General features: G+C 33.9%; 6 protein-coding genes, 2 long non-coding RNA genes and 1 other non-coding gene across 13 annotated transcripts in view; 4 read left to right on the top strand and 5 right to left on the bottom strand.

Moving 5' to 3' along the window:
• The window catches only part of LOC126665914 (protein MAINTENANCE OF MERISTEMS-like), a 4300-nt gene extending 3467 nt beyond the window's left edge, over positions 1-833 (top strand). For all 3 annotated transcript variants that reach the window (XM_050358882.2, XM_050358944.2, XM_050359015.2), the window contains 2 exons: positions 1-218; positions 301-833. The exon at positions 1-218 is cut by the window's left edge and continues 595 nt beyond it. In XM_050358882.2, the coding sequence (XP_050214839.1) occupies positions 1-218; positions 301-693 (611 nt within the window). In that variant the 3' untranslated portion in view covers positions 694-833. The remainder of the gene's footprint in view (positions 219-300) is intronic.
• Positions 834-1587: 754 nt separating this feature from the next.
• LOC126664888 (uncharacterized) lies at positions 1588-4173 on the top strand. The gene is made up of 4 exons (XM_050357501.2): positions 1588-1954; positions 2073-2118; positions 2748-3761; positions 3856-4173. Exons 1-3 carry the CDS (start codon positions 1908-1910, stop codon positions 3471-3473), a joined length of 819 nt encoding a protein of 272 aa, XP_050213458.1. The 5' UTR covers positions 1588-1907; the 3' UTR covers positions 3474-3761; positions 3856-4173.
• Positions 4174-11847: 7674 nt separating this feature from the next.
• On the bottom strand, positions 11848-14458 carry LOC126668979 (uncharacterized). The gene is made up of 4 exons (XR_007638404.2): positions 14217-14458; positions 14052-14127; positions 13055-13139; positions 11848-12193 (listed from the first exon to the last, which is right to left on the bottom strand). It is a non-coding gene; the product is annotated as an uncharacterized LOC126668979 (long non-coding RNA).
• A 5078-nt stretch (positions 14459-19536) lies between these two features.
• LOC130015746 (uncharacterized) lies at positions 19537-22057 on the bottom strand. Of its 2 annotated transcripts, none has more exons than XR_008791126.1 (4): positions 21906-22057; positions 21736-21816; positions 20745-20829; positions 19537-19882 (listed from the first exon to the last, which is right to left on the bottom strand). It is a non-coding gene; the product is annotated as an uncharacterized LOC130015746 (long non-coding RNA). The 2 variants fall into 2 exon arrangements; XR_008791125.1 differs by having other exon boundaries at positions 21741-21816.
• A 2102-nt stretch (positions 22058-24159) lies between these two features.
• On the top strand, positions 24160-26298 carry LOC126672006 (uncharacterized). 2 transcript variants are annotated; one of them, XM_050365891.2, is made up of 4 exons: positions 24160-24289; positions 24447-24605; positions 25169-25294; positions 25774-26298. In XM_050365891.2, exons 2-4 carry the CDS (start codon positions 24525-24527, stop codon positions 26179-26181), a joined length of 615 nt encoding a protein of 204 aa, XP_050221848.1. In that variant the 5' UTR covers positions 24160-24289; positions 24447-24524; the 3' UTR covers positions 26182-26298. The 2 variants fall into 2 exon arrangements, with proteins under 2 accessions (XP_050221848.1, XP_050221839.1); XM_050365882.2 differs by having other exon boundaries at positions 24253-24340.
• A 2474-nt stretch (positions 26299-28772) lies between these two features.
• On the top strand, positions 28773-34654 carry LOC126664567 (uncharacterized). The gene is made up of 14 exons (XM_050357017.2): positions 28773-28921; positions 29167-29249; positions 29410-29764; positions 29976-30162; positions 30613-30847; positions 30923-30991; positions 31627-31728; positions 31850-31890; positions 32231-32364; positions 33146-33209; positions 33288-33384; positions 33462-33568; positions 34032-34054; positions 34140-34654. Exons 2-14 carry the CDS (start codon positions 29216-29218, stop codon positions 34219-34221), a joined length of 1530 nt encoding a protein of 509 aa, XP_050212974.1. The 5' UTR covers positions 28773-28921; positions 29167-29215; the 3' UTR covers positions 34222-34654.
• A 547-nt stretch (positions 34655-35201) lies between these two features.
• LOC126669714 (54S ribosomal protein L51, mitochondrial) lies at positions 35202-37472 on the bottom strand. The gene is made up of 4 exons (XM_050363259.2): positions 37230-37472; positions 36777-36856; positions 35736-35842; positions 35202-35632 (listed from the first exon to the last, which is right to left on the bottom strand). Exons 2-4 carry the CDS (start codon positions 36854-36856, stop codon positions 35460-35462), a joined length of 360 nt encoding a protein of 119 aa, XP_050219216.1. The 5' UTR covers positions 37230-37472; the 3' UTR covers positions 35202-35459.
• Positions 37473-44764: 7292 nt separating this feature from the next.
• LOC126665295 (60S ribosomal protein L32-1) lies at positions 44765-46837 on the bottom strand. The gene is made up of 4 exons (XM_050358052.2): positions 46731-46837; positions 46556-46654; positions 45108-45289; positions 44765-45010 (listed from the first exon to the last, which is right to left on the bottom strand). The coding sequence occupies exons 2-4, from the start codon at positions 46643-46645 to the stop codon at positions 44881-44883; spliced, it is 402 nt and encodes a 133-aa protein (XP_050214009.1). The 5' UTR covers positions 46646-46654; positions 46731-46837; the 3' UTR covers positions 44765-44880.
• Positions 45803-45917, bottom strand: LOC126666412 (small nucleolar RNA snoR100). The gene has a single exon (XR_007637913.1). It is a non-coding gene; the product is annotated as a small nucleolar RNA snoR100 (small nucleolar RNA).
• Positions 46838-71368: the final 24531 nt, after the last annotated feature.

Below are 71368 nucleotides of genomic sequence, written 5' to 3'. Positions count from 1 at the left end.
GGCAGAGAACTTCTGAATGCTCCGGTGCTTTCTCTGGGTTCTACCCGTTCTTATTATTGTGGGCTTATGAGCACATCCCCTATATGAGGCCATCGACTAGATGGAGTCAGAGTGCTTGTGTATTTCCTCGAGCTTGTCGATGGAACTTGATGGATGTTCCGATTACAAATGAGTTCACTTGGTACAGATTGGAATTGGAATATTTAGAGGAGGACGAGGTATTCATTATTCGTCTCATTTGTTTAGCTGAATTTCGTTAATTCTTTTATTAAAATAAACCTGCAACAAACATTTCCCCAGGTTGACTTTGACCCGTACAAAGAATTATGGGAGAAGGAAGATTTTCAGCATGAGAGAGCACTTTCTCAGAAGAGAATTGCTTTCATGGGGTCGGAGAGTTGGGAGGTATACATGGGAGAAAGGAATCTCCGTCAGTTTGGTGGCGGAATCCAAATTCCTCACTCGCCGCCGACTGAACGATTTGGCGAAAAATTGCGAATCCTCACAATTTCTGCAAAGTATCTATTGCAGGGAGCAGACGCCTGGGATTTGCTAGAAGACGAGGAATGTGATTATAGTGAATGGTTTCATGCTAATTCGTTGGGGAGGATACTTTCGTTGGATCAGTTTCAAGGAAGAACAGTCTCGGAGTTCAGATATAAATTTCTGGCAGAGGCAGGCATCAAATGCTGAGGCTAAGCCTAAAAAATGGTTGTATTTGGCTTGTTGTATAATTACTTTTTATGGTTTTTTACTGTTGCTGAAAAATTATACACAGTAAATGTTGTACTCCTTGAACTAAAATAAGAAAATGCTTTTGTTCGTTGTGCATATATCCAATTCTCTGAAATTTATTTAAGAATGTTTTGCGCTCAGATTGTATGAAACATAGCTATGAAGTATGAACAATAACAGAATTTATTAGGTGAAAAAGCAATGATTTATTGATGAACATTATTTACATTGTTAAAGATAGAAAGAAGAAACATCTGATCATTACAGAAAGAAAAGAACACACACAGAGCCATGAAAATGGTAAAGAAATGAAAACATTAAGCTTCCATAATTTGATTCCTTTGATGGAAGGCCGATCTTACCACGCAATTCACAAGGATCGCCATAGCCGAGGCTGCAAATACCAGCGAATAACACCTGCTCAGCTTTTCATACTTCGAATACTGAGCTTTCCTGCGAGTCAACAACGAGCTAAAAGCTCCTGAGAAGGCAAACATAATGGAGATTACAAACGCATGAAACATCCTTGTTGTTCCCGCCGCCGTCGTAGGCAGCCAACTGAAGATGACAGTTGAATCACTGCAATCTGCAAGTAGCTTTACGATAACACCAATCGCGAGGCAACCGATCATAATCAGTTTCATCAGGCCGTCGTTATGGTTGATCCCTGAGTTGGTTTGCAGTGAAGATAAGCCATAGTGTTTCTCCTTCTTTGCTTCATTTACTATTTTTGTTTCCAAAACATAAATAACTCCGACGGTGAACATTTGAAAAACCGCTGCAATAGTTATAAATTGTGAATCCATAGAGAAAAAAATGAAAGAAACAGAAGAGAAGGAGAAAGAGAAAGAAAAGGAATTATGAATTTTAGTCTATAGATTTTGCATGTCGTTTTCGAGATTTTTGCTAGGAAATTTCGCCTGAATAATTATTAATTTGCAGATAGTTGGATTGACATTGTTTAATTCATTAGTCACTATCAAATCGTTTGTAACTAGAAGGAAATTTCAAGACATTTTCTTGCATTCTGTGTTTCAAATGCTCTTTGTTTTGCCCACACAAGAAACATATCTTCAGTTTTTCAATTGACATTTTCTTATGATTTTTGATTGATCATTGATACCTTGAATTTCCTGTTCTACAGAGGTCAATAGAAGCTTTTCACATCACATATGGCTGATGAATATGAGAAGAATATTTCGAGTTTGAACTTTCCGAGGTATGCAAGATTCTTGGTTGGTTCATCAGCACCGGAAGATAATGATGAACAGATGATGTCTAGGTTATAAGAACCTTTTTTTCCTTTGAAATTTTTCTAACTTTCCATTTTTTGGCAGAGTCCTGTTAAGCAATGAAGCAAGCAAGAATAGAATTCTGATACAGGTATAACACCCAATTTTAGCTGTTTTTATATCTTTAAATCTTGTAGTCTTTAACTATGCATTAAGTGTACTTTTAATTGTTAGAGATAATACGGAGACTCACGGGCAGTATGATCATATCCAGAATCTTCAAATCTATATCATATTCAAAGAGTTTCTTGATAATATGGTTGATAGAAATAACTTTTACAGTTGAAGGGCAAGTAAGGCTATTGATAGAAGTATATAAATATTTTCACTTTTCATCAACTTCAAAGAGTTGTAACTGAATGAATTAGCACAATCAAACTTGTGAATTTTGATAGAATATTTTGATTGAACATTATCTACAAATATGAATATGATTCATACTTCTTATACACTTATAATAAGTTTTGAGAATATTGGAGCAAGTAACAGATGATGATGAGATTGAAATTCATTTTGGATAAAACCTTGTATTAGTACCTTTATGAAACAAATTGCTTGGTACTAAGTGCGACTAAGTGACTCTCTTAATTATTCGATGTGGTATTTATTCAAATCTCCATATATTAAACTACTTAGCGTTAGATTTCTCAGCTGAAAGCCATATTTTTCAGTGTAACCTCAGATTGAGCTGAGTTGCCTCTCACTGCTTTTTTTGTACAGATTGGCATGCAGGGTTCTCTTCGAAATGGCTCTATGGTGCCCGAAGAGCACCTGAGCAAAGAAGACGGATTTACAACTTTGGCTGGTGAGTCTGATTTAAATTCTGGTGCAATTCTTATTCAGATTGATGGGCGGGCTATTCCCCCAGGGGTCCTGAAAACACCTCCCCTCCAGCACGACACCCTTGGGATACTGGCGGTTGCTCCTGGAGCAGCACCACCAGAACCTATCGATGACAAGGTCCAAACACAAATCAAAAACGGAGCTCCAAATGCTGAATCTTTTAGACATGAATTTCCCTTGTATGCCGGAGGACTTACTGGTAGTAATGCGATTGAAGAGATCAATGCAATTTCCACCGAGACACTTAATCGCCAAAAGATGACCGAGTCATCCCTTCTCATAGCTGGCCAAGTATTTGTTACTTTGTTAACGGCTTGGCTAGGCAATGCCAACAATCCTCCATCACGAAACGCGAAAATCTTAAGGGATTTCGCAGTGGGTAGTACTATTGTCGGATACATATCTTCATTTAGCAGTATCCTGATGTGCAAACTTAAAACGGGTCTCGTAGCACGAATCTTGTACACAGTTGCTTGTGCTGGAGCTGCATTTGGTTTTTTAGCAACTATAGGGATGCTTTTACCTGATGAACTTAAGCTATGGATTACCTTCATCTCATGTGCGGTTTGCTTCCCCGCATTAGCATCAGTGTTCCGCGAGTAGAGCAATTGCCTAATTGCTCTTCCTCTGTAAATAAGATTTTTTTTTTCTTCTGCATTTGTAGTTTCTTTGTGTGGATTGAAATCAGATAGAAAGTAAAGGCATGTCATTCGTGCAACTCTCTACGACTCGAAGTGTGAGCTCCCCCGGCTGCTTACTGCCAAGTGCCAAACAGAAATCTTTGGTTTGATCATATATATTGAGCTATCATTAGCTGTGTGCACTTCCTCCAACTGATTCCAGATTGCCCGTCACTTCTGTGCACCGGCGGATCCATAAATATTTTATAAGGTGTGCATATTTTTTAAAGTGGTCAAAATTATGTCATTAAATTCTATTAATAAAATTATTGGATTTGTAAGATGATCAAATGTCTACTACGCAGGTGCATTCATGAGCGTCTGGAGTGCGGAGACAGAGGTCCCCTGATAAGTGCTCTATGGTTAAATTAGATTCTGAGTGTGCTCCTGCAACATAATTGAACTGAGTGTGTTTGGTCTGTTGCAACGGTCAGCTTCCGGCTGTGTGCTCCTTCTGATTAGAAGTTGTAGTGAGCTGACTATCACTGCAATTTTCTAGGAGACTGCATGATAGTGAATAAACAATGCCTAAAGATCAGTTCAGTTTTCTTTTTAACTGTTCCAGTACCACTGCTGTTGGTTAAGTGCCAGCATTTTTACTCTTACTGAATAACACCATTAAATTGAAAACTCCAAACAAAAACTAGATTTTAATTAGAAGTAAAGAAAACAGGTCCTTACTATCTTTTTTTTTTTGAGAGAGGTCCTTACTATCTAAACTGGAGAACTTCTTCGTAAGCCAGATTGGATGTAATGATAGAATTACTAACATTGTTAAAATATGAACAATTCAATACCATATGCTAGAAATTGAGAGAACTATTTCGGTATAAAAACTTGTAAATAGATTTAATTTAATCAATAAGATTAATTAAATTAAATTTTTTTAAAATCAGATTAAACATAATTCCTTTCTATTGTGTCTGTGAGGGGTGAGGAAGCCATGGTTTCCGATCTTAAGCCGGAAATTCATCATTTCTTTACCCTTATATTTATATTTGGGTTTCTTACATATATACCTTTTAGACGCTGTAAATAATAGTTTTCAAGAAAGTATGTCTTCACTTGTACGATTCTTTTTTCAACCTTCTACTGTACAATCAGGATCGGCCTTAGCCGAGATGGGATCCTAGGCGATTTTTTTGAACTACTTATAAAAATATTTATTTTTATCAAAATATTTATAAAATCCTTGTTTTATTTTTTCATAAAATTACGTTCATTTTTCCCTTTATTTTTACCTTTTTAGTAGATTATTGATAAATTTTTAAAAAGTACATTTGAAAAAATAATATAGAAAAATATTATTATAAAAAGTTAAATTAAAGCATATAAACTTTTATTATTAAATAAATAAATACATATAGATGAAGCCTGGACAATGAAAATTAATCAATAAAATATTATTTTAGATGGTATAAGTCGGAAACTACATACGTAACTAAGAAGTCTATTAAATTTTTGAAATTAAACTTACAACACCAATTATTAAAAGGTCGATATATATATATATATATATATATATATATATATATATATATATATATATATATATATATATATATATATATATATATATATATATATATATATATAAGACGTAAAATAAATATGGGACCTTTTGAAATGTAAAGCTATAATTATTAAAATATCTAATTAATTTTTAAAATAATTTTTCTAATCCATATCACTAAAAACTTTAATAAAACACATTTAAAAAAAATTAAAGAAAATAAACATCTTTTTAAAGACCCCGTATTTGTATGAGGCCCTTCAAAAGTGGAGGCCCTAGGCATAGGCCTTAGTGGCCTATGTCTAAGGTCGGGTCTGTATACAATATAACCTTTGCAACTTCTAAACAATAAGATTCTAAAGTCATCTCCAATAGTCCACTATTTTTCCATCAATAGTACTTGATGGAGTTTGCCTTTTGATCCGGTTGTATGACCTGCAAAACAGGGTAGAAGCTAATCGGACGGTGGTGTTCCGATTAACTCTCCGATGCTAAAGTCAGTATTGAGCTTAAGCAGAGTTTTGTATATATTATTGTAATTGTGTGTTTAGACATACTTCAAACTCCTTTTATAGCAGATGATTGTATACCTAGTATTTGACCCTGATTAAAAGTGATATTCCTTATTCAAACATGAGTACTATTTACGAATGTCTTCCTAAATAGTCTCGTCTTTTTAAGTTAGAGGTTATCTTCCTAAGTTGGAGTTTATATGCAAATATATATGAAAGATACTCAAGAATATTCAGTAGATCTGGTAATCTGTCTGAATCCTAGGGTCGACACACTTTGTCCGAGTCCTCAGAGATTCGGTATTTTTCTTGTTATATGTGATTTTCCAGTCGAGGCGGATCCTACGGATTCGGCTGCCTGCTTCGTCCTGTTTAGCCCTTTGGATGGGATTCTGATATCGTCTGAGGATGGATCTCCCGCGACTCGGCTCCATAGTACTTAAAATAGGATTCCGTATACATCATTAGCCCCCCCCGCAAGTGAGCTGAAGTCTTGGTATTTATGCCTTGGTAAATTTTAGCTCTTTTGAAGGTGAGTCGTTTTATATTCTGGCGAGTCGTTTCACTTCTCCAGCAAGATTTTTATTTTTCTTCTCTCTTCCATGTGTCGTTTGTTGATTCTTTGTTGTAATTTGATTAAGACAAGTGTCTGATCATGTCCTATTTACCTTGTATTTAAACTGTTCATGTCTTCTATTTCCATTCTTATTTGTTTAAAATCATTTTTGCTTTTCTGAAATCATTCTTGTTTCTTTGAAGCCATTCTTGCTTCCTTGCAATATTTTGATTTTGATTCCTTATTCTTCAAGTTTAATTTCCAGGTATTCCTTGTGGTTAAATTAGGGATTCAAAATAACTTTCTCTGCTTTTTCGTAATCTTCAACTTCTGGGTTTAATTGTCTTCAATATTTTGGGTAGACTTTCTTTAGTGTTCTTGGTTGTCACAACCCAAATTTATGGATCGCGACCGGCGCTAGGGAATGTGAGTGGTTGCTCCGAAACCCGTATTAAGCCGAAAATCCTTTATAAATTTTTCGCATTTTAAAACATAAAAAGGTTTGCAACCTCGTTGCAGAAGTACTTTAACACCTTTATTAAAAACGCGATCGCAATTTAAGACCATATATCACAAATGATATGTTCTCAGAAAATACCATTAAAACCTTTTCTCGTTTAACGAAAACACATTTCTGAAAACGGGTTCTTAAAACCCCCAACGTATATTCGTTAATTACAACGTATATTCGTTAATTACACGTCGAGACTTCCGAGTTTTGACATTTTGATTTCGAGGTTTTGTCCAAAACATTAAAACCTCCATTTAGAGTGATATATTGATATATTAATTATCAATATATCAATTTATACGACCCTAAAAAATAAATAAAATATTATTTTAGATGGTATAAGTCGAAAACTACATATGTAACTAAGACGTAAGACGTAAAATAAATATGGGACCCTTTGAAATGTAAAACTCTAATTATTAAAATATCTAATTAATTTTTAAAATAATTTTTCTAATACATATCACTAAAAACTTCAATAAAACACATTTAAAAAAAATTAAAAAAATTTAAATATCTTTTTAAAGACCCCATATTTGTATGAGGCCCTTCAAAAGTGGAGGCACTAGGCATAGGCTTTAGTGGCCTATGCCTAAGGTCGGGCCTGTATACAATATAACCTTTGCAACTTCTAAACAATAAGACTTTAAAGCCATCTCCAATAGTCCACTATTTTTCCATCAATAGTACTTGATGGAGTTTGCCTTTTGATCCGGTTGTATGACCTGCAAAACAGGGTAGAAGCTAACCGGAAGGTGGTGTTTCGATTAACTCTCTGATGCTAAAGTCAGTATTGAGCTTAAGCAGAGTTTTGTGTATATTGTTGTAAATGTGTGTTTAGATATATCTCAAACTCCTTTTATAGTAGATGATTGTATACTTGGTATTTGACCCTGATTAGAAGTGATATTCCTTATTCAAACATGAGTACTATTTAGGAATGTCTTCCTAAATAGTCTCGTCTTCTTAAGTTATATGTTATCTTCCTAAGTTGGAGTTTATATGCAAATAGGAAAGATACTCAAGAATATTCAGTAGATCTGGTAATCTGTCTGAATCGTAGGGTCGACACGCTTTGTCCGAGTCCTCAGAGATTCGGTATTCATTTAATGCTCCATCTACATGCAATTCCCATAGTAGTTTGGGTACGGCTTCTTCTTGTTCGCCGAGAGTGATCTCGCCTATGAAATCCGCCAAAACTTGTGCTTTGAGTGTTGGACGAGGTTCTTATCAGATGTCGTGCTCACTTAGTTGGATGGACCAGTGGACGAGTCGTCCGAAGGTCTCGGGTCTCTGTATTGCCTTCCGTAGGGGTTTGGTTGGTTCTTACCACTACATTATGGCTTTGGAAGTAGTATTTCAACTTTTTTGTTGTGGTCACCACGGCGAGCGCCATTTTATCTATCTCTGAATATCTTGTTTCTACTCCTTTTAGGACTCGGCTGATATAATAAATTGGCTCTAGTTCTCCATCTTCTTCTCTCACTAGCAACTGTTCCTATGGTTTCCTTCCTTGCGCAGATATATAAGTAGAGTGTTTCCCCTTTTAATGGTCGACTCAACAATGATGGTGTGGCTAGGAATTTCGTTAGTTCCTCGAACGCCTCTTTGCAATCTTCATTCCATTTGAATTTTTGTGTGCATTTCAGAGCTTTGAAGAACGGTAAACATCTTTTGGCTGAGCAGGACAAAAATCTTCCGAGCGCAGTGACTCGCTCGTTGAATTTTTTAATTTCATTTATATTCCTGGGTGGCTTCATGTCCATGATTGCTTTGACCTTTTCTGGATTCGCCTCTATTCCTCTTTAGGATATCATAAATCCCAAGAATTTTCCTCCCTGTACTCCGAACGTGCATTTATCTGGATTCAGCTTCATCCCGAACTTGTTTAAGATTTTGAACGTTTCTTCTAGGTCTCGCATGGCTTTCTGCATTTTTGCTTTTTATGATTAGGTCGTCTACATATACTTGGACTCGCTTTCTGATCTCATCTTTGAACATGAAATTCATAAGCCTTTAGTATGTTGCTCATGCGTTCTTTAGTCTAAAGGGAATTGCCGTGTAGCAGTAGGTCCCTCCTTCTGTGATAAACGACCTTTTTTCTTGGTCTTGCTCCTTCATCTGAATTTGATGATAGCCAGCATCCGCCAGGCTGTACATCGTGTCCTGCGGTAGAATTGACCAGCTGGTCAATGTCGGGCAGTGGATAGCTGTCTTTGGGACATGCCTTGTTTAAGTCTGTGTAGTCTACACATATCTTGTTTTTCCCATTTGCTTTCTTCACAATTACTACGTTTGCTACCTATTCACGGTAATGTACCTCTCTTATGAATCCTGCTTTCTTGAGTTTTCAACTTCGCCAGCTATGATTCTTTGTTTCTCTTCAGAGAATTTCCTTTTCTTCTGTCTTACGGGATCCGCCGTTTTGGCTATATTTAGCTCGTGGGTTATGATGTGAGGGTCTTTTTCGACGATTTCTGAAGCTTTGGCAGTGAATGTTCCGATATTCCTTTTTAGCATTGCCATAATTTCTTCCTCGATCTTGGGGTTCAAGCCCGCTCCCAAATTCACTTTTTTCTCCTCGTTGAGCTTTACCTTCTTCATTTCGCCCTCCGGGGCTGTTTCTTTTTCTTCAATGTCATGGTTAAGGATTTCCTCGATAAGTAGAGTTCTGAAGGATTCATTTATCGCTTTATTGTAGCATTCTCTTGTTGTGGCCCGGTTTCCTTGTACTTTAACGATCGCCTTCTTCGTCGGTATCTTCATTGTGAGCGCTTTTACGCTCATTATGGCAGCTGAATCATGAAGGACAGGCCTCCCCAAGGTTGTATTATATGGTAGGTCAATATCCACGATGCTAAATCGCGTTGGTAGCTCTTCACTTCTCCTTTCTCTTCCTAATTCAACATCAAGAATAATGGTACCCATGGGTCTGATGAGAGACCCACCAAACCCGGTTACGGGGATGACGTTCCTTTTTAGTTCCGTGTGAACTCTTATAATACTTTCATAATCTCTTCTCGTTATCAGATTGATAGCGCTTCCTTCATTAATCAATATCCTTTCGACGTTTCAGTGTTCGATAATCATGGCCACAACTAGAGCTTCATTATACGTCTCCGTGATTTTTCTGAAGTCCTCTTCGTCGAAGGTTACCTGAGGTGGAATCGTGGATTACTTTGTCTTTCGTTTCTTTTCCGGTGCGTAACGCGTTGTGCTGTTTAGTTTGTTTTTTAGGTTTAATCCATCAGAAGTCATCTTCTTCAATAGAATTTGTTTGAGTTCAGAAAATCTCTTTCAAATTCGAAGTTGTTAAACTTTTCCCACAGACGGCGCCAATTGATGGAGTCTGCCTTCTGATCCGGTGATATAACCTGTAAAATAGGGTAGAAGCTAATCGGACGGTGGTTGTCCGATTAACTCTCCGATGCTAAAGTCAATTTAGGCTTTGAGCAGCGTTTTGAGTATATGAATGTAGTTGTTCTGTGTTTAGGCATACCTCAAGCTCCTTTTATAGTAGATGATTGTATACCTTGTAGAGTTGGAATAGGAAGGTGAATCCTTTTTAGTAGGGTTTGACCTTGATTAGGAGTATAATTCCGTATTCAGACATGATCCTATTTAGAAACGTCTTCCTAAATAGTCTCGTCTTTCTAAGTTAGAGGTTATCTTCCTAAGTTGGAGTTTTTATCCAAGTAGAAAAGATACTCGAGAATATACGCAGATCCAGTAATCTGTCTGAATAAGATCGTCTGAGAGTGGATCTCCTACGACTCGGCTCCATAGTATTTAAGGTAGAACTCGGGATCCATCAATAAAAAATAAATGAATATAATAAATAACAATAATTAATAAAAATGATAACTAAAAATTATAAATAATTGTAATAAGATTAAAATTAGTAAAGAGAAAAAAATATCACAAATATTGATTTGATAAAATTAAAATACATAACACAAAATAAATATTACATGTATATGATATATAAGAACTAGAAGCTTGTAGCTGGGTCAAAAATAGCATGAGCCAGATGAATAGGAATAAGTGTATTTATGAATAGAGAAAGTTAAAATAAAATACGCTTGCAAATACAAATTTTGAAAAAGTATTGTTGAAAAGAAGAGACAAAAAGCGTAGAACATGTAATTTTCTCTTTATATTTTCTTCTCCCGTTTATTTATGTTTTATGAATACACTTTTCTCTCAAAAAAATGTGTTTTAGTTGTGGTGTGTTTGTTTTTATGTATAAATATTTTCTTCGATTTCGATCAAAATTTTATTATTTTGGACGATCACTTTTATTGAATCTTGATGAATTATATTTATTTCTTGGTTCATTAAGTTTATTTTTTGTTAGTTTGGACTTGTATGTTCATCTTGTTGATAAAAAATCGTAGCGATGCTTATAAATTTCTTGAAAAATCAAAATTCCACCATAATTATGTAAATTTTTTTAGGTTTGTAAAGCGACAAGCGATAAATGGGGTTTATATTATAGCATAAACGTCTTCTTCTAAGTCTGATTATCGAAATTTCTGAAACTTATACTTGTATGTTTTTGTCATGACCTAGTATGAGAAGTTTTCATGTTTATTAAAAAAATCAGATTCAATATGTCTAATTTGAGATGCCGTAATAATTAGGGCTGACAATTCGTGTCGCCGTGTTATAAACGTGCCGTGTACCTATTTAAAAATAAATAATTTCTCTCAACCCGAATCCAACCCTTTAACTAATCATGTCAAAATGCCAAACCTGAACTCGACCCGTTTATTAAACGGGTTAACACGTGTTGAACTGTTTAACCCGTTTATCAAAACAGGTCATAACAGATCACATGTTTAGCCAGTTGAACACGTTTATTAATAACTCATTTAACATATTTTTTAATTGGATGAGTATAATTAAACAACAAAACTCCAAAATAACCATAAATCTCAATACAACAAACAACAATTAATAAATGATATGCATTATATGAATATAATAATTTAATTAATTATTATAATTAATAAATAGATTTAAACGTGTCTTAGACATATTAGGCGGGTTTAACCTGTTTAACCCGCTATTTAACTGTGTCATTGTCACGACCCAAAATCTCGGGCCGCGACCGGCGCTAGGGAATGGGAATTGTAGTTCCAAAACCCGTAGCAAGCCTGAAAATCGCTAAAACTTTTTCGCAAATAACAATCATACAAAGACTTTACAAACGGAAGCATTTATATACACTAGTAAAACAATACATCTTGCTCGGGCCTATCGTTTCCGTACCTTGTACGTACTAACCCGACATATAATACTAGTGTTACATACACCTCACGGGAATTTACCTCCGTGGAATAAATATGACAATCGTAGTCAAAACAAACATAAACACACTGACAACAAATGTAAACAATGAAAAACGTATTAATGTACTAGGCTACGACACTGGTCAGACATTACACTACTGCAGCAATTATGGAAGTCGGGACTGTACATAGCCAAAGGGACTTCCGGTCAAAGACGGACTTCTAGCCAAGTTCAGAATAGGTACCTGAAAAACACACTATTGGGGGGGTCAGCTATTAAGCTGAGTGAGTTATACTTTACTTACTATATTATCAAAATGAGCATCGCATTTAAAACATTTTTTTAAAATATATATATACAATCACATTTTCAAACCATTCCAACATATACAATCACAGCGATTGCAAACAATTCACTTAAGACAAGTATTTGATCCGATCGAAACCTTAATCCTAAACTCCTTAACCTCTCCTAATCTGTATCATATTCGAATCATATCGTCCGAGTGGCCGGGTCCCGAGATAGTTCGACCGAGTTACCCGCTACCACGTGGCATAGTCCCGAGATAGTTCAACCGAGTTACATCATGCCACTACTTAATCCCAATTTGTGGGTCCCGAGATAGTTCGACCGAGTTACCCACCAGATACGGGTCCCGAGATAGTTCGACCGAGTTACCTCGTATCTGCCAAAATTATAATCCTCCTTTCCGATACCCAAACATATTCCATTTCATAATTATAAACTTGATCAACATTTAATGAGCTCACATCAAACGTATCTATGTACGAATATCTAGACTTTCATAAACTCCGGTGATCACACGGCCTATTGACGCCCAATAGGTAGCCCGTTTCTTCGGAGCATATACAAACTCACATTCGCAAATAATCGGCAAGTCATAAGCAGAGTAATACAATTCATATATCAAACAAGTCAATCCAATACAATGTAGTTCAATCCATAAACAAACAAGTTGAATATAATTCAATCATACACCAACAATCCAAATCAAACAATTCAACTCAAACAACTAATGCGATGCATTTAATAATGATAATATATATATATAAAATAGTTTTTAATACGATAATAAGAGTGAGTAAAATATACTCACCGCTTGCTATCCATAATCTTCGATAATACCTAGCGATCTCGCGTTCCGTAAGTTTCGGGTTCCATTGGTAGTCGTCTCGTCAAGTCTACACAATTTCGATAATAACTCGAATTAATTACAATCTAACTATAATTAATTAATCCAAAACTAGGTTTCTAGCCAACTTCGGCTATGGAAACCGTTTACTTAAAACAGTCCGACCACTAAATAAAATTGACATTCTTAATGTTCAGAACGTCGCCTACAACTTTCATTTAGGTCTCGGACTAAGATAAGTACCCGAAGGTGTCAGAATTTGGCTCTAAAGTTAATAACGTAGGGCTGTTCTAAATTTCAGAACTGCTATGTGCGACATAATGTTCTAATTTATTTGAGACACTTAGAGACCGAACTAGCAGAAACTTATACTTAGACATTTATAGACGACATCCTTAAGTTTCCGTACCACCAAACGGAACTTAATTTGGAGCTATATAGCTTGAGATATTGTCCTTGCAATATGGCTGTTCTGCAGCACATATTCTGCAATATCGTCAAATTATTTCGCGCATACTTGACTCCTAACTTATGACTCGTCGAGACTAAAACTTTAACCGATATCATACTTCTATACCCATGCAATTCAGCCACCATAATCAATCCTAATCATACACAATCCATGACTTAGACAATATCAAAAACATCTAGTCATGAATTCATCAAAATGACCAAACTATTTAACCATTTTTCATCCAAATTTTATCAATTAATCTTAACTTATATTCAGCTCTATTTTATCTCAAATTAAACCTTATCTTCATCACTTGATCCTCATATTATCACCTAGCAACCATGGCCGAACACCCTTCACCATTTCATATCAAAATTTCATTCAATACTTGCCAATAACAACACAAAACATCAACTATCAAAATCATGCTATTGCCAAACCCTAAGTCCATTTTCCTATTCAATTTCATCAATCACAACTTAATAAATTTCAGAAAACATACCTCACCTTGATTGATGATACTTTGTTGAAGATTTAGCATCAAACTCACCATCCAAATCATCCATATAAGCTTACAATTACACTATAACAATCAAACAATCAAAACCTCAATTAAACCTCAAAATTCGAAATTATACTCATAAACCCTAACTGAGATAATAACTTTCTCACCTTGATTTTATGGGCTAGATCAGTAGATATCGTTCTCCTCTTTCCGGTGCCGCAAAAATCAAGCGAATCGGATGAAAAACGAAGAAACGGCAAGCAAAAGAAGATCATGGAGCTTTTTGAGGAGATGAAGATCTTCTAAACCCTTTCTTGCTGGAAATCAGACTTTGAAGGCTTCATATGCCTATGGAGGTGGTATATATAGCTTGGTAAAATATTTTAATTGGTCCTTTAAGTTGCCACCTCCATTAGTTTCAATTTCTAACTTTTATTTCGTCCAATTTAACCCATTAATCGCTTAATCGTTCGATCTCGATAAATTTCATATTATTTATATCCAAATAAATAATACTCTTCCTCTCTCTTATTATTTCATAATCCAATAATAAATTTCACTAATTTTCGGCAAAAAAGCTTAATTTTCCAATTTGAGCGAAAATGACTATTTCCATCACTTTTTTCGTCTTTATTTTCATTTGATAAATATCGATATCCAAATAATCGATATTATTATCTTAAATACCAATTCCCGTCAATAATTTATTTAAATTATATTTTTTTTGCCAATAAAATTCTATTTTCCAATTTCTTAGGGACTTTAACTTATTTTAAATTCCAACTTTTCTTACGATTTTCTTTAGTCCCGTCAAACTATTTTAGGCATTATAATTATTAAAATTTCTTCTTTAAATATTTCCTTATTAAATCCTTCCGATAATTTCTTTTCTAGCCGCTTCATTATTTCAAATCGGACAGGTGGCCTACTTTGGCAACGCCAGACGTACGGGGTATTACATTCTTCCCCCCTTATTAAAATTCGTCCTCGAATTTTTCTATTATTTTTTTTTTCTGGTAAAGAACTTACCATTTCCTTACATCGTGTACTTCATCATCACGATGGCGTGTGAACTTGTCACTTCAATTATCGCACATCCTTCGCGTCCTTTTGTAGCTGTTTCTTATACGTCTTTTCACCATAATCGGATCCTTTTTTAATGTACTTTGAATCTCCATTTTCTCGTTGTCCAATTCTTCGCATCTTCTCATTTCTTAGCGTTGATATTCTTCAACATTTATTTGTCGTTTTCTTCGCAATTCCTTGCGAGTCGTATTTGTAGCGTATCATATTTGATACTATCTTAAAACGTCCTTTAAATACCTTTTATTATTAATCAAAATCTTAATTTGATTAATTTAGAATAATTTAATTGAATAACTTAATATTTTAAGTTATTTTAAACTTATCCAAAATTGCTCTTCTGGTCAACTTTGACCTTTAAATCACTTATATTGAGTAGCTCGTTTGTCAAACAAAATTAATAAACTTATAATACGCAACGCTATCTCCAACTTTTGTTTGAACATCAAGTCAAAAATAATTCTCGATGATGTCGAACACTTGCGCTGAAATCGCCTCCTTAAGGTAGTTTTGAGACTACACTTGCAGGTCTTATAGGCCATTGCTCAAGTCGATGAACCAAGCGTTTAAAAACGTTTATTTCTGAATTAAATTCAGTTTTCTTATATTTTGCTATCCCGTCTATAACTTTCATTAAGATCAAATTTCATTTCGACATTTCCTTAATGTCCGAAATCATCCTCAAAGTTGGCTACTAGCCATACTTTTACCTTTAGGTTAACTCGTGTTTTCGGTTCGTCTTTGAGCTTGAAAAACAACTAATCCAATTAATAATTCCATGATTAAACTATCCAAATTAAATCTATGCAATATCCTTTACTTATATCCATTGATTCCGATTAACTATCATCGGGTTTCGGGGTCCGAACTTCGCCCGAAACATAGCCTCGTGGGCTAATTTGGAACTCCGTTCTATCGCTGCCAATTCCAATTTACCTTGCCTTGGAAATTCCTTTTAACATCTCTAGTTAAGGTGCATTTATACTTTTCATATTAAGTATATGGTTAATCCTTCATCTTATTTTGCACCTTATTCCTTGATATTCGGGTTACCATGTTTGTCTGAATCAAACAATGCGTAACTTATTATCTTACACTTGACTAACGTCGTTCCTTTACTTTTCCTTCTTAATCTTGATTTGTTATGACCACCATGCACTTCTTATTCCAAATTAATGTTTTCCTTGTCCTTTAATTGTTCGCGTTCTCAGTTATTCACGATGAATTATTATTCCATAATAATTCTATCGGTTTCCTTTCGATCGTTAGGTTGTACTATTCTTAATAGTTTTTATCTTTGTTTTTTGCATCACATAGACTTCCGAGTTTATCGGAGTCTGATGTCATTTTTCCTTGACGTTCCTCGTATCTTTCGCGTATCCGATTGTGTATATATTTATATTTTTCCTTTTACACTTTCGCTGTGATATTCTGACTTAACCATTTATTAATTGTTGACTTCACAGTTAAACTTGTACGATCTTATATCTGATATCCTTATTAAGACCTGATGGTATATAGGAAATCTTTCCTTTTATATCAATATCTACTTCATGGTCCTCTAGTGTTGAATCTCATGAAGTTGAATGCTCTCAATACATCCTTTAACATGTGTCGCGTTCATCTTTTATGGTGCAATTCTTATCTCTCGATCTTTTCACTTCAATCGCCCACATCTGACTGGTAATACCTTTACCATTGTTCGATGTAATCCTTTCCTTTCCTTATTATGTTTCTTGTTTATTTCATCGTTCCTATTCCAATGCTTCTCGATCACTTTATCCATCTCATTCCAATGTACATGTTGTACATGATACTTCTTGGTTCTTACGAACATATGACTATTGATCCCTTTATCATCGTCCGTTGAAGTATTATCTTTGTCTTATTGTATTTCCTATCATCTTGTACTTCTGGTTTTGATATCTCCAATATCGTCTATCTATTGGAGGTAAAACTACTCCATGTTCGCATCTGTCGACGTATTACATCTATGATCGCGCGTATATCTTTATCTTAGACTCTTACTGATGTCTGATCTATCAGTAAGGTCGATCTTAGGCTTATGTCAAACTCTTACGTTTGGTTCTTGTTGCCTACGGCTACTCCGAATCCATATCCTCTTAACTTACTTCTTTACTCTTCATATTAGGTATCTTTCTGTCAGACTACCTCACTATGATCTGCTCATTTTCCATTTGTTCTTATCGAGTACTAGTCGTTATACACGTATTGTTCGATTCTTCTCATCCTTACATGGTTTTTTTTTTCCATGGCCCGTACGTTTTTCGGGTTTTTTATATTTTCTTTTCTTTTCACTGTACACTTTCTATGTTTACCCCCATCTTATTCCTGGGTAAGTACCAATCATAGATACCTTATCGATATCATACACGTTTCACATCGATAAATCTCAATAATATTTTTTTTTATTATTAGGGCTTCATTCTTATATTAGGGTGTATTTTATCACATGCGTTCATTCTTGTTTATCAAGAATCTTTTATTATTGTTGTCGCAGGGTTTTACATCTGAGTTTCTTACAAAACAAATACATTTCAATTATTGCTGGTGCACCAGTCTTTCAAACTCTTCTTTCGACTCAAATTCTTTTACTTTAAATCGTTTGAAAACATTGGTACAATTGTAGCTCAGAGTGATGACACCTCTCATCACCAAAGAGTTGCTGGATAAAATCACGTTTTTTTTTTATGTTTACACAAATATGATGCATGATCTATATTTTTGAAAATCATTTTTGTATGCATTGCTAACGTGATCATAATGTTTCATATGCAAGGTCTGAGCACAATTGCACCATTTAAAATCACAAGACTTTCTTTCCTTGAAAACAGTCGTAAGTCCCTTCAGATTACACACCTTGCGACATTAATGGCTTTTCATTATAATTTATTGGGGTTTATTATGATTTCGATATTGGAATTCTCGTTATCCTTTAACACTCATCTAAGTGTTTTATAGTCAATGCCATCCTCTTCTAGCATTGCTAAACAAATGTTTCGTTTCCCCGTCTTCGATACTCACCCATCTTTATACTTTACCACATCGATCATATTCTTATCTCACGTAGCCCTTAGGCTCACGTGTCAATCTTTCATAATATGCTTTCTTTAATATCGTTTACCATCCTTGTGGTAATGGAAACGTAATATAGGGGATTACATTTCACGCTATATATATTATGTATGTTATGTATTTTATGCATTCTTAATTTCAGTTATCATATAAGCAACTATGTTTAGGATAAAGCCTATATGCGCGGGTTTCTCAATCTATCTCTATAGGCATTATCCAAACAATACACAATTATATCAATGTATGTCATATCAATCGATCACAAAATAAACAAAACAATACAAACATTTCAATCACATAAACATGTTTGGCACATAAGCATAGAAAGCATTTCGTACTTGAGGGCGTCTCACTGGACTCACCCTTATTTCTCGGGTCACAATGCCACGTCCGCGTCATCTAGCGCGTCTAACACTGCCTCTACCTCTGTGCAAAATTACGGGGTTATGCCAAGTACTAGGAGTAGTTTTCCTATGAAAAGGGAATGTTGGTCTCTCACGTCAAAAGAAGAAAGGTGGAATGGAATCGTCATTCCACTCATGATTGCTTGCTGTCTGACGAGCTCTATCGGATAACATTCCTAAATACTTAGATGCATCGTTGTAAAGCTCAACAAAGTCGGGTCCTAAACCCCTAATTTACTAACGGTTCACCTCTTCGGACGGGTCTTACTCGCTTTCCTCACTAATTTCCATCTCCAGGACAATGGTCCCACCTTGAGTTTGAATATCTGATATGCACTCATTCTAACGTATCTCCGATAGTCTGTCAGTATCTACATGAAATCCATTTGATAAATAGGAGGCGCTTCCTCCTCTTCTGACACAATATGTAGCTGAGCTCCATTTTCCTCAGATATGTTGAACAAGAACAATACTTAATCATGTGATACTGTCCAAACCACTTTTCCACAATATCCAATAATTTACTATATGATATGCACCATCTAACTTAAAGCTTGACTAACTATCTAAGCATATCACATTCACTTAACCACTTAAGCAATCTCACACACATGCGTTCCACTCGGCAATAGACGGCCTATAACATCAAGCAAATTCAATCAGACACATATAATCAATAAGGCTCAACTCTATACGCTGCAGTAGTTCCTAGGTACTTAGGGTCAAAGAGGCATTTTTAAAAGACTAGCAGTGGTAACTGGACCAACTGCTCTGATACCACCTTTGTCACGACTCAAAATCTCGGGCCGCGACCGGCGCTAGGGAATGGGAATTGTAGTTCCAAAACCCGTAGCAAGCCTGAAAATCGCTAAAACTTTTTCGCAAATAACAATCATACAAAGACTTTACAAACGGAAGCATTTATATACACTAGTAAAACAATACATCTTGCTCGGGCCTATCGTTTCCGTACCTTGTACGTACTAACCCGACATATAATACTAGTGTTACATACACCTCACGGGAATTTACCTCCATGGAATAAATATGACAATCGTAGTCAAAACAAACATAAACACACTGACAACAAATGTAAACAATGAAAAACGTATTAATGTACTAGGCTACGACACTGGTCAGACATTACACTACTGCAGCAATTATGGAAGTCGGGACTGCACATAGCCAAAGGGACTTCCGGTCAAAGACGGACTTCTAGCCAAGTTCAGAATAGGTACCTGAAAAACACACTATTGGGGGGGGTCAGCTATTAAGCTGAGTGAGTTATACTTTACTTACTATATTATCAAAATGAGCATCGCATTTAAAATATTTTTATAAAATATATATATACAATCACATTTTCAAACCATTCCAACATATACAATCACAGCGATTGCAAACAATTCACTTAAGACAAGTATTTGATCCGATCGAAACCTTAATCCTAAACTCCTTAACCTCTCCTAATCTGTATCATATTCGAATCATATCGTCCGAGTGGCCGGATCCCGAGATAGTTCGACCGAGTTACCCGCTACCACGTGGCATAGTCCCGAGATAGTTCAACCGAGTTACATCATGCCACTACTTAATCCCAATTTGTGGGTCCCGAGATAGTTCGACCGAGTTACCCACCAGATACGGGTCCCGAGATAGTTCGACCGAGTTACCTCGTATCTGCCAAAATTATAATCCTCCTTTCCGATACCCAAACATATTCCATTTCATAATTATAAACTTGATCAACATTTAATGAGCTCACATCAAACGTATCTATGTACGAATATCTAGACTTTCATAAACTCCGGTGATCACACGGCCTATTGACGCCCAATAGGTAGCCCGTTTCTTCGGAGCATATACAAACTCACATTCGCAAATAATCGGCAAGTCATAAGCAGAGTAATACAATTCATATATCAAACAAGTCAATCCAATACAATGTAGTTCAATCCATAAACAAACAAGTTGAATATAATTCAATCATACACCAACAATCCAAATCAAACAATTCAACTCAAACAACTAATGCGATGCATTTAATAATGATAATATATATATATAAAATAGTTTTTAATACGATAATAAGAGTGAGTAAAATATACTCACCGCTTGCTATCCATAATCTTCAATAATACCTAGCGATCTCGCGTTCCGTAAGTTTCGGGTTCCATTGGTAGTTGTCTCGTCAAGTCTACACAATTTCGATAATAACTCGAATTAATTACAATCTAACTATAATTAATTAATCCAAAACTAGGTTTCTAGCCAACTTCGGCTATGGAAACCGTTTACTTAAAACAGTCCGACCACTAAATAAAATTGACATTCTTAATGTTCAGAACGTCGCCTACAACTTTCATTTAGGTCTCGGACTAAGATAAGTACCCGAAGGTGTCAGAATTTGGCTCTAAAGTTAATAACGTAGGGCTGTTCTAAATTTCAGAACTGCTATGTGCGACATAATGTTCTAATTTATTTGAGACACTTAGAGACCGAACTAGCAGAAACTTATACTTTGACATTTATAGACGACATCCTTAAGTTTCCGTACCACCAAACGGAACTTAATTTGGAGCTATATAGCTTGAGATATTGTCCTTGCAATATGGCTGTTCTGCAGCACATATTCTGCAATATCGTCAAATTATTTCGCGCATACTTGACTCCTAACTTATGACTCGTCGAGACTAAAACTTTAACCGATATCATACTTTTATACCCATGCAATTCAGCCACCATAATCAATCCTAATCATACACAATCCATGACTTAGAAAATATCAAAAACATCTAGTCATGAATTCATCAAAATGACCAAACTATTTAACCATTTTTCATCCAAATTTTATCAATTAATCTTAACTTATATTCAGCTCTATTTTATCTCAAATTAAACCTTATCTTCATCACTTGATCCTCATATTATCACCTAGCAACCATGGCCGAACACCCTTCACCATTTCATATCAAAATTTCATTCAATACTTGCCAATAACAACACAAAACATCAACTATCAAAATCATGCTATTGCCAAACCCTAAGTCCATTTTCCTATTCAATTTCATCAATCACAACTTAAAAATTTCAGAAAATATACCTCACCTTGATTGATGATACTTTGTTGAAGATTTAGCATCAAACTCACCATCCAAATCATCCATATAAGCTTACAATTACACTACAACAATCAAACAATCAAAACCTCAATTAAACCTCAAAATTCGAAATTATACTCATAAACCCTAACTGAGATAATAACTTTCTCACCTTGATTTTATGGGCTAGATCAGTAGATATCGTTCTCCTCTTTCCGGTGCCGCAAAAATCAAGCGAATCGGATGAAAAACGAAGAAACGGCAAGCAAAAGAAGATCATGGAGCTTTTTGAGGAGATGAAGATCTTCTAAACCCTTTCTTGCTGGAAATCAGACTTTGAAAGCTTCATATGCCTATGGAGGTGGTATATATAGCTTGGTAAAATATTTTAATTGGTCCTTTAAGTTGCCACCTCCATTAGTTTCAATTTCTAACTTTTATTTCGTCCAATTTAACCCATTAATCGCTTAATCGTTCGATCTCGATAAATTTCATATTATTTATATCCAAATAAATAATACTCTTCCTCTCTCTTATTATTTCATAATCCAATAATAAATTTCACTAATTTTCGGCAAAAACGCTTAATTTTCCAATTTGAGCGAAAATGACTATTTCCATCACTTTTTTCGTCTTTATTTTCATTTGATAAATATCGATATCCAAATAATCGATATTATTATCTTAAATACCAATTCCCGTCAATAATTTATTTAAATTATATTTTTTTTGCCAATAAAATTCTATTTTCCAATTTCTTAGGGACTTTAACTTATTTTAAATTCCAACTTTTCTTACGATTTTCTTTAGTCCCGTCAAACTATTTTAGGCATTATAATTATTAAAATTTCTTCTTTAAATATTTCCTTATTAAATCCTTCCGATAATTTCTTTTCTAGCCGCTTCATTATTTCAAATCGGACAGGTGGCCTACTTTGGCAACGCCAGACGTACGGGGTATTACAGTTATAAACGGGTTGACCTGTTTATGATCCAAACCCATATACGATCAATCCGAACCCGCTTAACTTCGTGTCATGCCGTGTTAACGGGTCGTGTAGGAAATTGCCAGCCCTAGTGTTTATACCAAAATTAAAATTTCCAAAAGTCCAAGAGCCCAGAAGAATTGAGGAGATGATGAAGTCACAGAAGTCTATAACCCAGAATTTTAGCTCAAGATCTCCAAGTTGTCAAAAGCTAAGAATCACCAAGTTGCCAGAAGTTCAAGATCTTCAAGTTGTCAGAGGCTCGGGATTTTCAAGTTGCTAGGAGTTAAGGATCTTTACAAGTTCAAGATCTCCAGAAGTCCAGCATCTCTAGACGCTGAAGAGTCCATAATAATTCTCAGGGGATTTTAGTCCAGAATCAATTGATTAGAAGCCTATAATTAATTGGCCAGAAGCCCATAATCAATTAGCCAGAAATCCAGAATCTCAGAAGCCCGTGATTTCACATTTTAGCATGTGTTGACAGTTTATCAAAGTGACCGAAAGTGAAGAACGTGGGCAGTTGGAAAGAAGTGAACATCTGACAGTTTTATAGAAGTACAGAAAATGGAAAATGTGAATGTGGGCAGTTAAGAAGTAGTTGAGCATTTGACAGTTTTGAAGAGACTATAAATAGAAGAAGAATGCTATGATTAAAATCCCCAGTCAAATTCAACAAAAACTCAAATATTCTCAAGAGAATATCAATGTCAAAAACTTTTAGTTTATGAGATCACTTGTATGTACTTTTATTTTTCTTGTTTTTCAACATTATTTTCAATCTCAATTTCAATTATATCGTTAATTTTTAGATTTTTAATTACATAAGCTTTCTTTTGTTTTTAAAGTTCTTCAGGAGATTTCTTTACGAACTGTCTAAATTTTTTTCGTCCTTTACAAATCGTTCACAATCGCTTGATTATTTTTAAATTTTAATTTGAGGTATAATCTTCTGGCATGTTCACACACATAAAGACACAAACCGTTTTCTAAAAAACACGGGAAACTAGTAATAAAAAAAAACAATTGGATCAATTTTGGATATATTTGACCTTAATAGTAGAGAATAGACTTAATTAGTATCAGCATGCACACAAATATGTGCATACAAATGACCCTTCTCACACTATAAATAACTTTAAATCTGAGTTATGCCGTTCGGACTTCGGATAGATCACCGATCGAATCAACGTCTGTATAAGCAGCATCATAGGCAACACCGCAAAATAAAACGCAATAACTCTGCAATACTTTTCATACTTGGAAAATTTACTAACTCCACTTCTACTCAACAACAGGGCGCTGAAAGCTCCGGCGAAAGCAAACGTAAGATACAGTACGAAGTTCTGAAACATCGTCGTGTGGACGTCCCTGAAGATGATGGTCGGTACTGGAATATCGCTACCGTCTCTGTATTCATATGGAAGTAGCTTCACAACGGCACCGATAACAACCGAACCAAACATAATCCATCTCATAAAACTGTCACTGTCGATTATTGATCTGGTGGTCTTAGCGGTTTCCGGTGAAGATGAGTGGCTAACAGAACCGGACATTTTGTTATTGCTTGGTGTGTTTCTTATCTTCAAATTGAATATTTTGTGATTATACTGAAAGAAAAGTCAGTAACATGTCGTTTTCTAGTCTAGGAAATTTCATTTATATTTATTTCAATTGCATTGAATTTCTCTTATGCTTGTTTAATAATATATAAATTGTGTGATTAGGTCAATCTGGTTGGTGGAACCAAATCAATTGGGGTGTTCCAGTTCCAGAGATGTTCATGTAGGGCTGAAGTGGTCAGCATGAGCATGTCACACCACCTGGCTGATGACTATGAAGAAAAGCTTTCAGGAGAAGAAAGCAAGGATGGAATTCGGATGCAGGTTTGCAAATCCAAACTTGGCTCATTTAATTGATTTTATTCTGATAGAAAGATTTATAATTGGATCGCATATAATAATAAAATCGGGTTTTAGGCAAGTTCAAGTAGCTTGGACGTCGTTTGAGCTTGAATTTGAGTTTGAGATTCGTGCTCGTGCTCGAGCTTGACATAAGTTGGATTCGGTTCGGCTTGTTTATATCTCTAGTCTTCTATGTTGCATGAAAATTTATCAGTCATAGTTTTGACATTTCGTTTCCGGTTTCGAAACTCCAAAATTTTATATTTATAACTTATTCTTTAAAAAAAATTCCTTTTAAGCTTTTTCAGCCTCAATTGTTTCTGTTTCCGTACAATGTATTTGAAATCAGATCTAGATGATTATGGATGCGTTGATTTCGGTTTTGTATTTATTCAGTTTTACTGGAATCCTAAATGCTTGGTAGCTCTTGATTGATGGCTAGTGTTGCCTAAGATATTATTTTTTTTCCTCTTTGCTATAGTTTGAATAAGTCATATTGAGCTTCTGGTGCAGCTGACTTATGATCTGCTGCTGTTCTTGTTCAGATTGATATGCAGGATCATTCAGAAAATGCCTCTCTTTTGCCTGCAGTCCACCCAGATGAAGAAAAAGGAGTGGCCAGGGAAGTAAATTTTACTTGTGATACAATTACAGAACCCAATGACAATCAGGTATTTAGTACAAAACCTATGTTGCACGGGTGCTTATTAAGTCCTACGTTTCAGACATTTCATTTCCGTTTTTGAAAATGCTTCAGAAACTCCAACATTCTATATTTTAATATATTCTTTGTAGAAAACTTTATTTCGTCATTTCCTATCTCAGAGTTTCTCGTTTCGTCCTACATAGCACAAAACCAATATGAATTCAACGAGAAAATCTTACATAAACCTAGTTCATCCCGTAAGATTGTGAATCATCCTCTTATTGCATGACACGTGTCATTATAGAATGAACTTGACCAATCAATAAATATCACATTAATTAGTGATATTTTAATTAGACTTAACTGCTCTCTATTGATTGGTTATGATATTCTATAATACCACGTGTCACACGGTAAATAGATATGGTGAACTTGATTCATGTATCTCGGATTTAACCGTTCATTAGGTGAAGAGCTCACCACTGTCTTACCACTATTCAACAGGTTCCATTGCTGAATCACATACCGAGCGAGACACAGATGGAGATTCTTCTATATCGACAAAAGATGACCAAATCATCCCTTGTGATCATCGTCATTAGCTTTTTTGCATTGTCGAGAGTTTGGTTCTATCATGACAACCATCCTCTCTCAAACCAATCACAAATCTTATGGGATGTGGCAGTAGGGAGTAGTATTATTGGCTTCATTTCTGCAGTTAGCAGTATCTTGATGTTTAGACATACTACAGAGATTGCCCTTCTGATCTTGAACACCATTGCATATGGTGGAGCAGCTTTTGCTTTCATAGCATCAATGAGGATGTTCTCATCGCCTACCGGACTCGATTTGTTCTTTTTTTTCCTCGCGTTCGCAGTTTGCTTGCCTGTATTAACTGCAGGATTCTGCTAGTAACTGTTTTTCCTTTTCATGTATTTGATAACAGTAAGAGCTGTGTACAAATAATTGTCCATGCACTAGTAGGGATGTTACTAAAATTTAAATAGGAGTGCTTCTCTTTAAATTTTACATACCTCAATTTTTCTCTATTACGCCTTGGGAGAACTTACACCACATGACAGTGTAAATCATTCCAGTGGTGTTTCTTTAAAAACTCAAGATATAAAATAAATTTATTTAACTACTGCTAAAAAAGTAAATATTAATAATTAAAATTTATGTTATATTTATTTGTATGCATTTATTATAATAAAATAAAAAGCATGTTTCTTAACTGCAAAACTAATAAACTACAAACTAATAGTAATATTTATATAATACAAAAGCAAATATAATATAAACTTTAAAAAATATAATTAAAATATTTTTTTCTAAGTTGAAATCGCTATTTAAATAAATTTCAATATGAAATAAATCTATTTTGTAATCTTCAGTTTTAAACTAAAAAAGAAATTAGAAATTTAAGACTTGAGGGGATTCACTCCAATTTAAATACCACATAAAACAATGCCTTATGCAATATGGGTAAAAGTCTCATCACATCCTTGAATCTTCTTGTTTTGAGAAAAACATATAATTATGCTTGATTGAATGTCTTATGATATAATTTATTTAACATGATATGTTAAGATCCATATAAGTATTTGATAATATATAATTTATAAAATATTTAATATAATAAAAAAGATTCATTCACACATTAAATTAAGCGACACAATAATCATATGTAATACAAAAAAAGGAACATCAATATAGTTGGTGATTTAATAAAATTTTATATTAAAGCTAAACAATATTTAATTTAGAAGTGTCTAATTATGTTTAAATGAATTTAACGTATTTTTTATATTTAGATATGGATTTATTTTTTAATAATTGGGGAGGGAGAGCGCTTGTGGGAGGAAACGAACGCATGACCTAGCAGAATATTGTCCAATGCTTATATTAATTGTGCGCAAATAGGTCGATTTTATACGACGCATATTTGTTTCAATTGTAAAACTATTTAATAATTTATCTTTTCGTAAAACAAGTAGTATTATTCACTTTAATATTTTGCTTTCTAAGTAATTTTACCTCATGTAGATTGAAAATAAATTGCAAAATTAAATTTATTTGTATCAATTAAGTTTTGGATGATATTAAAATTTTAAATAGAAACAAATTAGAGAAGTAATTTACTAATTATCCTAAAAAATAAAGAACATCTGGGAAAAGGTTATGAATTGAAGTGAAACATATAATAATGGAAAAAAATTACGAACATATCCCTAATATTTATCCAAAGTTCTATTCAATCTTTATACTTTTTGAATTTCAATCGGGGCCCTAAAGTTTCTTCCGTTAATAAAAAACTATGACTTAACGAGAATATCGATTTCCGTTAAGTTGTCTAACATGGCACTCCTTTTCTGTCACAACAAGCAAATGTGCATGACATGTCTTTTAATAAAAAAAGTACAAAGATAATCTTATTATCTACTGCAATTCTCACTTAACCACTTAATATTTTCGAATCTTAATTACAAATTTAGTGTTTTACGAATTGGATGTCTCCATTAACAAAATATGGCATGACATCAATTTAAGTTCTCATGAACATGTAAAATCATAATTTGATAAAAGATACTAGTATATAAAGAAAATAGATTTTATCTTATGCGCACATATTCACGATTAAAAATCAACTTAACCAAAATTCTTTAAAAAAAAATATATAATTTACTTGTTAAAAAAAATAAAAATATGGTATTAGAGTAAATAATACGAATTACTAAATTTAACTAAATAGAAATTTTGCATGTCCACCAATCCTTAAATTACTAACTTTTCTTACCATCTAAATTTTTATATGTTAATTATATATTTTTTTTATTTTAAATACCATACTTGATTATTTTTTATTTGAAGCGAGTAAATTATTAACTATTATTAAATCATGATTTTGTATGCCCATTGGTTCTTAAATAGAAGCCATGTCATATTTGTTAATAGGGTTAATTCCATAAAAAAAACACGACCTTTACACTAAATTTTATTTTAATCACGACTTTTAAAAGTTGTTATATAAAACCACGATCTTTCATTTTTTTCAAATCTACCACTATATTATTTTTTGGTGTATTTTTGCTGACTTATCCACTGAAATCCGACATATTTGAAAAAATAATGAAAGATAAAAACACACCGAAAAATATGGACGTGATAGATTTTAAAAAAAATGAAAGATCATAGTTTTATATGACAACTTTTAAAAGTCGTAGTTAAAATGAAATTTTATATAAAAGTCGTTTTTTTTATAGAATTGACTCTTGTTAAGAAAGACATCCAATTCGAAAAATACTAAAATTGTAATTGAGATTTGAAAAACAATAAATGGCTAAATTCAACAATTTTTTTATAAAAAGCATGTTACATTGGAGTGTTTTGGCAAGAAAAGAGTCATGTGTATGTTTTGTTAACGGAAGAAATACGAGGGTCCTGATTGAGATTTTAAAAACATAAAAGGGCCATGTGAAATTTTGGATAACCATCAGGGTCATTTTCGTACCTCATCCCTATAGTAATTGCATAAACCCCTTCTCTTAGGATCTTAACTTCCGACGTCGTATTAAGGAACCCAAACAAACTCCGTCCATTTCCCGCCGTCGAACCAACCTCCATCTCCGGCGGCGCGTTTAGGAGCTGCAAGGTACTTAACTCGACTCGCTTTAAAAGATTTCAGCTGTTTTCAAGCCTAGTCTCTGTTTGGCTGGAGAAAAATTATTGAAATTTGAAGTAACATTAACTACAAAACCAACCATTTTTAGGGTTTGTATTATATTATGCAATTGATTAAACTTTGATACATAGGAATTGTATAAAACATTACTCTCTGATATATTTTTAAAATACAATATGTATTGTTGTATTATATTATGCCTTTGGTTTTTGCAGCTCAATTGGGTAGTCTCTACTTGAGTTATACTGCTCTGTGGTGACATCCATGAACAATTCTTCTGCTTCCATGGATATTTTAGGTACTGTAAATTTATGTTAGTTCTAATCATATTAGAATTTCAGTTTTTTAATGGGAAGTATTCTGAAAGAAACTAAATCATGCCGGAAATTTGCTGAGTTTTCACGGATTTAGTTCGATTGATTGCATTAATTTAAACGACGGTTTTCTTTTATTTCCAGTACGAGGGCCGGAAGGGTTCTGTGTATGGAATGGGCCGCCGTTTGGCAATGGCGAACCGAGTATTAAGCTTGACACAGTTCCTTGTAACAATGCAAAATTCTGTGAAGACGGGTCCAAACTTTTGGTGATGAAATCTGATTGTGTCATTAGTATATACGATTGTAGCAGCTTTCAGGAGATAAGATCTTTCCAGGTCCCCAATGTTCTTGCTGCTGCATTATCTCCTTGTGGGACTTATCTGCAAACTTTTCATAAAGCATCAGCACCACAGGATAAGAATGTGACCTTATGGAAGACACAGACCGGCGATGCTGTTTATCATCAATTCCAAAAGAATATGACGAAAGCCACTTGGTAATTTAAAACTTAAGATATTCATAGAAGTTCATTGCTTAACACTTCACCTCAGTTTAGTCTTATAGTTCGTGGTAGTATTTTCCTCAATTCTAGAATTTAACATTTCTTGTTTTTCGCTCTCCTCTGCCATTCTCTTCCTATGCATTTGTGTGCTTGAAGATCTAAGTACTTTTCATAAATCTTTAACTTGTTTGTGCCTTCTCTACAGGCCATCAATCCGATTTAGTTCTGATGAAGCTGTTTCTTGCCGGATGGCGACTAATGAAATACAGTTTTTTGACCCTGAAGATTTCTCTAAAGGAATTGTACATCGCCTAAGGATTCCTGGGGTGGCTGCCATTGAGCTTTCACTGGTCCCAGGGTCTCATGTGGCAGCATTTGTTCCAGAGTCAAAGGTGCGTCTACTTGCTTCCAGGCTTCTAGGAGCCAGTTTGTGTTCTGAAAGTAAGATGGAAAACTAAACTAAAGCATTATTATATACAAGATGTAAATTTTATTTCAGGCATGTGCTCTGCATATCATAATGAATTAGAAGAACTCTAGAAATTTTGTCTGCTATCTGCAATTTGATAGTTCTTGTTCTGATCATGGTTGAAATGAGGAAGCTGAATAGTTTTGCTTTTAACTCAATTTTTGTGTTAGAACAGGTCTAAATTAGTTTACAAATTAAAGTATTTGGTTCTATAGAATACATCATCATAATGTTTGATAAGTTAAGACGATGTTGCCTATAAGATGCTTTCAATACTTTACAAATGGATAGAACTTACTGCAATCCCACCTAAGTCTTCTGATATATATTTATAGTTTTATAGTTTTTGAAGTTCAGTTTTTTTGCTGTATAGGGAAGTCCAGCCAGCGTGCAGATATTTCCCTGTGGAAAAGATATGCAAAATGTGCCTGTTGCACGTCGAAGCTTCTTTCGATGTTCTACTGTGCAACTGAATTGGAATCGTGGCTCTACTGGGCTTCTGGTTGTGGTTCAGTCAGATGTCGATAAGACTAATCAGAGTTACTATGGAGAGTCCAAGCTGAACTACCTTACAACCGATGGGACCCATGAAGGGCTTGTTCCTCTCCGTATGTTCTAGTTTAATTCTAAATTATTTTGAATGCTGGTAGCTTCTGATTGTTGGATGACTTGGCTTTCAACAGGGAAAGAGGGGCCCGTTCATGATGTTCAGTGGTCATATTCTGGTTCACAGTTTGCTGTTGTTTATGGATGTATCCTTTGCTCTATTTCTATGTGTTGTGCTGTGCATGCATACACTTATGCTGCATTCATGTGGACCCATCTTCTGCATAGATATATAGCTTAACAGAAGGCTGTGGATAAGGGTTGTTGTATTGAAATGTTGGGCAAGTGTTGTCACTTTTTCCGGTAAGTGGACTTCTTGAGGGCTTATCTGGAAAGGAAGGTGCAACTTCTATCAGAGCCTGGAATGTAATTTGCTTCGAATAGAAAAGCTATGCCTTCAATTAATAATTTGATGTCTACAGTTTATTTTGGAAGTTTGAGTTGGACAAGCATGGAAACATAGTAGAAATGGAGATTCATTTAGAAATAATGATAGTGACATGCTGTTGCATTCTATAGAATGGGAATTGTTGCTAATGGATCCTGTAAAATTTAACATATGCTTTGTCACTAGATTTGACATGTGGTGATGGATTAATTTCATGCTTATAGGGATATATGAAAGATATATTTATCAAGTCTAGAACAGATATGGGTTCTTTATTTTCGTTAATTTAAAAATTTATCAGAAGTTTGAATATTCGTCTCATTCACATATGGTGCTGCTTATTCATTGCTGTCTTGTTACCATGAATATTATGTTTTCCTTGATTAATTTTAGTCATGCCTGCTTGTGCGACATTGTTTGACAAGAAGTGCAATCCTCTACTGGAGCTTGGAAGTGGACCTTATAATACTATCAGATGGAACCCAAAAGGGAGATGTATCCTCAATATGAGAAGCTTTGGCTTTCTCTTTATGTTAGAATTCATATTATTTGATTAACTTGAAGCTGCTTACTGTCGGTCCTGGTTTTATGTTTACAACCTTAATTCCCTTCCAAGTTTTGTGCTTGGCTGGCTTTGGTAACTTACCTGGTGATATGGTATGTGCATTTAAGATGCTTATTTTTTTGGTGGTTTAGTTTGCCTGAAAGTGTTAAATTCCCCCCCGAGAAATAGTTATTTCCTCTGTAAATTTTTATTATTCTTTTGCAAATTTTCAGTTCTCTGATTTTCATTTATTATGCTGTTTGCACATTCGGCTCCCATTTGTTTGGCACCTTACTAGTAACCTGGTACTCTGGCACCTTTGATTATAAAAGAAGAAGAAAACAATTCATTTCAATTGTATATACTATTTAGCATTGTCAAATTTCAACTTGTGACCCTAACAGCAAGAATATGTTATTTCTCTTACCTTGTTTTATGTTTGATAACATGCAGGCGTTTTGGGACTATGTAAACAAAAAGCAACTTGGAACAACTAGGGCTGAATGTTCCGTCTCCAGCGAATGGTCTCCTGATGGATGTTATTTTATGACTGCCACAACAGCACCAAGACTACAAGTTGACAATGGGTATGCTAATTTTTAGTTTTAAGTTACTTTACACGGTCTAGTTGTGCATGGCCATTGCATGATCATCTATCGAGTAATTATTCTGTTGTCATTGTCATTCGTATATATCCATGTTTTTGCATCTCATATAAGACATATTTTTCTGCTCCACTACTGTAAAGATCTCATTTAAGATAAAATCTTTATCTGGCATGCTGACATGATCTTAATGGCAGGATTGCTTTTTTAGGTTGAGGTTCATGTCTTTAGAGCTTGATGAACCTCATTTTTGTTGAATTAATGAGCTATATATTATGATATATAGTCCTTTTGGTTATAGGAATAGGAGGTTTGCTTAAAGTGCAATGGTATCTGATGTTTACACTAACTTGTGCATTTCCCCTGCTACCTGTGAAATTCTTGGAGCAGTTTCGGTAATATCTGTATTTTGTTATGGCTTTAGCGATGTCACAGACATAATTAGTGGTGCTTAATTTTCTAAATAGTAACCAATAATTCAGCAGACGCTATTAACTTGGAACTGAAGTTTAATTGAGTTGAATCATTATTCGACCTCCATGTAAAAGTCATAATTGCCGTGTCATGAAAGTCTCTTTTAATTGAGTAGGAACTCATGTATTTTTGTAAGGCTTCAAAGTTGCTCTCAATGTACTATTTTAATTCCACTATGCCGAAGGCATATATGAATGCAACACTGTTGGTTTTGGGTCATTATGTATATTTAGTATAGAGTAGTATGTAAATGGTTTCAAGAACTAATTCCTCATATTGTTTATTAAAGGATTAAACTTTTCCATTATAATGGATCATTGTTCTTCAAAAAGATGTTCAACAAGCTATACCAGGTTGGTGTCTGGACAAATCTGATTTTCTTCAAGTGATCTTATATTGGCTTGTCTTATTGAACCTTATTTCTCTGCCAGGCTGAGTGGAAACCAGAGTCACCGGATAAATTTGGAGACATTGCAGAACTTACTCAATCTGTTGATTCATTAAAGATTGAAGGAAACAAGCCTCAAGGTTTTCTTTGTTTAATTTTTCAAACATAATCCATGTCGTATCCATATGATTCGTTGAACATTCTTAAATTTCATCAGGACAAGGAGCAACCTCCAGGAAAACTGTTCCAGCCAACCCTCCTGCTCAAAAACCAGCTGCATATCGCCCACCAAATGCTAAAAATGCAGCTGCTATTCAGGCAGAGGTATTATAAATGTTACACTTGTTTTTTTTTTTTTTTAAAGAATCACAAGACGGGATCAATTGTTGTATAATATAAACAGTTTTGAGATGTTTCTCTTTCTGTTTAGGTGGTGATAGATTCTACTTCTCTTGTTTCGCGTTAAGGCCATTGATAATTAATCTAGCCATCGTTACTATTGTTTGAAAATCCTGCATTCGGTTATAGTCACCTTCTTGGCTTAGTGCTTAATTATCTCGACTCTCGGATTCCTTTCAAAAAATGAAATCAGTTTCATGTGGTATTATCTTGTATGCAAACAATGTTTTAATATATATTTGGCTTTCTGTTTGGAAACTGTATCCAACTTATGGCCATTTGTAGATTAAAGCATTTATCATCTATTTTGGTTATATTTTCATCAATGTGTTTTTCATGATAATTTGGATTCGGCTTCTGATGATTTTCTAATATTTTGCAATTGCAGTTGTTTGGGGGGAGCAGTACAGAGTAAGTGCAGATTCTAATATACTTGTGTGCTTTTTTGAATTTCCTCTTCGTTAAAATACTTACAAATATTTATTATTTAATTTAGACAATTGAGCAAGAATGCGCTGAAAAACAAGAAGAAAAGGGAGAAACAAAAGGAGAAGAAGGCTGCTGGTGCAGATGAATGATCTTGATAGAACACTTTTCGAATCGCTAGCTCTTTAAACTGCACAGTAGGCGATCTGACATTTATTTCGAAAAAATCGACATGGAGTGTATTCGATTGGAGAGTTATTTCAATTAGTCATTTCGGCCTTCTAGTGACAAAACTCAAGGTGATTAAGGGGAAACCTTAATCTGCCACATATTTAGGGTATCTTTGTATGGTCACATTCTCCCACTTGATAAGATGAGTTCATGTGACCAGTTTTGCTGGCCCTGTTTATAGGGAGTTTTTACATTTGATGATGGTGATACTGATATAGCAGTTCACGGTAACTCGGATTTTTTTTTCTATTTTTGAGAATTTTGATATGGGAGGTGAATGCTGTAACATTTTCTATGTACTTGAATAAGAATTTTGTAAAAATTTCAAATTTGATAGTGTGTATTGCCTACACAGATTATTGTGTTTAGTATCTAAATGACTTTTGGACCTTTATGCAATAGTGGCTTTATCAATAGCCATTACAAGGCAACTGCAGCAAGGTTATGAGAACTTTGAGGATATGAAAGGCTTAACTAAATCAAATTTTTGCTAATTTGGTAGTAATTTTCAAAGAAATCTTAATATTGATGGATGGCAGAACCAGAATATGTGAAAGAAAGATAGGAGAAAAAAAATCAGCTACTGTAGTCTTAGATTGTGATAAATGATTAAAAGAGAAATAATAACAGAAGTAGGGAAACAACATAACACAAACGATAACTAGCGTTCAAAAGAAGTGGCCGAACGCCCACCTTATCCTTGACTCCGCTCCACTGCTAGATGTCTAAGGTCAAATAAAGTGCAAAATATGTAAAATCCTACAAAGCCATAGCATTTCAGGAGGACAGAATATCAAAGGTACAAATAGCACCATTCCATGAGATTATCGATCTTATAGAAGTTCAGAAAAATAAACACACGCAACTGTAATTATAGGACTAAAATATAATCCACACGAACTAGGCCAATAAACCGGACTAAAATTTAATGGAATATAATAGACCCCAAATTTTGTAGCCTCTTTCAGAGCAAACGAAAAGAGAAATCAAACATCCAGAATTTGGTATACAAAAGTTATGACCCGCACTAAAAAAATACAATCTAAAGCATCATAAAGTAAGTTCATTTAAATCTAGAGCAAGTTCCGCCCAGCATCACTATAGCTTTGATGAAACTAGAAGCACAAAATAACAGTTTATTATGGAACACTTTCCTGCCTTAAAATGTGACTGCTGTGGTCCACGTACCCTGCACGCTGGGGTGCTGGGTCACGTGTCTGGTCTTAAGTTTTACTACCTTTCTTCCCAGTGAACTCCTTAGCCTAGTGGCCTGCAGCAGAACTTCTTCTGGAGCCAAATTCTTTACACAAACCACTCGCTCATTCTTATTCTCTGTTTCACACAGCAAAAGGAAGAGAGATTAAAGACAGTTTTCCAAATTTGCAGATGCCTGGGCATGTTTTTAGATAAACAGGAAGAGACAGAGCCAACTTACTGTAGAAGCCCTTCAAACAAGGATGCTGTCCTCGATTGAGCTCAGTAATCACCTCTAACTGAGAATTTACTTCTTTAAAAGCCGGAAGATGTGTCTCCATGAACGCCCTGACACATAAATTAGTTAGTAAGAGGCTAAAGAGGAATGCAAGACTAATCCATGAACTTGACCCTTGGGATTCAAATGCTACAAAAACTCATAAAACAGAGAAGAAACTATTAAACAATGATTCTATTCACTAGTTTTGCTATGTCTCCTTCACTCTCCCCATATCCTCTATGACACAAATTCAAACACCTCAAAATCAGTACAAAATGGATTCTCTCCCAAGCAAAAGAGCACCTGTCTAATTGCAAAAATATTTCATATTTACATCTGGTTATTACGGACCCAACCAAAAAAAATCTACTTTAAGTGATTCTACAGATATGAAGAAAAACCTAGTTATACATATGACTAAAGAAGTAAAAAAATCCCAAGTACATTAGTTTGAATTGAATACACATGTCCACCATATCATGCAAATTGCATCGAAAAACTTCTGATAAGGGATTACACTAATATGTACTAACTGACAAGCTCATGAAATTCAAGCAAAATCCATCATGATGTTTGATTATTATGGTTATTGTTTGATCACGTTTATATTACAAAAAGCCAACAGTGTTGGTAATAGGATGCAACAATTTCAAGAAAGCCAAGCTAGTTCATTGGAGAACTGGTAAGTACATCAAAATATTATCTATTAGCAAATTAGATAGCTAGTCAGTGTTGCTACTTAATTTAATACAATAACTCTGTGGAATATAAAAGAAAGATAATGAGATTGAAACAGAACTATTTCTACAACTTCTTAACTCGTATAGCAAAAAAATTAAGCACACACCTAATAAACAATTCAACAAAAAATATAATCGCTTCATATAATGGAAAAGTCGTGTGTCAAATACTATGGCGTGCCTTTTTTTTCCTATAACTAAAATTGCCTATCGCTATATCTCAATGTATAGATTACATGTAATAAAAAGCTGAAAACCATACCTTATTCCTCTGCTACTACCACCCCAGTCACAATAGCTCACAATCATCTTTTGAAGTTGCCATACTCCTCTCGAAGCCATCTACAATATTAATGGTAAATTAAATTGGGAATAAAATCGCAAAATGTTCCATCCAAATGATGAACTTATCCGTTTTACAAGCATGAAAACATCAAAAAGAAGCATCAAGCATTATTTCATCCAGTTAGGCATCACAATGAGCACTGTAAGAAAATTAAAAAAATGTACACATTTTAAACTTGTAATTTCTACTATTTTCCTACAAAACATTAATCTTTGTTCACGCCCAGTATTCACAATTAACACGATATAGTGAAATTCAATCAAAACAACAGAATGGGTCACTGAAAAACATCAAAAAACAGTCCACAGAGGTGAAAATACAAACGCCCACTACAATTCAGGAAAAACTGAGTGTAAAATGCATAAATACCTAGGGTTTAAGACTGTAACTGAAGGAGTTGAGAATGATAAGCTGCTGCAGCAAAGAGGGGTTAGGGTTGAGTTAAACAATTGAGTTTTCAAGGGTTAAAAATGTAATTGCAATGCAATAACGAAGAGGGATTATCACGGAAAATAATTCCGGCCGTTGAAATTTCGAAAATACGAGCTTTGATGCGGCCACAGCAGTGACTGTAACTGAAGGAGAATTGATTTATACAAATTAATAATTCATGATGATGAAAAATTATTTGGAAATTAAATATTTTTAAAAATGAGAATTTTTATAATAAAAATATGAGCTATCAATTAAATAAATAATTATGCTAATTATTAATTAGTGAAAATAGTAATACTCCATTAATCATCATTTTTATAATAAAACAATTAAACAACTTTACAGATAGTATTTTTTTCGTTATTAGTTTAAAATTAAATAATTAATTAATACAAACTATGATCCATAATAACATAATTATAATATAACCTTAAAATTAAATATATATATAAAAAATTGCAATCAATTTTTAAAAAAAGAAAGAAGATCAAACTGTTTGATCACATAAAATTTCTCCGTTAATAATAATTAAATACTTTTAGATATAATATTTATATAATAAAAACAATTAATGAAAAACTTAAATAAATAAGGCTTATTCACCAAAAAATGCCAAACCTTTGCGTTTTGAGTCAGATTTAGCCAAACCTTTAAAACCCACCAGATTTAGCCAAACCTTATATGTTATGTGTCAATTGTAGCCATTTTTGAATCGAACCGAAATTGTTGTCCACATGTCATCCATGTCACCTACAACTCAGTAAAATTTGCTGACATGGCACATTCACTAACCCAACTTAATCAAACCAAATAATAAACCAAAAAACATCAAACACAAATAAATTAAATTAATTATTAATTAATTACTAAAACTCATATTTCAATAATCTCAACATTATAATATTAAAAAAAATTCACCGTCATTTTAATTAATTTTAATCAATCAAAAATCGGCCGCCACCGAGACGCATACGAAAAACCGACCACCGGAATAATTTTTCAATATAATTTCTGAAAAAATTAAATATATTTTTTAAATTTTTTTACCAAAAAATCAGACCCACCACCAGTGGGTCTGTTCTCACAGACCCACCGTGGTGGTGGGTCTGTCATTTTTTGACAGATCCACCACCACGGTGGGTCTGAATTTCGATAAAAAAAAATTAGTTATTTTTTTTAAAGAATATTTAAGCATCAAAAAGTTTAATAATATTATTTAAAAAAAAATTAGCGGTAATTAAATTTTTTTTATATTAATTTTAGATGATTTATATTTTTTATTTAACTAATTAAAATTTATACAGAAATTAATTAAAATTAAATTTAACTAAATTTATTAGTCGGCGTGAATTTTAATCGGAATAAAATAAAATATTGAGATAATTAATATTTATTTTAATTAAATATTTGCTAAGTTGGCAGTGACATGGATGACATGTAGGCACATAATTCGGTTCGACTCAAAAATGGCTAAAAAAGAAACACAACATATAAGGTTTGGCTAAATCTGGTGGTTTTTAAAGGTTTGGCTAAATCTGACTCGAGACGCAAAGGTTTGGCATTTTTTGGTGAATAAGCCAATAAATAATCTATGTAAGTGAAATTGCATGATAAATTTCTGCTAATAATACTAGTGAAAAAATGAAAATTAAATATTTTTGTTAATAATAACAATTTCAATATGGAGAATTAAAAAATCAAAAACAAAGCAACAATAATAGCTTCATGGAAAGGTTAAGAAAATGCCGGGTGTTATATCTGTTTGGAAGTGGAAACGTCATCGCATATTATCTTTCATTGCTTTTTCTCTTGGCAAACTTGGATGAGTTTGAGCAATATTTCTTGGGTTATGCCGATGTCTTTCGAGCAGTTTTCTTCTCAATGGCCTTATTTAGTGAAGGCAAAGCATAGAGAATTATGAAATTTGATTGGGTTTATGATTATTTGGGAGTTATGGAAGGCGAGAAATAGAAGAGTTTTCAAGTTTAAGACTTCGAGAATTGATAACATTGTTTTTGGTAGTGTAAATATGGCGGTGTTGTTTTACAAGTCGTACCATCCGGCTTTTTCTTATTCTTCTTTGGACGTTTTACGTAGTTTGGATTTCTTTTTCCAACTTTGATTGTTTTTGTTCCTTTGCCTTCCACTTTTTGTGGTAGAGCTAATTCAAATATCATTTACCAAAAAAAAAATTTAGAACTCGCCAAAATTAAAAGATCGCGAATTTATGCAAATTTGAATTTAAATTTTTACTTTTCAAATAATAATGTAATAGTGAAGTTTAAAATGATCCTCTAAAGTCGTTTGGCGGCAGGGGTTGAAAAAGGTGGCCAAAAGTTTTAGAGTTAATTTAAGATTAATTTAGATAATTTAAACTGAAGAAAATTATATTCGCGTTAGTTTTTTTTTTTAATAGCCATTTTTAGTTTTTTTTTACATTTTCTAACCATCTATTCTTTAGTTGGTGACTCAATTTTAATTTTTTTTTTTCTAACCGTCCTTCGTCACCTCTTATGGCTACTTCAGTTCTCTACAGGAACTGCTCCATCTGATAGAGACGACAGCAGAGATGGTAGAGACGACAGCGGAGATGATAGAGGCGACGATAATGATGATAATCAGAGTTATTATTATCAATTGATGGTGGGGGCAGCTAGGAGTGTGTAAAAACTGAACCGAAAACCAAACCGAAAATGCCGGTTTGGTTTTAAAATTCAGATTTTTTATATATTTTGGTTTGATTGGTTTTAAGTATTAAAAAACCGAAAAAACCGAAAGATATTAATTTATTATTTTTTTTAAAAAAATAATACTATTTTATTTTATATTTAATTACTAAAATGTATGAAATATTAAAATATAACTTCAATTTGATTTTTAAAAATAGTATATTTAACTTTTTTTATTTAATTTTAATTTTTTTAAGTAAATATTTTTAAAAAAAATATTAATTTCCTATTTTGGAAAAACAAAAAACCAAACCGAATTAAACCGAATTTTTCCTCAAATTTCGGTTCGATTTTTTATTTTTCGGTTTTGATAATTTTACTTCTGAATCGCACCGTAATATCGAATGCACACCCCTAGAGGCAGCATCGGTGATGATGAGGTGAGCGCGTTTACAAATTGCCAAGTATGATTTGGAGAAATAGAGTAAAATAAGAACGGCTTGAGCAAGTTATACCTGATTACAGCGTGAGATTGATTTTACTCTATTTCTTCCGTTAAAAATCAATTGTGCGTGAAAGGGTTTATTTTTTTGAAATGGTGATTATGCTTAAAAATGATAATGATACCAAATCTTGTTTATATCCAGAAAATAAGAAAAAGACTCCACCTTTTAAGCTTGGTTTACGAACCAACCCATATGAAATCATCAATCGACTCAATTTTTATTAGATGGTGGTACTTTGAGAGGAAGTTTTAATGGAACTTGTGATTTGGATGGTGATTTATTGGGTGGATTGATGGATTTTCCTATTATAAGGTGCTTTGGATTAAAAAAATCAAATTTGGAAGTTCGATTTTTGGTCAGAAACTCAAAAAACGTTTAAAAATTATCCATGGCTTATGTTGTATCTCAGAGCTGATGCAACTAAAAGATCTGGTGGGTATCATTATGAGAGAAGAGGCATGCTTCAAATTGTAAGTATAACAGAATTATTTCAATTCCTTAAACTTTAAAATATCAGAATTAAAGTTATCTATATTAATTGGGATGGATATGCTTACTCCTAGTTAATTGGCTTAACTTACTCTTTTCATATGTTCACTAATACTTTTCTCATTTTATGAATTATGTTCAATGAAAAATAATGTATGCAGCTTTAATTTTTAAGTATTCGTGTTTTTTGTATAAATGTGAGTTTTATGCAAAGCATCTGACGAGGTTGAGTTTTTTTGTTGTCTATTTAATTTTGACCTAAGAGCATCTCCACTCTAGTGCTAAAATACCTCACAATGCTATAATTTAGCATTTAGTATAAAAAGCACATCTCCATTGCACTTCTATTTCATGTGCTAAATTTAGCATATGCTAAACTTTGTGCCAAATTTGTTAGAAAGTTTAGCATATGCTAAATTTTATTATATCTAAATTATTTACAGATTTGCCATCAATAATGATAATCACTTATAAAACTATAAATTTAGCATTTAGTTTAGCATTTTGCAATGGAGCAAATTTTAATAATATGTGCTATATGTAGCATTTTATCTTATTTTATGCTAAAAATAGCATAAAAAATACAACATGCAATGGAGATGCTCTAATGTCTTAAAATACATTGACCTTTCATCTCCTTTTTAATCATACCATGACGTTGCAAATCAGTTAATTTTATCCTATTTTGTATTTTTTTCATTTCAATTGTACCCTAAAACATAAAATTGACCTTTTATATTTGGCAAAAATTATCTAAATTGATCATTTTTACATTAAATTGACCATTTTTGAAGATTTCTTTTAAAATTTTGTCAGATAAATAAAGGTCAATTGTATGCTTTAGGGTACAATTGAAATGAAAAAATGCAAAATAGGATAAAATTGACAAATTTTCAACGTTAGGGCAGGATTGAAAAGGGGATGAAAAGTCGAATTTTTTTAAGGCATTATAAGCTTTTAGTTTTCTATTTGTAAGAAAGTTTGGAAATAAATAACCCACTATTGTCAATGTTGCTCCCAACACCTAAAAAAGTATCTGATTTGTTTATTAGATGTATGTGAAATATATAATTTTTATACATAATATATAATATTTATTAATCTGATTTTATTTAGTGATTTTTATCTTCTGTTTTTTTTGTAGTTTGATGATTATGTTAATATTTTTTGCAAGAAGATTATACTACTTCTTTTATTTCGAAGAACGTAGTTGAGCTAGTTTTAAAACGTATCTCTGCTGTTTTTGAGATATATTTATAATGTTCTTAAAATATATATGATTTTTTTATCAAATGTATCTAAATTATTTATGAGATTTAATCTATTATGTAAATAGAAATTACATGGATGAGTAGTCTTACGGTCTTTCTTATGGTTTTCAGGCTCTAATTGAGAGAGAACATAGGAAAATTACTCAATTTTTTAATCTTTTATGCGAAAATGTATATACATATTGGATACATCGTATATGCACTGATATATTGTAGATAAATCGCCGATACATTATAGATACACAATTGATACATCATAAATAGATATGTTTATCCTTTTTTATTATTTTAACGAAATAAATTTTATAGATACACCATAGATTATAATTTTTTAAATCATATACTCTTATTAACAACATATTTATTGATTTGTCTTAAATGTTTAGTTATCCCTAATTAAAATTTAAGTTGGTTCATTTTTTATGTACATGTTATTATATATACATACTAGATACATCATGAGATATTATATATACAACATTGATACATCATTTATACATCATAGATACACTATTAATTATAATTTCTAGAATCAGTCTACAACTCATAATAATTATTTTTAACGAATAAATTTTGAAGAGACTGACACATTGTAGATACATCGCCGATATATTACTTAGAACGAACAAAAGTAATTCAAATATCCCTATTTTAAGAACCCATTATGACAAAAACACATCCTCAACTAATTCAAGTTTTTGGGTCTTTGAAAATCTGAAACAAATTCATCCAATAATAAAAATTAAATACAATTTTCTAATTAGTAAAATTGGTTGATTAATTAACCAAATAAAATTATAAAAACTGAAATTGAGTTGCAAATATATTTTGATACATATAAAAATATATAAATGATACTCCCTCCGTCCCAATAGAGTTGTCCACTTTGAAAATTTTTTTTGTCCCAAAACTCTTGTCCACTTTCAAAAAGCAAGTAACTTTTACACTCAATTTTTCCATATTACCCCTATTTAAAATCCACTCATGAATAAATTAAAAGTAAATTGCAAGTGGACCCTATATTAAATAGGGGTATGACAAGAAAAGTAAAGCAAATTTTATAAAACTTATAAACAATAATTGTTTTTCTTAAACTGTGTGATAAAGGCAAAGTGGACAACTCTATTGGGACGGAGGGAGTACATGTTTAAATAATTATAGCACATTGACACGGTTAACGCATGACTGGCGCGCTTTTTTAACACGCGTGTCAGACCAATACTGACGCGTTTTGACACAGTTTTACAGCTGTTTGACAATTGTTTAACACATTTTCTTCACTTTTCTTTTACTTTAAGTGTGTCATGCGTTTATTATTTAGTGGTTGGTTAGAAAATGTAAACTTTCTCCTTATTTTATCATGAATGTAAAGAATTTGGGTTTTGATTATTTGAGTAATATTCGATTCATTTTGAAATATTTTTGTTTTTTTCTCTTTAAATTGACTAGAGTTAATTACTAATTATGACTAAATAAGTGTCCTGTCAGAGGAGTGAAGAAAGATGCACCTTTCCCGACTTCTGTATTGTTTTAATCCGATTTGCTTAACAATGATCTTTTTGATGTTCATTATGGTGGAATCGATTTTAAACTTTTAAAAGAATCTTACTCGGTGTATATAGTATATACCATCCAATTAAATGTCATTTACTTAATTATTCTTTGTCCAATCGAAATGATAATATTTACTTTATATACATTTTAGAAGATATAATAAATAATAACTTTTAAATCCCATAAAAATATACTCCCTCCGTCCCGTTTAAGAAGTCCCACATTCCATTTTGGGATGTCCCATTTAAAAAGTCCTATTACTATTTTTAGAATGTTTTTCTATTGAATACCCTATTTTACCCTTATTTTAGTTATCTTAGAGGAGCTCTATGGAAAATTCCACTATCATTAATAGGGGCAAAACATGAAAAAACATGAAAAAACAAGAATAATTAATGTTTTCTTAATCTGTGTGTAAAGTCAAATGGGACTTCTAAAGTGGGACGGAGGGAGTAATAAATTGCTATTAAGATCTTTCAATAATTTTATTTTCAATATATATTAAAAGGAGTAATTATTTTATTGAACTTTATAAAACAGAAAAAATAGCAATTTTTCAATATATATATATATATATATATATATATATATATATGTGTGTGTGACAACATATAAATTTGGAAAGACGCTCTCTTAATTTATATGAGTTTTCAAGCGGAAACAATAATTACATTATAACTTCCTATGACTTTAATAAAAAAATTAAACCAATAGAATATTGAGCATAAAGAAATATTTAGATATACAATTTAAAAACGAAATTATATGTAGATTGGATTGAAACAGTGAGGGTTAATGATAAAATTTTGGTGCAAAACATTTTATAACATAAGCACCTTAAGCTGCTCTTCTCTCAATAGAATTTATGCTCATAAACTAAAAATTTATGCCAACTAATACAAACTGCAAATAAACAAAGATGGGGTGCATAGGCTTACTTCATAACATGCTTCAATGTGAGAACATAACAAACAAACACATTCAGCGAAGCAGTAAACTCATTAGGATTCAGAAATGAACATAATTCAATCAAAAACATTTTAATCCTGAAATTACACAGAATTGTACCAAAAATCCAAAATAAAAGTACTAATGTTTACTCATCCTCTTGGCTCCTCAACCTAGCCAATTTGTTGGTAACAACAACATCCAACTGAGCTGCACGCTCGACAATATCCTTTCTCTTTCTTGTAGAGACATCATGGGCAATCTCAGCACAATAAGTCCTGCGATTAATGAGATTACATAAGTAAGCGCTGATGAGCTGAGTATTTACATTGATTTACGAACGACCCACAAATCATGTTTTTAAGTGGCGCTTACCTGTTGTGCATCATCAAAAGCTCAAGCTCCTGCACGTTGTGCACAACAAACTTCTTAAATCCATTGGGAAGATAGTGGCGAGTTTTCTTGTCTGATCCATAACCAATGTTGGGCATCAGAGTTACACCTTTGAATTTTCTCCTGACCCTTGAATCAATACCCTTGGGTCTTCTCCAGTTTTCCTGTCAAAAGTAAATCAGTTCAGTTAAGTTAAGAATTCAACTAAAAACAAGGACAGATAGGGGTACTTTAAAAGATCAAGATGTCCTAAGACAACAGACACTAAGAAAGCTAAAAGTTTTGGCGTTTGCATCAATAATCAAATTGTAACAATGGATATCAAACATAACATCCACAAAAAACAGCAAACAAATCGACACTTGAATCAATTTTACTCAATAGAGAATGAATGTAGGTCAGAACCAGCCCCCAAATCAACACTACAAGAACGGCATTAGGGTGAGTACACAATTCGAACCATGCCACCTTCATTGTGTTTTCAATCCAGAACATAACCTTATTGTACACAGATGATAAATAATCGAAGAAAACTAAGCCAAAAAAAAAAAGAATAACACAAAAGGCAGCCGACCCAACATTTTCAAAATAGACACATACAAAGCCATACTCACTTTGACACTAAATAATTTCAAGCAAAATCTTGAAACAGAAAAAAAACTATTCATATACAAATGAAATGTGGGTCGGAACCAGGCCCCCTAATCAAAGCCACAACAAGGGACATCAGAGGGGGCAGACAAGTAGACCTGAAATTTGATTTCCGTGCACCATACCATGCTACCTTCATTGTGTATTGATCCAGAGCATCGGCTTATTGTACACGGAAAATTAAACATAACACAGGAGAACTATTCCCACCAAAAATTAAAAAAGAGTAGCCAAACTTGCTAGTAAGAACTATTCATCCTCCAAATCCTATAAACTATACCTACACAACGAGAAATAATCCATTAAATGAAAGTCATATGAATATCACACGCAACTAATATCCAACAATAATATTTTTTGCTAAAATGCTCACACAATATACTTAACATCCATAAATCAAATCCAGATCAGAATAATTAAAAAGCTAAAAAATGCAACAGAAGCTGAAAACAATAAAAACATCTAATTCTCCATCTTTTTGCCCGTGCTAGTCGGTAATTACAAAAATTTTGCTTCTAAAGATTAAATTCCACTTAAAATTAGCTATCTAAATTCAATTCAAATTTGTGAGAAAATTTATTCTGAAAACCTATATTGTTAAGCTTCATTACGAAATCTAACCCTAATAATCTATATATAAACTCCTAAAAACAATTAGACATTTACAATGAATATTCACAAAAAACATTAAAAATGTATCAAAATAAGTTTAGTCACGAATCTCAAATTACAGATTCAAAACATAATAACAGCATATTATAATTAATAAAATAGAAAACCTTGACAGAGATCTTCCTGTCCCATTGTGGCCTCTTAAACTTCTTCACTCTCTTCTTCACAATCTTCTTTGTCAGCAACGGAACTGCCATTTTTTCTTCCTGTTTAAACACGACAGCAGTTTTACAATCAAGAAATTAAGGGAAAGAGAAGCAGAGATAAGTTTGAATTGGAAACCTTTGTAAGGAGCTGCGCTGTTGTAAACCCTGAAGAACGGTGAAGAAGGCTAGGGTTTTTATCTTCTAAGCTACGTATTTATACTATGGTTTGGATTTGGATGTTTTCATGGATCTATCTTTAGTAGCCCATTTCTATTCATTTTGTAATTAGTCCAAAGTGGGGGTATGGGCTTGTCTTCATAACAAGTTGAGAAAATTAGAAAAAATTATATCGAATTACCTAAAAATTGTTAGTAATTTTTCATAAATTAACTTTTTATAATAATCTCTCATTTTTTAAAATCTATTTATATGTGTATCTAACTAATATTAATATTCCTTTTTAACTCTCCTTATGGTTTAGAGTTTAAGGGTTGGCGATTAAATTTGGTTGAGTAGTGACCAGATCAGTAGCGATCGGATTAGAGACGGCGGTCATTCTAACGTGCTGCATTCCCTACACTATTTCCATATCCTCTTTCAATTTTATTTTTCTTGCCGATTTATTTTAATGGCTGTTGCTATTTCTGTTGGTACTGTGGCAACTCTCCCGTCAAATGCTTTATGATGCTACTTTTGTCGGAACAGTCATGGCCGGTCCGTCGGAAGTGGTGATCGATTGTCGAATAATGCTAATTATTATACTGGATTGGAAATTGAGAGCGTCGATAAATAAAAAAATTAAATATTTTCATTGTGCAAAAATTTAACAAAGTACACAGTTGCAAAATTTGGGAAATGATGGCTGATAAAAGGCAAGCAACGTCAGATTTAATTGGAAATATCATAAAGGATAAGTATTCAAACTTCAAAACTGTTTACACGCCAGCCATAGTATTAGAGGCATGAAAAAAGAATATGGAGTCGAATAAACCCACCAAACAACATGGAGATCAAAAGAAAAGGGATTAGAGCTCACAAGAGGCCATCTGACTCATTCATACCAATTATTGCCTTCTTATCTACACGCGCTGAAAACAACAAATCCAAGTTATGTTGCTAAATTGGAAAGAAGAGAAAACAAGTTTCTGTATGTAATCGTTGAATGCTTCAATTAAAGGTTGGGGTTTTTACAAGCTAATAATAATAATTATAGTGGACGGTACGTTCCTAAAAGAAGCTTATGGAGGACTCTTCTAACGACAGCAACTCAAGATGCAGCAAATAAAAATTTTCCTCTTGCATTTTGTGTGGTAGATTTTGAAAATGATGCTTCATAGGAGTGGTTTTTTAACAAAGTTAGAGAAACATTCGGGGTTAGAGAGGGAATGTGCATCATCTCCGATCGACATGACAATATTCACAAAACAATTGAAAAGGTATTGCCGGAAGCACATCATGAGATCTGTACTTACCATCTTTTAACAATGTCTAAGCAAAACATAGAAGAGCAAAAGGTGAAATCAGAAAACGCTTTTTTGGGGCAGCCAAAACTTACACACTTGAGCAATTTGAAGAACACATGGAAGAACATTTTTTAGATTTATTTTATTATTTAAGTAGATCGAGTTACATTGTTAATATTCTCATTCAAACCTTACTTATTTTATGAACACTTTTTAGATTTTCATTAAGAATTTGATTCAGCATATAAAATTTACTTACTTTTTTTTCAAATTGGTAAAGCTTGATTAGGGTACAATTTGTCTTGTATCTGTATTTTCATTTATAACTTGCTTTTCACTTTAATTTTTCATCACAAGAGAATAAGAACCATGATATTAGAAATAAAGTTGTCTTAGGTATATGTTGCACACTGTAGTAAAAATACGACCAACAAATCTTATGATACTCTCATTTCATCAATCTAACAGAAGAGATCAATTTGTAGAACTTGACAAATCTTCAACAAGTATTCATTTTAGCAAAACTCGATGATTCATAAAAGAACACGACAACAATGACAAAATCATCACTCAGTGATTTGATCTCCCCTTACTTATTTGTTATTGTGGTGGAGGGTCTGAAGCGTATTTTAGACAGATGCACAGAAGAGATCAATTTGTAGAACTTGACAAATCTTTAACAAGTATTCATTTTAAAAAAAAAACTTGATGATTCATAAAAGAACACGACAACAATGACAACATCATCACTTGGTGATCTGATCTCTTCTTACTTGTTTGTTATTGCGGTGGAGGGTCTGAAGCGTATTTTAGATATATCTGCAGAGAAGGGGTACACGCAAGGTTTCAAGTTCTATATTGAGCATGACCCTATGTCAATGTTACAATTTGCGGATGACATAATTTTGTATCTTCCCTACGATGTTGAGCGATTCAAATCGCGGCTAGCTTTATGGAAAGGCACTCTTCTGTCCCCTGCAAGAAGGTTAATTCTCATCAAATTTATCTTGTTCAGTGTCCCAGTATGCTTTATGTCTTTGTTTGGAATGCCTACGATGGTTCAGAAGCAGTTAGAATCGTATATGATGCGCTTTCTTTGGAAGGGTGATATCTAATCGTACATGATGCGCTTTCTTTGGAAGGGTGATATCTCTAATCATGTTTAGAGTAAGGTTGCGTGGAAAGTGGTTTGTTAAAAATTTTGAAAACAGGGGTTTCAGAATTTATAATCTGCATACTAGAGATCAGAGTCTTTTATTCAAATGGATTTGGAAGCTGCAGATTACGAATAGAGACTCTCTTTGGTTTAATGTTACCTCATATTGCTCATTAGTTTTTGTCTGGGATTCTCTAATTTTTGGGGATGTGAAGAAAATGTCTTTTATTTGGAAAGGCATTATTAAAAGTTGTTGTCGTGATGAAGAAGGATGGGGTGTTTTTATTGTTAATCTTAAATTCAAAGTCGGTATGGAGGACTCCACTTCACGTTGGTATGACAATTGGATGGGTAATGGTCCGTCACCTATTTTATTTCCCCGTTTATATAATCTTTCTAATAAAAAACAAGCTAGAATTGAGGATATTTAGAGGGGGAAGTGAGGTGGAGACGTAGATTGCGCGGTAATGAGCTGTTGGCGCTTATTGATTTTCAGTCTATGTTTAGTCGGCTTAATAAAAATTCAAGCCGTAAGGATGAAATTCGATGGAATATTGGTTCAGGCGCTGCTGCCTCCTTTTACAATTTGATAGTGAATTTTCAGTCTAATTGATTTGCAACCTTTTGGAAATCGAAGGAGAACTATTGGCATTGTGCGGGGTTTGTCCGAAACAGCTGTTGCTGTTCAGCTGAGTTCATCAAGGGCTTCAACCGATCATTTTTCAACTGTTGATGTTTAGGTTGTTTCAAAGAGCTGCTGGTGTTGAGCCGAATCAGTCCTGGTTAGCTGCTGATGTTCAGCGGGGATCTCTAGGTAGAGCTGCAATTCTTTCTTCTGCCAGAGTGGCTTCTGATATTGTTATCGTAACAGCAGTTCCTTCGGCATCAACAGGTGATGGTAGCCTTTATAATTATGATCTGTTGCTTTGTGGTATTAATAATAGACTTCAAATCCATAATCTGTTCATGCAAGTTTGGAAATCAAAAGCTCCTCTGAGGGTTAAATTCTTTTTATGGATCGTTGTTCATGATAGAGTGCCAACTCTTGAGTTCTTGGTAAAGCGTTCTATCATTTCGGTAGAACATTCTGTCACGACCCAATCTCATGGGCCGAGACCGGCGCTAGGGAATGGGAGTGATTGCTCCGAAACCCGTAGCAAGCCTCAAAACGTAAAATAATTTTTTGCAAATATTAAACGTCATGCATGACAGACGTAAACACGTGTCATGCTAAAAACACATGCCAGGCATACATGTCCTCTGGCAATCACAAATCATTAAAAACGCAGCAAGCATAAAACATTCATAACTTTAAAACGTTAAAGTTATATTTACAAAAAATTGTTTAATACAAACTTCTATCTACTGCAGCTCTAAGAGTAAAGTACTGTTTCTTTATATACTTTAAATAATACAAACTTCTGGAAGTAGGATAGAAGTCCGTTGCTTCAAAAACGTCTTTTACCAGAAAGGAAATCTGTGAGGGGTCAATTTATGGGAATATACTGAGTGAGTTCATACATTTACTAATAAGTATTCAAATAAAACGTAAAACAATGCCATAGCATTCAAAATGTATGCAGCCTAGTACAGGATCCGATTGAAACCCTAATCCTCGAACATACTAACTGTATATATATTGATAATCAAATCAAATCAAATCAATCCATATGGTCCAACCCGGGAGTGTTCACACTCTGCCACGTCGATCGCGACAAAATTCTTAATCCCACAGTGTGAGTCCAACTCACTAGATACGGGGACTCCAGGTTACACCGTAACCGAGTGCTCTCTCGTATCGAATTCATTGTCCAACTTCGAAACTCATATTCATAATCATATTCAAGTTCATAATCAATTGTACAACTGTGTCAAATCAAAACTGGTGATCACGCAGTCCTATTGCCGCCCACTAGGTAGCACGTTCCATCTGATCGATACCGGTTTCAAATCAAACATATATGCAATCCATATAAGAATTCGCATTGCAACATTCAAATCAATTATAAAACAATATAAAATATTTGCTTGTATAAATACTTTAAAAGTAAATCGTATAAACTCACAGAAAACGCTTATCCAAAAATACGTCGGGGCTTAGAAACGTCAAGCTTCCCGAGCTTCTGGTCCAGCTGCTTCTTGCCTTGCTGGATCTAAAACAATTTCAAAACATTTCACTCGTATCAGAATCCTATTCTAAGATCGACTCTAGACTCGAGACATAACACAATATACTAGTTAACTGTCGTGCTTCTCACGCGCATACTCCAGTAAACGGTATCTAACTCGTTTACGGATCACATATCATTTCACATTAACCTCGTTAGGTTAACTATTCAAATTAATCGATTGATTATTATTCGATTTCAAATCTCAAAATGCAAATACAAAATGGCATCAAAACCACACGAGCGGGGGTACAAGGGTCGGGGTGCACGTTCGTGCCCTGGGGTGCACGATCGTGGTCGTGCACCACATATAGGTGCACGTTCGTGCACCTTGTGTGCACGTGCACGATCCCCGGAATCTGTTTTCCGGGCATTTCGACGTGCTACTAGCGTAAAAACGTTCCAAACTCATCCAAAACGCTTATTCTAAGCTCAAAACGCTATAAACCAATCCTATGATCGCAAAAATGATAAAATCGTTTCGTGGCCTAAAACTTTAACTCAATATATAATGAAATTCATCCATACAAACGATAAAACGTCGACCTTACCGTGATTCGCCACTGAAATACGATCGTTTCGAGCTATTGAACGTCGAAAACAGACGAGAAACGAAAACCGAGCGACGAACCGTAATCGATCATCGGATATGAACGAAGAAAAGAGAAAGGAGATGAAGTCTGGATCCTTCATCTTACTGATGAAGGTTTCCTTTATATATATTGGTCAATTTGCAACTTGATCCTTGAAACTTTTCAAAAGTTGCAATTTAGTCCAAAACCTATTTGCGTCCAAATTTTGAACGATCTCCGACTGACTCAAAATGTTTACCATAAATATTATAAATTATTTCGCGGACTTTGGCGAAATAAATTCCATTACGGGATTTATATTTTATTTTATATTATATTTCAATGTTATTTACTTAATTCCCGTAAAACCGCTAAATAAAATTTATTCCAAATTCCCGATATAATTAAATTAAATTCTTCACAATTTAATTTATCGGAAATCACGAGACATGACACAACTTAATTATCTTAAACTATTTTGGGGTATTACACATTCTTTGTGCTCTCTCTGTGATATTGTCGAAACGCAAGCACATCTTTTTATTCATTGTTCTTTTGCTATGAGTATTTGGTGTAGTGTGTTGGAGAAGTTGGATGTTATTTGGGTTGTCCCCTTTTGTGGATTTCTTAATTCAGTGATAAAATGTCATTCCATTGAGTCGCTATTAGATGCTTTGGTAAGTTCTGAGTCATCTTATTAATTGGAAAATTGGAAGTGCAAAAATGGAAGAGTCTTTCAAAGCAACTTGTTGGCAAAGGAAGACGTGATTCTTAGCTGTTTTATGCGGACTGTTTTTCTTTTTAAATTTTGTAATAGGAATTTCCTTTATTCGGGGATGAATTTTTTTAGAAATCCTCGCTGTATTTTGTTCTCGGACCATTAATTGTTGTTCCTTCGCTCTTGAACTAATCCTTTAATGTGCTTCTTTGTAAGTCACTTGTTGTGCGAAAGCCTTGAGCGTCGGCTCTTTTTGCCACTTCTTGTGGCTTTTTAATATACATATTATTTATAAAAAAGTCATCACTCTGTGAGAGTAATCTCACACTTAATTGAGCTAAAAGATGAGATTATGCGTGCTTGCCATTCTGATGATCGTGGAACAGTTTTGAAGTTGTTTATAAAGGTGAATTTTAGTTGCTTAATTTTCATTATGCAATTGATATAAAAATCATAAATCGATACATGTTTAATAAGATAGTGAAATATCTGATTTCTTTTCTTAAAGTGCAGTATCTACCTTTTTTCCCTTAAGAGCAACAAATTGGTTTATGATTTATAAGAGTTTAAATGTTTGGAAACCTGACGGCAACTCCATATGGGTCTAGAATGGATATCGTTTTGAGATCTAAATGTAGCTGACATATATATTTCCATTCAGATTTTATATTGATCCAACATTACATGTACAATAATATTTTCACAAATATTGATACATGATGTAATTATGAGTACAGTTACTCCTCGACCATCATATTACCTATTTTTAAATGAATTTTTTTTTTGTCTCTCTCCCACCCATACCTCTTCATGGGCTTGGGTACCCGCTCAGGCCCGCCCAAGCCCGGTGCTTAGGGCCGGGCTTGGGCAATGATTTTCCGTCCCAAGCTCGGCCTGAGCCCTAACCCGAAAAAAGCCCGCTATTTTATGGGCGGGCTTGGGTTTTCAATTTTATAGATTTTACATGTAAATCAGGCCAAACTCGGCCCGAGCCCGCAAAAATATAGTGTAAGGGCCAGATTTGAGTAGGAAATATAAAGCCCGATCCGGGCTCAGGCCGGGCTTGCGCTTGTAAAAAAATTAAAAAGTCCGGTGGACTCAGCCTGAACCCGACCCATGAACAGGTCTACTCTCATCTGATATATATATCGCCTTTTATTGGTGTAGGATGCTAAGATTTTGATGGATATATCAGTTCTGCAATTTTAACCTATGTTTTTTCTTTTTCCTATAGACGTGATGGTTATTCTTTTGTTCATTATCATGTTTGTATCAGGTGGGAAGTTGAATTATTACACCTTCTTTTGTTCATTATCATGTTTGTATCTTTCATATGAACTCCCTTTTTATTCTTTTGTTCAGTAACACTAATATCATAAATATAAATTACTATATTTGTAAAATTATTATAACACTACTAGAAATCAGCTTATTAGCGACCGAAATTAGCGAGATTGCAAATTCGTCGCTAATTTGATGAATTACCGATGAAATTGGCGACGGATGGTGAATCCGTCGCTAATTCTCCAAAACATTGTGGTGGAAGCTTACCTGCCAATTTTACACACTTAAATTAGCGACAGATTTTGCAATCCGTCGCTAATACTCCAAAAAGCAGTGTGGCGGGAGCTTACCCGCCAATTTTACACACTGAAATTATCGACGGATTGCAAAATCCGTCGCTAATTTCAGTGTGCTAATGAAATGATGTGTTTTATTTATTTACTGAGATTAGCGAGGGACTGCAATCCGTAGCTAATTTCAGGAAAATAAAGCGGGTTGAAGCCGTTTCTTCTCCCTCACTTTTCTTTTCCCCTATCTTTTCCCTTTTCTCTTTTTCCCGCCGCCGGTGACCTTCTTCCGCCATCCAATCCTATCGCTGCCGCCGTCCAATCATTGCCGCTGTTCTTCATCTTCTCCACTCTCCGCCGCCGCTATTCTTCTTCCTCCGCTGCCGGTCCTGTTCAGACCCGCCATTATTCCCGCCGCCGTCCACCTGCTTCCACCTGCGGCTGCCGGTCCAGGTAATTACTCTTCTATTATTTTTTTATTTGTTTGTTTTAATTTAAAACACCAGGTTAATTTTTTTTTAATTAAATCTGCTGTCCATTTCCAGCCCGCCTCCGCTGCCGCTGCCGTCTTCAGTTCCGCTTGTAAGTTTTATTTTAAGTTGATTAAATTATAAATGATTAGGTTAATTAAATTGTTAAATTTTAAGCTGATTAAATTATAAATAATTAGGTTAATTTAATTGTTTAATTTTAAGTTGATTAAATTATAAATGATTATGTTAATTAAATTGTTGTATTGTAGGTTAAATTAATTATATTTTAGGTTAAATATTTTATTAGATTAATTGTATTGTTTAATCTTGTTTAATTTTGTTAAATTAAATTAGTTTGTAATATTAGGCAACCTATATTTTTAATTTATGTTAATTATGTTAATTAAATAAAATTAGCGTAATTTATTAATAGTATGCTTAATTGTTAAAACATTAAGATGAAATAATTTGTTGGTTATGTTGGAATATGTATTATTTACTTGCAGTTTTTTTCTAAAAAATGGGTCATACTCATTTTTAGGAAAAATGCTGTCGTTTTTTTAAATATTAAAAACTAATGAAAAACTTAAACCAAGATTTTGTCGTTGATAGTTGTAGACTGTTTTCGCACTTAACCGACCGTTCTCAGGAGTCCTCTCATTTGCGGTTCTGCTCTTCAACAAGTAAGTGTTATTGCATTTTTGTATTTCAATTTAATTAATTAGTTAGAGTAATTTTAATAACAGTCAAATTTAATTAACAAAGATTTTATTCTCACCGAATAAAATCTTACCTAGCCGTAGAAATCCGTCCCGTGTCTTTAAGAGATTAAACGACACGGGATTGTACGTGTGTACAGTTCGTAAAACTGCCGTCGTCTGCGTAATTTGATCACGGAAAACATATATGTATGTATATGGTAGAAAAATGTTTGATAGTTTTCTAACGTATGTTCTCCGGGTGGCTATTTAATATAGGCTGTGTAACGCTTATTCCTTACGGCATATATAATTAGCGTTACATACCCTATATTATATAATACGCCTGGAGAACGACGCCGGAAGGCTGCCGAATATTTTCTCCGTATGCATGCATATATTGTGATCGAATTGTGGGGCGCCAGTTTTGCGAATGGGATAGGACCCTACCCTTTTAGCAGTCAATTACATTTTGCTACGTTGAGCTTATGAACCAGTACCTAATTGTACGTCCTCCGGAAATGAATCCAGACCGCAGTTGGATGTGTACGAGGCATGACAGAGGCTTCTTGCCGCCAGATTTTTTTCCCTAATCTTGAAGAGTTTGTGAATTTTGTTGTACAACATCCCGAGTGTATGAGTGGAGAAGAGATAAAATGCCCATGCTCTAGGACAAAATGTACGAATTTTTGAGATGTAGAAATTGTGAAACTACATGTCTTGCAGTCTGAGTTTGTTCCAGATTACTATGTCTGGATTCACCACGGTGAGGTGAATCTCCCTCCTGTTATTCAACAGCCGGCTAATGTATACGATTACTATAATGAGGGAGGGGGAGATTTAAACTCCGATCAGAGAATGGTTATTGATGCTGCTAGTCTTGAAGTTTTTGAGGAAGAGACCCCGAATGAAGAAGCTCAGAAGTTTTTTGATATGATGAGTACGGTAGAAGAAGAAATATGGCCCGAAAATAGCAGACACTCACCCTTGTTCGCATCTGTGGAAATGTTGGATATTAAGTGTCGATATCTTTAATTGATGACACCTGCCGTTTAAAACAAGAACTGCTTCTAGAGAACAACAAAATGCCGATTTTTTTTGCTAATATCAAGAAGCTGGTGAAAGGTCTCGGGTTGCCGGTTGAGGTTATTGATTGATGTTTCCATAACTGTATGATTTACTGGGGGACGAACGAGGATTTAACCCATTGTAAACTTTGCACATTTCCTCGTTGGAAACCTGTTATGAAAAGCAATTCGACCAAAAGAAGGGCTAACGTTCCGTATAAAAAAATGTTTTATTTCCCTTTAACTCCGCGGCTACAAAGGTTGTACGCTTCCAAAGCCACGACTAAACATATGACATGGCACGCCGAACATGAAATGGAAGACGAGAAGATGTGTCATCCTTCTGACTCTCTGGCTTGGAAACGGTTCAGTGACTTGCATGCAGATTTTGCAGATGAAACTCGAAATATCAGGCTGGACTTATGTACTAATAGGTTTCAACCATTTGGTAGTTTTGAGTCACAATATTCTTCCTGGCCATTCATTGTGACGCCGTATAATCTGCCTCCTGGCATGTGCATGAAGGATGAGTTTATGTTTTTGACAATACTTGTCCCGGGACCCGGAAATCCAGAAAACCATATTTCCTGCAACTGTTAATAGGAGTTTAATCAGTTGTGGGAATCTGGAATCCGGACGTATGATATTCAAAAGCGACAAAATTTTCAAAGGAGGGCGGCGCTTATGTGGACAATTAATGACTTTCCCGCTTATTCAATGTTGTCTGGATGGAGCACATCAGGAAAACTGGCATGTCCGCATTGTATGGAAAATACCGAAGTATTCATGTTTCTCGAGAGTGGTAAACAATCCTAGTTTGATTGCCACAAAAAGTTTTTACCTACAGGTCACCATTTCCGTCGGAACATTACTGAATTCCAAAAAGGCAAACAAGCAAAGCAAAAATTTGGAGGTGTGAGGACTAGAGATGGAGTGTTAGCAGAGGTGGACAGTCTGGGGTATAAGAGGGCTCATGAGACTGATGCTAAGGCTACGAATGATGAATTGTCTAAAGGCGTGGTTGGAATCGAAAGAGTTTATTTTGGGATTTACTGTATTGGAGGAAAAATGTGATCCACCATAATCTTGATGTCATGCATATTGAGAAAAATGTATTTGACAACATTTTCAATAACGTGCTCAATGTACATGGTAAGACAAAAGACCACGCAAAATTTCGGGCAGAGTTGAATGTGATTTGTGATCATCCTGGCCTAGCATAAGATTAGGAAACCGGTAGATATCCAAAGGCTTTGTATGCTTTGGGCAGGGATTTGAAAAAGAATTTGCTCGAATGGATTCAAAAGTAAAAGTTTCCGGATGGTCACGCATCGAACCTGTCCTGGTGTGTTGATTTAAAGAGTTTGAAGATGATGGGCATGAAAAGTCATGACTGTCATGTCTTCATGCAACGACTTCTGCCAATTGCTCTTCGGGAGCTTCTTCCGCCAGAAGTGTGGGAGCCTTTAACAGAGTTGAGTATCTTCTTCAGAGAGTTAACTGCCACATCGCTGAAAAAGGCTGATGTTGAGAGATTGGAGCTTGATATCCCGAAGATACTGTGCAAGTTGGAACGTATATTTCCGCCGAGTTTTTTTTGATTCGATGGAACATCTCCCCATACACCTTCCGTACGAAGCTATGATGGCAGGACCTGTTCAGTATCATTGGATGTATCCGTTTGAAAGGTAATATATTTACAGTTCTATTTTGTCAATCGATAATTAGGTAAATGAACTAATTATATGATTATGCAGATACCTGAGAAAACTCAAAAATAAGGTAACGAATAAAGGCAGAGTGGAAGGAAGCATCAACAACGGATATCTATTAGAGGAAACATCAAAATTGCATCTTTCTATTTCACGGATGGTCATCCGATGCTACCATGTCGGATGTAAAGAAATGAAGTTTGCGATGTGAACGTTGATGATGATATCGACAGATTATCTATTTTCAACCCGAATGGGCGACCTGTAGGTGCTTGTCGGAACAGATATCTGGATGATGCTGAATATGTTGCTGTCCGAAGCTATATCCTTTTGATTTTCCCTGAAATCGAACCTTACAGAGAGTAAGCATTAATATACACATTTAAGTTCAATACTGAAGAATCTTATCCGAATTGTATTAATTCGCTCGTATTCTTGTAAATAGAGTTTTTGAAGGCGAGTTGTATGAAATCAACCCCGAAATCACACAAATCAAAGTTATAGTAAAGTTGGAGAGTGAATTCGCCTTTTGGTTCGAGCAATATGTAAGTATTGATGTTGTTTTATCGTCGTAGTTGTATATATTATCGCGTTGATCCGTATAAATGCTATTGTGCTACAGGTGAAAGATCCCACTGTCTGTACCATTCCCTATATTCTAAGTCTTGCAAAAGGACCGCTTAGATCGGCCAGAACATTCAAGGGGTTGTGTGAGCGGGATTAAATTCAATAATGAAGAATATGGGGAGGATCGGGTTACCATGAACAGCGGAGTCTATGTAAAATGATCACTCTATGGCCCGACCGAAAGCGACTTTTATGGAGTGTTGACTAATATTATCGAGTAAGTGTATCCAACTCTACCAATAAAAAGGACGGTTATGTTTAAATGCAATTGGTTTGATCCTACGAAAAAGGTCGGTATGTTAGTCCCTCCTCGATATAACATAGTGGATGTTAATCACAGAAAGAGGTACAACAAATACGAACCTTTTATTTTAGCTGAACAGTCCGATCAAGTACATTACTTACCCTACCCAAGCAAAAAACGGGACAAGAAAGATTGGTGGGCAGTATGCAAGATAAAAGCTCGCTCTGAACTTGATATGCCCGAAACAACTGTTCCATCATTCCAAGATGATAGTGCAGAACAACCGCTCGATGTCATAACTAATGACGATCAAACAAATTTAGTTGATCTGAATGGCGAGGCAGACGATGATGCATTACACAACCCTCCAACATTAGAGACGGAAGCTGATTATCCACCATCCTAATTGGACGATGATGACATTGGACCGAAAGATAATATAGATATTGCGTGACTCGTTTTAGTGTCATTTCTGTAGTATTTTGACTTTTATTTACGTTTATAGTTGTATTGACTTTATTTTGTTATTAAATTATGTGTTTCAGTTTTTATAATGGATGTGTTTATTTTTTTCGTGTAAAATATTGTTTTATAATCTTTTTTGCAGCTATGAGAGGCCGAGGGGGTAGGGCCATAGACCAGGGATGCGGATGCGGACGTGGAGACCCGGATCAGGATCCCCCTGAGGTTAAGCAGCAGGTGGCAATGAGTAGACTCGCGCAGCGGAAAGCAGCTAGACAGCAGCAGCCGCAGGATCTGTCGCCAACAACATATGACTCGGGGAGGGTTGGAGTTACACCTGATGTTGCGAGGTATGAATGACAAGTTATTTTTGAATATTATTATTTACTAATTGCGGAAACTAAGTGTTTTTTTAATATTCAGGGAAAAGTTGTTGGATAGTAGGAACGATAGTGGGACATCATCTAGAGTGATCTTGTCCATTTTCCATTCTTGCTGGTTTTCTGAGGGATCCTCATGGAAGAAGCTGGCAGCAGAGCATAAGGGCTTCTACTTTGAGGAGTTTAAGGTTGTTAATATTTAATTTAAGTTTTACTTTCTTTTTTATTACAAATTGTTTTTATTAATGGTTTGCAGAAGGGTTTTTGCTGGGACGCGACCTACCCTGAGGACTTGATTAGAGGGGTCTTCTACCGCCATGCACACAATCGGTACAAAGACACTCTCTACAATATAAGGCCGGATAAAATGAGGGTAGTGTTAGTGCTGAGACTTGGGAGTCGTGGAAGCGTGTCTGGGATACAGCCGAGGCGAAGAAGAAGTCCCATATAGCACGAGCTAATCAGATGAGTGAGCCGTCCGGAACTGGGACTGGACCGGTTCGACATACCGCAGGATCGCGATCGGCTACGAGGAATAAGACAGTAATGATATGTTTTAAATATTAATAATCGTGTAAATTTTCTGTTTAACTACTAATTAATTTAATTTTTTCATTTCATTTCCTAGACAGAGGAGCTCGGATTATAGAGGAAATGCTGTTGTGTATAGTTGAAAGAGCTGTATGTAGTTGTTTTTGCAGGAAATTCCTGAAAAATGGGGGGTGCTCGTATTATAGAGGAAATGCTGCCGAATTTTAGTTAGAAATATAGGTTTAAACAAATATCCGTTAAGTATTTTTACAGAGTTTAACTAAACTATGAATTTGCCTCTTTTTTTTTTTATCTCAGGACCGTTTTCAGGAAGAGCTTGATGCAGCGACCCAGTCCCAGGCGGCTAGGGAGGGGAGTTCGTCGACCCCGGAGCCGATCAATGAGAACGAGTTGTTTTTGTCTCTGGAGGCCATCCAGAAGCAGCGAGTCTACGATATTGGTTCGGCTTCTGCATCCTACGTCGGCCAGAGCAGCCAATTGCGTCGCGGATCATCCCAGACGCAACCGACAGTCATCAGTGAGGAGATCGCGTAGAGGTTGACGAGTGGGTCGCGCAGCAGATAATCACTGTGGAGGCGGGTTTCGAGCAGCGGATCCGTACTGTGGAGGCGGGATTCGACGAGCGGATCTGTAATGAGCTTGCGCGGCTGATGACTACACTAGCACCTGAGTTACGCCCGCAGTTCCCCCCTCCCCCACCCCCACCTGCTGATGACACTAACAGCTTAGAGTATAATTTTATGATACATTTATATTCGCATATTTTAACATATTTAGGTCTTTTTTTATATTGTATGTTTTTTGACGTTTATATATATATATACACATACATGGTTTTGGTTTATATATATTTATTGTTTCTCGTGTGTGTGAATGGTCTATTTAACAGGTCTAATGAATATCATAAAACAATATCAAAATACGCCGTAAAACGAAAAACAAATTGCAAAAAATCTGGTCATTTAGTGACCACAATTAGCCCTTTAGCGACGGATTTTTCGGTCGCTAATGGGCTAAGAAAACGACTATTTTTTGTAATTGGCGACGGAAAATTTCGTCGCCAATTGCAAGAAATACAGACCTAAATATCTGTCACTAATTTAGCGGCGGACAGGTCCGTCGCTAAACACCCTATTTCCATCAGTAATCCGTCGCTAATTATAATTAGCGACAGAAATAGGGTGTTTAGCGACGGAAAAACCCTTGGGTAAACACCTGTTTTCTGGTAGCGTAAGGAGAGTATTCTCATGAATTATCAATTATTATTATATAACATTTTTTAGTTTAAACAAAATAAATTTAATATAAAAATAATATTATATTGATTCCGCACAATTACCCGGATATATCACTAGTTAGTATAAAGTTCGGAAGGTACTATGTAAGTAAAAAGATAGTTCTGTATAAGACATTAATTAATCCTATCAATATAGTCCCTAAGTTTAGGTCTTCTATCACCATAATTAATTCTAATAACCTTAAAACAAAAAAGACAAATAAAATTAAAATACTATCAAATTTGAACTCGATTTCAACTTTATAACTAAAATCAAAATTTCATTCAAACTCCACCAAATTTTATTACAAAAGACTAAGTTCGAATTTGATAAAATAATTGATACTGAATTTGACTCGGCTCGACTCATTTATTTTATAAATATGTAAAATGTAATTTTAATATTATAAATAATTATATATAAAAAAAAAGCATGTCTAGGTTGGCAAATTTATCATACTGAATATTTTAATGTTCTAATTTGAATTAATCATTAATTTAAATAGGTTAATTTAATATTAATTGAGTTTCGAGATAATTTCAAGTAGTTTGCGGTTTATCTTTACTCATTCATTGTCCTAAGCCAGTAGGAAAGAAAAATAAAGCTGCAACAAGGGGTAATTGACCCAGTGGATACGTAAACTATATATTATACCCTTCTTTCCAAATTGATAAATCACCTTATAATTTTTGGCGTACTAAATTATAAGCCACCTTTTATTTTGAATAAATAATTTTAAAACTAAAAATCTTACTTACTCCTAATAAATATGCAAGTAAAGGATCAATTCACTCTTAAACTTGGCACGAAGTATCAAATACAATCAAGTTCGTAAAACCGAATCAGATCACCCAGAATTTAACTAAACCAGATTGATTTCACCTTTTCGTCAAAAAGAGAGAGTGGAATAACCTATTTAAAAAAATTAACCTAGTTCAATTCTAATTAACATTAATTAAAACACCAAATAATCCTATTCGACATAAAATTTAATTCATATAAAATTAGGGGCTTCTTTTACCTTTTCTCTAATAAGTCTAATTACTCTTATAATCAATTATAATTTCAAAATTAACCCTAATTAAACCCTTAAAAGACTAATAAACTTTAAAATAAAACAAATCCTAAATTTAATCACCCACCGCCGCCCAAGCGACCGCCATCGGAAAAATCTTTGGCCACCCATTAGCCTCAGACCCAGATGGATCTGCCTATTAACGTGAAGAGCAGACCCATCTATGCTCTTCACCTTGATCTGGGTCTGCTCTAATCAAGAGGTGACCAAATTGTTTTTTTTTTCGGATGGTGGTCGGGCGCCGGCGGCAGTGGTTAGTATGAAGAAGTTTATTGGATTTTAATGGGTTGAAGTTAAAAATGATTCTTTTTTTAATTAAAAATTAATATGGTTTTTAAACTTTTGAAATTATAAAGAAATACTCCCTTCGTCCACAAAAGATAGACTAATTTTTTTTTTAGATGTCCCAAGTTATAAGCTGATTTTCTTTTTAAGAAGTTAGTTAATTAATTAATTGACCATAATATCCTTAATTAAGTTAGTGCTTAGTCAATTAAATTAAATTTGGTTCAAGTTTTGATATTAACATCAATTAATACTCTTTGATAATTCTAATAGTTAAATGGTGATATATACACTCATTGAGAAATATTTCTGTCACTTTTTTACTCTTAAACAAATTAAGGAAATGGGAAATTCTAAATCTTCTAAAAACATGTTAATGGGAAATACTCCATCAAAAAAATTGCAGGTGAATATGCCAAAAGTGTTGTTAGATTTAACCAACCCTCCAAAAGAAGATATGATGTATATGCACTTTTATACTTGGCTCCATACATTAGGATGTTAACATTAATAACCGTTCTTTTCTTATTATGATAATTATCTCATGAACTATGATATGAGTAGATGTAAAACTGTCTAAAATGAGAATGAATGATGATACATAAAACATCATGCTGTAGAATAGACTTTACGCTGCAAACATTAGGCCAAACCCATATTTAGGTCTCTGCACTATAACTTTTTTTCAGAATAGGTCCCTACACTTAAAAAGTTTAAAAATTTTCCTTACATTATCAAAAAGATATATTTTAAGTCCCTTAGTCATGACGAGTTAACGGAACGCAAACTCCGTTAAAAAGAAAACAAAATACCGACATATAATAGCTTATGTGGCAAATAATACATAATTATTAAATAAAAATGATATTAAGTAGACCCAGTTTTATTACGCGTCACTCATTCCATATCTTTTCTTCTTTTCTACGAGATATCTTCTTCTTCTTCATTAAAATTTTCTTGACAGATGTTGAAAATTGCGTCGTCGTTTGGCTTCATTTGCTAATTTGGCTCTGAGTTCATGTCATGGAGGATCGGAATAAGGTTGTGGGTATTGAGGATCAGTTTGCTAAGATAAGTGCTGCTGATGGCGGTGGTGTTCGGATGAGGGTTTTATGTAACTTTGTCATCTCCGCCATCTGCGCCTGTTTCTTTTGGGATTTTTAGCGGCGGCGGTGGAGGTGGTGTGCCTGTGAGCACTCTGGTGCCACCTGATCACTCTCCATTTTCTCTTCCCTGCGCCTCATCTATCACTGTCTAACTCCCATTTCCCCCTCTCATTAACTAATCACTACTGCTCCTCATTACCCAATCATAACCACTATTGATCCTCATTGATATATGATTTATATGAGTAATAATAGTTAATCTGGGAAAGGGTTCATATTTGTTAGATGGGAGAATATTTGATTGTATGAATGCAGCTGCTTTTGTTTTTGAAAATGGAATCGGTTTGTTCTGTAATTTCTACTTCTTCTGGTTTCATATGCTTATCTTCTAATTCATATGCTTATTGTAATTACATGTTTATGGCTAAGATTTGGTGTGAGTCTTGCTGGGTAATTAAAATTGTGTATTTGTGAAATGACTTCTTTAGATTATGATTGGAAGTTTGGCAGCGTGGTGGAGGAAATAAAGTTATCTGGTTTAGGGTGTTTGATGGAAGGAGATGAAATGATATCAGAAAAGGGATTAATGGAAAAAAAGTAGAAAAAGATCCTTAAAGTTATTTTAGATATTTTTAAGTACTAATGAGGTGGCGTATATTTAACAATTCACCAAACAGTTAAATAAAACCAATCTCATAGTAAATCACGTGTATTTCACTTTCTGACGGATATTAACAGAAGGACCCAAATTAAAAGTTTCTGATAGTGCAGGGAAAAATATTACACTTTTTTAATGTAGGGACTTATTTTAGAAAAACGTTATAGTGCAGAGACCCATATATGTGTTTGGCCCAAACATTATAATAGATGTTTATAGAGTTTAGACATGAGAAATATAATGCATTAGTCGACCCATCGAAGAAAAATACCATTAAACATGTTCTAAGGAAGTAAAGTAACACAATAATTGTTCAAAAACTAGCATTTTAATTTATTTTCAGTTTATGAATTTATAGCTTGATTAAGCACTTCTTGATCACACTCAAGTCTCTCAGGAAGCTTTCCGTTTGCCATCATACTAAGCTTGCTCATGTGTGGGATTTTATAGTGTTTCCTCCGTTGATCTTCATGACTTCATGCTTGCAATGTCAACAAACTATTATTCAATTTTTCAATTGGAAATTGTTCAAATGCTTTTTCGACAGCCAAAATGAACTCATCGTAAGTTCGAGGAGCTTCTCTGTGTTTAATTGAATCAATTGCTCTAAAAAGGCCAAGTCCAAGACATTCATATCTAGACTATTAGGAGGTTGACAATGTAACTTGATATCAAAACCATGCATCCATTTTTGCTGCTCTATTGAATTCAACATCATTAACATTAAAATACGGTTTAGCATTGTCCTGTTGAATATAAATAGTCATAGAACCAAAACATAGCCACTTTTGTTTAACCGAAGGCAGTAAATTATTAATCAAATAAGATCGAGTTACCTCTTTAGTCACTGAAAAAATTGGCTTTGTTTCCATAGTCCCCGCTGTTCTATTCTTACTATTCTGCTTTGCTGGCTCCTTATAAACGAATGGCCATATTCTAATTTTCCTATTAAATGTCACACCAGCATCGGCATCGATACGAGGACGAGCAACGGCATCCAAAAACATTATTTTAGAAATGAAACGCTTACTTTTACAAGTTTGAAAAGGCTCACTTTCATCAGGAAGTATGTAGTATTTTTGTGTTTTTTTTGACATGTAGTACTATTTTTCATCAATATGGATTTGATCATACATATTGGCAAACTTTGGTGAAGTATTAATGGTACTTTTATCAACCATTGACAAGCAAAATTCCAATATGGCTTTCAAATTTTCCTCCGATAAATATGGCTTCAATCAATTTGAATGTAGTCGGATTTAACCTTCTTTAATTCGTTTATGAACCGTTGATTTTGGATATTTCAGCTCAGATGAAAGCGATTGAATATTAGTACGACGGCTGAATGGTATTTCTCTCATTCGATCAAAGTTCAATTCAATTCTTTTACAACCAACCTTTTTCACGAGATTAGAGGAGAGATCAAGAAAACTCCCTTTTTCTGTTATATATATTGCTTGTTGATGTAGTCGACATACTGATCTTGTTGAGATTGAAAAACAATCGGCCATTTTTCATATTGTTTCTTTTGGTAATTTTTCTTCTTCCATTTTCTTGAGTAACATCTCAAGAATGGCTTATTTTTTCTATCAGAGGTGAAGTTTTTCTTTTTTTTGGACATATAAGGATTTGGTAAGGCTGTGCCTGCTTCTTTTGGCGAAGTATTCAAATCAAAAAGAATTGAATGAGAATAATTTTGTACATTTAGAGAAATTTGTGGCTCATTATCTGCTAAATTGGAAAATTCTTCCATATTTAACAATTGTGTAAGAAGAAATTTTATGTGTAATGTTTGTTTATATTTGGAAATAAAATTTTTTAGCGGGATTTCTGCATGGTTAATTTGTATAATGGCGGCAAGTCAAATTTTTAAGAGAAATTGTACATATTCTGTAATAAGGGTCTTTCTACAGATACTTTGTTTTTTAACAAAGTATGTTACTTGGTTTTTATATGGACCATTGATTTAAGATATTTAATCTACACCGTTAAAATATAAACAACTAGTGACCTACTACCTGTTAAACACATTGGAATAACTCCCTAATTCACGATCAAATTTTTTTACGTGCATTACTCAATTATCCGTGTCTTCACAAAAACACACTTTGCTCAAAGCTCTAATCAAATCAAACAAAAGATCATATATAGAAAAGAGGAAGCGGGATTTCGGTTAGAAATCATCAACTCATATTTTTTTCCAACAAAAATTCAGCATCAAGTTCTTATTGCATTGTAAAAAAACCTCCAAAATTTATTCAATTTGATTCCAGGTATATTTTGTTGTGTTTTTGTTTGTTTTGTAGTTACTTAATAGGTAAAAACGAATTGGTGGTCAATATTACATGTCAATTGCAATCCAATTGGTTAATTTAAGCTGTTTATTATCTGTTTTGCGTTTTTTATATGAGCTGTAGACCATACTCGTCGAGTTAGTAATACTACTTCGAGTAGGCACTTCCGCAGTATTGTTCCTACTCGAGGAGACTGTTATACTCGGCGATTATAACAATCTCCTCGAGTAGGAACAATACTGCGGAAGTACCTACTCGAGGTAGGTTAAATACTCGTCGAGTACGTAACCTACCTCGAGTAGGGACATCTACAGATCTCGAATTAATTAATTTTTTTAATACAGAGAATTATGAGTGATTCGGAAGTCGATGAATCAACTTCTAAAACAAATACGGAGCATCCCACATCATCTAAGGTACACACATTTTGAGCTAATCATATACATTTTTAAGTGAAAATTTATGTTAACCAATACCGTTTCTATCTTATTTAATACAATTAGAGGACATATGATAAATACTTGTATTGTTTAGATGTTGTTTCTTTATAGTTATTATGTATATTAATTTATAAAAAGTGCATCATCAATAATTTTATTTGAATGTGATTATAATTTATTTCAGGCATATTTGGAGACTCGTTGCGCGGTGCGCCAGTTTTGTAAGGTTGTGGAGAATTTTGATGAATCAAAAATCAAGAATGTTAAAGATCTTGGATTAGGTGGTCTTTTAAGCATTCCAAAATTAAATTTAAAAAATAACATGATTGAAGGTCTTGCATATAGGTTTGATGTAAAAACTTACGAATTGTGTGTGCATGGTGATAGAATAAAACTCTCCACAAATTATATGGAGCAATTATTAGGATTATCTTCGAGAGGGTTCAATGTTTTTAATTACTTAGGAGCTTCTGATTATGATTTTTTCCAAAATTATAATATTTCTAAAACATGTGATATCAAATATTTAGTTAAAGAGTTAGGTAAGTTATGTGCTAGTGACGAGTTTATAGTAAAAAATTTGTTGTTTGCAATTGGAACAATTATTTCACCTAATACAAGTCCTTTTGTAAATACCTTTTATGGTGGTCTTTTAAAAGACATTACTAAAATTTCAAAAATGAATTGGGCAAAATATACTATTGAATGTCTTGCTAATAAAATTCAAAAATTTAAGGAAACTGACTTTAATGATAGCAATGTCAAGAGATTGAATGGATGCGTTTTGATACTCCAGGTATTATATATCTTTTCTCTAAATAAATTTACGTTATAATTTTTACTTATTGCCTGAATCTTTTTTTTTTGTATTTTGTTAGTTTTTTTTATCTTGAACATATAAATGTTGGGTTTGTAAAACTACCGAAAGAATGTGAGAAGCCTTCCATTCAACATTGGAATATGAAAGTTGTAACAAGCATTTTGGGAAAAGTAAAGAAATATGGAGATCTTCATAGTAGCAAGGTAATGTTATGAATTCTAATTTACTAATTTATTAGCAAGGTAATGTTATTAATTACAATGTATTAGTATTGCATTCTCATATTATATTTAAACTAATTTTATAACTCTTACGTTTATAGGTTCAGGGTTCAACTTCTCAAGTGTTCAGAGATGCATAAGGATACCAGAAGATAGATTAATGGAGAAAATTGACGAGTGCTACTTTTGGTTCAATTGCTCTATTGTTTTAAATTATAGACAAAAATAACTTCCTATAATTTATGGTTATCACGCTATGTTTTTTTTAGTGGAAAATTTAACTTGCTTTGATATGAGGTTTAATTAATTAATTGTATGCATTTTACCTATATTTTAGTAGTCGATATTTAACTAAGAAAAACTTTGATTTTAATCTAATTTGTGTGTTAAAGTGTCATTAAGTCGGTATCACAAATGTGCAAAGGCAATTCATGCATAAAATCGAGAATAGGAGGCACAATCATCGATTATTTAGCTATATCACGAGTAAAATTAGGCATCTGACAAATTAAATCGAGGCATTGCTTAATACTCGACGAGTATTGAACTCAATCACGAGTTACCGTAGGCCACTGACAATAAAAATTGAGGCATTGCATACAACTCGACGAGAATTATGCCCTATCACGAGTTGTCGTAGGCCACTGTTGAAAGAAGTCGGGCAAAGTTGGATACTCGTCGAGTATTATTCCCTATCTCATATTGTTTTGGAGACCGTGAGTTTTTCTACTAAAAAGTCAACTTCACGTGAAATGAGACATATTTCACGTAAATTTGGGCACATTTCACGTAAATTTGGGCATATTTCACGTAAATTGAGGCACTTTTCAAGTAAATTGGGGCACTTTTCACGTAAATTTAAGACATTTCACCTAAATTGGGGCACTTTTCACGTAAATTTAATTTTTTCCTATTTTGTTGTCCAAAGTTTAAAATTTCGCTTTGGATGGCTTAAACTCTATAAAAATCATTACAATAACCTTATTTTAGTCGTTTTTCTAAATTTTTCACGATCGGATTGAAATATATAAAACATATTAAAACTACTATTATTCATGGACCATTACGTTCTGTGTGATTTTTTACTCATAAATCAACTAAACGTAGATTATGGCATATAACACGTAAATTTGGACACGTTTCACGTTTATTAGGGCACATTTCACGATCAATTTGATGTTTTTCTAACTTGTTACCCAAACTTTATAATTCCATTATGGGATGCTTCAACTCAATAAAATCATTATAAAGAGCTAATTTTGTAATATTTTCATAATTTTTCACGATCGGGTTGATATATAAAAAACGCATTAAAGCTGTCTTTTCATAGAGCATTAGGTTCTTTGTGATTTTTTACTCATATATCAACTGCACGGGAATTAAAGCTCATTTTACGTAAATTGTTCACGTAAATTGGGGTACATTTCACGTAAATTGGGGCACTTTTCACGTAAATTTAATTTTTTCCTACTTTGTTATCCAAAGTTTAAAATTTCGTTTGGAATGCTTAAACTCTATAAAAATCATTACAATAACCTTATATTAGTCGTTTCCCCATGGGTGATTAATAGCCTAATTTTTACCCAAAATAAAAAAAATGCTTATGGATGCGAAAACCCAACCAAAACCGTTACAATAAGCTAGTTTCACAATTTTTCTTAAATTTTGGACTGACGGTTTTCACACTACGAAAAACGTATTAACAATATTTTTTACAAATCATTAGGTTCCTTGTGTTTTCTCTCAAAAATCAACTTCGCGTAAATTTTGGTACATTTTACGTAAATTAAGGTATATTTCACGTAAATTAAGGCACTTTTCGCGTAAATTGAGGCACATTTCGCATAAAATTTTAAGTTGTCCTAATTTTTACCCAAAATAAAAAAAAATACTCATCGATGCTAAAACTCTACCAAAACCGTTATAATAAGCTAGTTTCACAATTTTTCTTAAAATTTGGACGGGTTTTCAAACTACGAAAAACGTATTAACGGTAATTTTTACAAATCAATAGGTTTCTTGTGTTTTTTGCTCAAAAATCATTTTCGCGGAAATTTGGGCACATTTCACGTAAATTGAAGCACATTTCGCATAAATTTTAAGTTGTCCTAATTTTTACCCAAAACAAAAATTTGTATTTATCGATGTTAAAACTCTACAAAATCGTTACAATAACCTAGTTTCACAATTTTTCTTAAATTTTTGACGGACGGTTCTCACACTACGGAAAACGTATCAACGGTCTTTTTTACAAATCATTAGGTTTCTTGTGTTTGTTTGCTCAAAAAATCAATTTAGCGGAAATCGGGGCACATTTCGCGTAAATTAAGGCACATTTCACGTAAATTGAGGCACATTTCGCGTAAATTTTAAATTCTCCTAATTTTTACCCAAAATAAAAAAAATGCTTATCGATCCTAAAACTCTACCAAAACCGTTATAATAAGCTAGTTTCACAATTTTTCTTAAATTTTAGACAAATGGTTTTCACACTACAAAAAACGTATTAACGGTTTTCTTTACAAATCATTAGGTTCCTTGTGTATTTTTACTCCCAATCAACTTCGCGTAAATTGGGACACATTTCGCGTAAATTGAGGCACATTTCGAGTAAATTGAGGTACATTTCACGTGTATTTAAAGTTGTCCTAATTTTTACCCAAAATAAAAAATATACTTATCGATGCTAAAACTCTACCAAAACCGTAGTTTCACAATTCTTCTTAAATTTTAGA

This window comes from Mercurialis annua, linkage group LG1-X, assembly GCF_937616625.2.
Source record: "Mercurialis annua linkage group LG1-X, ddMerAnnu1.2, whole genome shotgun sequence".
Taxonomy (NCBI): Eukaryota; Viridiplantae; Streptophyta; class Magnoliopsida; order Malpighiales; family Euphorbiaceae; genus Mercurialis; species Mercurialis annua.
This window is presented reverse-complemented; position numbering and strand designations above follow the sequence as displayed.

Bases quoted from the DNA above. Each gene is read 5' to 3' on its own strand.
- LOC126664888 (XM_050357501.2), top strand. From the start codon at position 1,908: ATGGCTGATGAATATGAGAAGAATATTTCGAGTTTGAACTTTCCGAG. The intron at 1,955-2,072 runs GTATGCAAGATT...ATTTTTTGGCAG, and splicing joins TCGAGTTTGAACTTTCCGAG to AGTCCTGTTAAGCAATGAAG. The intron at 2,119-2,747 runs GTATAACACCCA...TTTTTTGTACAG, and splicing joins AGAATAGAATTCTGATACAG to ATTGGCATGCAGGGTTCTCT.
- LOC126672006 (XM_050365891.2), top strand. From the start codon at position 24,525: ATGAGCATGTCACACCACCTGGCTGATGACTATGAAGAAAAGCTTTCA. The intron at 24,606-25,168 runs GTTTGCAAATCC...GTTCTTGTTCAG, and splicing joins AGGATGGAATTCGGATGCAG to ATTGATATGCAGGATCATTC. The intron at 25,295-25,773 runs GTATTTAGTACA...ACTATTCAACAG, and splicing joins CAGAACCCAATGACAATCAG to GTTCCATTGCTGAATCACAT.
- LOC126664567 (XM_050357017.2), top strand. From the start codon at position 29,216: ATGAACAATTCTTCTGCTTCCATGGATATTTTAG. The intron at 33,210-33,287 runs GTTGGTGTCTGG...TTTCTCTGCCAG, and splicing joins TGTTCAACAAGCTATACCAG to GCTGAGTGGAAACCAGAGTC. The intron at 33,569-34,031 runs GTATTATAAATG...TTGCAATTGCAG, and splicing joins CAGCTGCTATTCAGGCAGAG to TTGTTTGGGGGGAGCAGTAC.
- LOC126669714 (XM_050363259.2), bottom strand. From the start codon at position 36,856: ATGGCTTCGAGAGGAGTATGGCAACTTCAAAAGATGATTGTGAGCTAT. The intron at 35,843-36,776 runs GTATGGTTTTCA...TTTATGTGTCAG, and splicing joins GGTAGTAGCAGAGGAATAAG to GGCGTTCATGGAGACACATC. The intron at 35,633-35,735 runs GTAAGTTGGCTC...TGTGTGAAACAG, and splicing joins TTGTTTGAAGGGCTTCTACA to AGAATAAGAATGAGCGAGTG.
- LOC126665295 (XM_050358052.2), bottom strand. From the start codon at position 46,645: ATGGCAGTTCCGTTGCTGACAAAGAAGATTGTGAAGAAGAGAGTGAAG. The intron at 45,290-46,555 runs GTTTTCTATTTT...TACTTTTGACAG, and splicing joins ACAGGAAGATCTCTGTCAAG to GAAAACTGGAGAAGACCCAA. The intron at 45,011-45,107 runs GTAAGCGCCACT...CATTAATCGCAG, and splicing joins CTTTTGATGATGCACAACAG to GACTTATTGTGCTGAGATTG.